The sequence below is a fragment of the Miniopterus natalensis genome, chromosome 10 (genome assembly GCF_054644295.1).
Source record: "Miniopterus natalensis isolate mMinNat1 chromosome 10, mMinNat1.hap1, whole genome shotgun sequence".
Classification (NCBI taxonomy): Eukaryota; Metazoa; Chordata; class Mammalia; order Chiroptera; family Miniopteridae; genus Miniopterus; species Miniopterus natalensis.
In genome coordinates this window covers 83,092,975-83,163,093 of record NC_142090.1, presented here as the reverse complement: position 1 = coordinate 83,163,093, position 70,119 = coordinate 83,092,975, and the positions used below count along the sequence as shown (strand labels likewise).

At 57.7% G+C, this 70,119-nt stretch overlaps 1 protein-coding gene across 1 annotated transcript; it reads right to left on the bottom strand.

The window, feature by feature from the left end:
* Positions 1 to 14,514: 14,514 nt before the first annotated feature.
* COBL (cordon-bleu WH2 repeat protein) lies at positions 14,515 to 68,322 on the bottom strand. The gene is made up of 15 exons (XM_087820879.1): positions 68,300 to 68,322; positions 61,818 to 62,021; positions 61,095 to 61,305; positions 60,161 to 60,386; positions 56,882 to 56,979; positions 54,695 to 54,769; positions 50,790 to 50,972; positions 44,271 to 44,394; positions 40,816 to 40,986; positions 25,273 to 25,582; positions 21,688 to 21,782; positions 18,592 to 20,468; positions 17,482 to 17,598; positions 16,621 to 16,884; positions 14,515 to 15,725 (listed from the first exon to the last, which is right to left on the bottom strand). Exons 1-15 carry the CDS (start codon positions 68,320 to 68,322, stop codon positions 15,708 to 15,710), a joined length of 3,996 nt encoding a protein of 1,331 aa, XP_087677005.1. The 3' UTR covers positions 14,515 to 15,707.
* Positions 68,323 to 70,119: the final 1,797 nt, after the last annotated feature.

Here is a 70,119-nt window from a genome sequence, read left to right as displayed (position 1 = left end):
GTGAGGGCGGGGCGCCCAGAGCAGGCCCAGGCTCTGCCACGGGCATCGCCGCCCGCCCGCCCAGAGGCCCGGAGGCTGGCTTCACACTGGCCGCCTCGAGCGGGCCGCGTCCCCTCTTGCTGACAGCAGAGCTAGCGTTTGTGGTCAGCGAACAATTGCTGTTACCCTCAGGTTTCTCCATCGCCGACGTGGCTGAACATTTATCCAGGCCACCTGCATTTCCTCTGTCATTTTGTCCTTTACGATAGAGGCGATTTATGTAACAAAATACGATTTCGTTTTTTATACTTGTTTGAGCTCCAGATCCGACCAGGTTCAGAAAATAAGAATGTGGCGCTGGGAAGCCGAAGATTGAATTCATATTTCGTTGTTGAATTAATGCTGATACGAGCCGACCTGTCAGGCTCTAGGTGCCTTTCCCATCTCTTTACATTTTTTATTCTGATGTGTAGAAAACGTATCGGGAAGTTACGTATCGGACACCCGCTAGTGTCCTTATATACTCTCCTACTTTAGGCAATTTTATCGTATCATTTAGCTGGTGTCAAAATTGCATATATTACAGAGAGGGTGAAAAATGAGAGACAGAGACAGAGACAGAGACAGAGACAGAGACAGAGAAGGTCAGGCGGGCGTGCGGGGCCCGGTGGCCGGCGGGCGAGCAGAAGCGTCTCCCTGTAGCCGGGCTCCTGGTTCGTTTTGCCAGATGAATCCTCATCACCCCGTGAATTCCATCCCTCGGCTCCGGCTTTTAATGTGCGTCGAATGGGACTGTAATGGCCCAGACGTGAGAGCTAAGTACAAGACAGATAATTGAGCACAATTTACTCAAAGTGATTTCCCCCCCCCTCGGGATTTGGTTCTGCGAGTTCTGACTCTCAGAAAGAATGTTCTATCTGTTGATCCAAAGTTAGGGAGCTGAATATTGGCCCTGCTAACTGCAGCAAGGACAGGTTTGTAGGGATCTGGGTGAACCGTTTGCCAAATTATCAAAATATTTGCATAAAATCATCCAATTTCAGTGCTTTTCTCTGAAGGAATAATGGAGTTATTCTGCAATGTTAGGCAAAAATAAACTGTAAAAAACCTAACTGGAGGAATTAGTAAGACCTCGTGACATATATTATTTATCATATCCATCTGTATCATGTCAATCTCTGTCTGTGTATTATCTATCCACCTATCATCCATCTATTGATCGATCATCTATCTATCTATAGATAGATCTGTCATCTCTCACCTTTATTTTTTCTACCTCTGTCCACGAAGGGCCAAAGGCAATGACCCTCAGCAGCGATGAGCACGCCTCGTGCCAGGATCTCGATTTCTAAATATATTTTCTACTAAAAAGAAAGAAGCCCCCTTGATACATACGCTCTTTCCAGAACTAGGACTTGGAAATGCCAGGCGGCGGGCGCAGGGCGTCTACCGTTCGGGACAGTGAGGAATTGCTCCAGGGAAGGGCACAGAGCCGGCTCTGCGGGACCCGCTGGCAAGGCCTGAACAGCTGGGGACTCAAGGTCGACGTTGGCGAAGGACATGACCTGCCGAGGAGGGCGAGCGCCCATGCGTCCACCCCCACGCAGGTGAATCAGTGAGCGGAAGGACAGAAGAACATTTCTTACCAAAGAAGAGTAATCGAGGAACGTGGGAGGAGTCAAACCACCCTGAAGGAATAATTCTGCTCCTTTAAAGCCACCAATGGGCAACGACTGTAGTAGCAACTGATTTAGGCAACACTCACCGGCGGCCGAAACGAGTGGGTAAAATATTTTTGAGAAACAAAATAGTTACGGCCTCTCAGTGCATCCCCCAGAGCGGGTGTGAATCACAATGGGGAGAACAGGGGCGGAAATGCCGGGGGCTCCTTAGTCCTGGGCCCAGGTCAGCATCGCCTCGGGGACAACCCGTCCGCGGGCGCCCCTGAAACGGCGCAACGAGAACACGCCTCCGCGCCCGTGGACTGCCCGCGGCAGGCGGTTTGCAACGAGCGATGAAGAAACACCCGGTAAATTCAGTGGGTAGCTTCCATCAGACGCGTCTTCATTTCTCTAAAAACGTTACTGTCCTGAAATATAAAGCACGAGGAATGAAGGTTACGGGAAACCCAACACCGTGGAAACGAAATACGAGATGACCGTGGGCCGGAACCTGGCCCAGAGATGGTTCTTCTCGCACCGAAAAGGACCCCGCTTGTCACAGACGCGTTGATTTGAAAGCGCAGGCCGCTCGCTCACAGTCGGGGCCGGTGAAGCTGAACGGCCGTGTCTGCGCTCTGTCGGTCCCAGAGTCGCCTTGTCCTGGGCAAGAGAACACTGACTGGTTCCCACAGCGGCCTGGGGTTGGGGCTCTCTCGGCCCCTGAAAATCGGGAGATGTCTTCGTTGCGCACTCGGGAGAAGAGCCATCCTGTTCGCAGTTCGCCGCCGAGACTGTCTCCCCAGCACGCTTATCTCCCGTCACAGGTGTGCCAGCAGCGTCTGGGAATCTACCTGTCCTTCGTTTTAAATAGTTTTTCCTTTTTTTAAAAAAATCTGTTTTTATTAATCTTAGTGAGAGAGGAGGGGGGAGGGAGAGAGAAACGTCCATGATGAGAGTCACTGATCCGCTGCCTCCTGCGAGCCCCCGACTGCGGGTCGAGCGGGCAACCCGGGCCTGTGCCCCGACCGGGAATCGAACCGGGGCCTCTCGGATCCCGGGGTGACTGTCAACCCCTGAGCCACGCCGGCCTGGCGGGGACCCACCTGTTCTAGGTGTGAGCCTGAGTCAGGCTGCGGACACGGATGGTGGGGATGAGTACACAGCAGTGTGAACGTTTCAGTGCAGCTGACCCGTCACGGAGAAGTGGTTAAAACGGTAAATAACAGGTCAGGTATATTTTACTGCAACAAAAATATTTGTTTAAAGTGTTGAATTTAATCACGGCACGATCCTAAAACGGCCGCCGGTGCTATGCGGGGAAGGGTTACGGAGTGTCGTTAGGCAAGGCGGCCCAGTCCCGTCAGAACGCTAGGGAGCCCGAGAGCCCCCCCATCGCCGACCTGGGGCGGACGTCCCTGCGGTAAATGTTCGCATCAGCGTAAAGGGTGGACGGCGGAAAACACCGGAGCTGAGCACAGACCTGGGGCCTCACCTTGTGTTTACCTTCATCGGTGTTCACCCTCCCGGTGCACCGGTGAGCAGGCCCCTGCCCGGCCGTGTCCATGGAGACGTGAGGGCCCCTCCCGGGGTCTCGGTGGAATCCAGGTGCACACACCTGTCCCCCAGCCTAGGGACTGTATCAGCAGGTCAGGCGCTTCTCTCGCGGGGACCCTCCCGGGGCTGCTAATGGCTACCGCTTCATTAGCTCCATCCAGCTGCGGTCAGCAAACATTTACCCAGCGCCCCTGATGCGCACGTAGAGGCCGGAAGACAACCCCAGGCCCAGGAGTTACTAGGGCATGGGGTGGGTGAGCGATCCTCACTCATTAACTTTGTCATCCCGGCAGGATGCTCTTTAGAGTCACCCACCCCTGTTTGGGACTCACTTCGACTTTCCTTGTGCGTGTGTGTGTGTGTCTGTGTGTGTGTGTGTGTCTGTGTGTCTGTGTGTGTCTGTGTGTCTGTGTGTGTCTGTGTGTGTCTGTGTGTCTGTGTGTCTGTGTGTGTGTGTGTGTCTGTGTGTGTCTGTGTGTCTGTGTGTCTGTGTGTGTGTGTGTGTCTGTGTGTGTGTGTGTCTGTGTGTCTGTGTGTGTCTGTGTGTCTGTGTGTGTGTGTGTGTCTGTGTGTGTCTGTGTGTCTGTGTGTGTGTGTGTCTGTGTGTCTGTGTGTGTCTGTGTGTCTGTGTGTGTCTGTGTGTGTCTGTGTGTCTGTGTGTGTAAGTGTGTCTGTGTGTGTCTGTGTGTCTGTGTGTCTGTGTGTCTGTGTGTGTCTGTGCGCTTGAAAATCTCTCTTCCCAAACCCCCCACATGCAGTGAGCGCCCTACGGCCCCGGCTCCTGGACAGGACCCACGGCTCAAGGCCCTTCTGTTCCTGCCCCGTCTCTGGGGCCCGGGGCCGGAGGACGTGCCCACTTTTCTTTTGCTACCTGCTGATTTCATCTAGATTTTCTCTCACCTGTTTTGTTTCTACCCACTTTCAAGATCCAAGTCCTTGACTAAGAAGTTGGATGCAGAAGGGGCAGAACCATTTTTTTCTAGCTTTTAAAATATATATATTAAAAAAAAAATATATATATATATATATTAAATTGACTTTTAGAGAGAGGAAGGGAGAGGGAGAGATAGAAACATCAATGATGAGAGTCACTGATCGGCTGCCCCCCATGTGCCCCCACTGGGGATCGAGCCCGCAGCCCGGGCATGTGCCCTGACCGGGAATGGAGCTGGTGACCTCCAGGTTCACAGGTCGACGCTCAGCCGCTGGGCCACGCGGCCGGGCTTGCCTTGATTTTTTATCGCTCTCTTCCAAGCAGCCCTCTGGGCCTCCTGCCCAGGGCGCCGGCCTTTCTCTAACTCCGGGTGGGAGTGGGTCCGTCTCCCACGCTGGTGCCGAAGGTCTGTGCGTGTGAAAAGTTCCGCGGGGATCTCCTTTCTCGCCAACGGCAAGCGCTTCTCTGTTTTCTGCAGCAACCTCCTTGCTCCTCCTGCTTTTACTGAAATCGTGGGTCCGGCTGTCCCCATCCTCTCGGCAGGTCACCGTCCCTGCTACCCCTGGGTCCGTCCCCTGGGGACTGGCCTCGCTGTTCCACAAAACGAAGCACCGACGGCTCCGCACGTGTCAGCGTCAGCACAGCGGAGCCCGACCAGAGGGTTCACAGCCTCCTCGCCTCGGTCGTGGAGCGCACGTGGGGCCCCTGCGACGTCGCTGATATCAGCCAGAGAAGGCACATTGCTGGGCGTCACCATCACAAGAAAGTGACGTCCGGCCACGAGGTCCTTTCACGGTTCCCCACTTTGCCCACGTCACCCATAAATAGATCCGACTGCAGAGCTTCAGAGAAAGGGCTATTTTTCGAATGTGTGCAAATCCATGTTGCAGCCTGTAGCTGGTCACAAAACAGAAGGCGTGAGCTGGACACCGGTGACCACCTGGGTCTGTCCCGCCAGGAAACTTTCCCTCAGAGGACGGAGGAGCTGAGAGGTCCCAGGACCTTCCCGGGAGAGAGCGCGTGATGGAAGCGCGGGGAGAAGGGGGCGGAAACCGTGTTGCGAGTGGGGAGGACGCGCGAGGGGCCTGCGGGGTCTCCGGGGAGCCCTGCCGCCCGGCCGGGGGAAGCCTGTCTGGGGATTCCGACAGTAACGGCGAAGTCCGCTCATTCTCGGACGTGGGGTTCCCCTCACCCGCCAGGACGCCGCCCGGTTATAGAAAGAAGTCTGAGTTTTCTAAACGGAAGGCCCGGATTGTTCCGGAAAGCACGCCGACAGCGAGGGGGCCGTCTTCCTAACAAGCGGCACCAGACGCCCACTGAGCCAGCAAGCGGCAGCCTGTGTGTGCCCGACGGTGCCAGCGCCACGGCGGGAGGGCCGGGGGGTGACCCGCGGTGGGGCCCGGGTCCTGCCTCCTCTCGCAAACACCGTAACTTGCGAGACGCAAGGGACGGCCCTTCTAGCTGCGTCCAGATCTTTTCTCTGGAAAATACAAGGCTTCGAGCTCCTCCAAAACCAGGCTGCACCTCTGGGGGTTAACACCGGGGGGGGGGGAAGGCCAGGGGGCAGCTGAGGGACAGTCAACGCCCGACTCAGCCCGAAACAGGTCACCTGTCGCAGGGCAACGCGCGGGAACAGAAAATCGAGAGAAGACGCTTTTAAAGATAAATCTGCATGGATTCACCTTGGAAAAATGTCAGCCTAACCGCCTTCCGAGGCCTTTTATTCTTTCCCGTGCCACGAAAGTTTGCTTTTAGCCACGTTTCCCCACCAGCTTGGGCTTTACCGTCAGTTACAGAGACAAGGCCAATAGGCCTCCCGGTGACCGCAGGACGTCACTGTTGGTCAAAGGCACACGAGATGACACGAAATACAAGCCAGCACAGCTGTTTATCGTGAGACCTGGTTTATCAAGACCCACTTACCTCCCGGACGTCACCCGGCCGTGAGCGGAGCCGCCCTGGAGTTCGAGGTGCGGCCGAGGCGACGGGCGCGGCTGGAGCTTCGGAAAGGCGCCAGGTGAGAGGGCTGGAGACAGGACGCCGGGGGAGCCAACGCGCCCGCCGCGGTGCATCTGGAAAAACGGAGGTTGTGGCTTTAATGACTCAGATTTGGGAAACGTTTTATTAAAACATTTCTACGCCCCCCCTTCTATGTGGAGACTTAGGTTCCTGTAAATGACGCCGTTCTTGGGGGCGAGGGAGGCAGAGGAGGGGACGGGGCAAGTGGCGATGGAAGGAGACCCGATGGGGCGGCGAACACGCGGCCCAGGGCACAGGGGGTGGGCTGCGGATGTGCGCCTGGAACCTGGATAATTTTGTCAACCAGCCTCACCCAATAAGTTCAGTAAAAAGGAAAAGAGCAGATGCCAGCGTCCTCACAGACAGCTGGTGTGCTCGCAGCTCTCTTGTCTGTCTGTCTGTCTGTCTGCTCTCAGGCCAAGGGCTGGGCTGGACAGGAGCCGGCTGCCTGGAGGCAGGAGCCGTGCGGCGCCGCGGGCTGGCCAGGGCCGCAGGGCCCCGTCCCGAGCCGGACTTGCCCGGTGTCCCCCACGTGGCTCTTCGGATCTGGCCGGACTCCACGGCACAGCGGTGCCTGGCGATCCCCAGTGGCGGCTGGTGAGCCGGCCCTCGCCGCGTGGCCGGAGGCCAGCAGCCTGGCGCGGTGCCTCCCTGGTCAGGGACGCTGGCTTGAGTCGGCCTGTCGTTGCCCCTGGCCTTCAGCAAGTCTCCCTCAGAGCCCAGCTTCGTCCGGGCCAGGCCGCGCCCACACCGGTGCGTGAGATGCGCAGGTCCCTCAGCGCGGCCGAGGTCTGGGCGGGTGCAGCCCTCCGGCCTCTGACTTCTGTCTGACGCCCGAGCTTAACCTTTCACCGGCCATGGGTCTGAGGCTGGGCGGGGGCCCTGGCCCTGGAGTGGACGGGCTCTGCCTTCAGGCTGAGATGAGGGTGAGCGGGTAGGTCCGGCCCTGCCCTCTCGTCCACTCTTGGGCCTGGGCTGAGCCAGGGACCCTTGTGTCCTCAGGGCTGCCTGGGCCAGCCCGGCACCTACCTCACTTGAGCTTGGACAAAAAGCCCTCTCAGCCATTTTTTAAGGTGTATTTTTACTGATTTCAGAGAGAGGAAGGGAGTGGGAGAGACTGAAACTTCGGTGAGACATCACCGCTGGGCCGCCTCTCGCACGCCGCCCACTGGGCATCGAGCCCTCACGTGCCCGGGCCAGGAACTGAACCAGCGGTCTCCTGGTTCGTGGGTCGCCGCTCAACCGCTGAGCAACACTGGCCAGGCTCTCAACCGTTTTTAAAAGATTAAAACTATTTGAGTTGATAGCCCTTCCCAAGGTGCTAGAGAGCAGGGGCGTAACTGGGCATCTCCAGCAGCAGGTGGCCTCCCGGTGTTGACGGCACACGTGCCCCTTCGCACTCACTCGACACCCTGGAAAGCTCCGGCTTCCTCCCCTCCCCTGCTGGTCACGAGGGGGGATTATCACGGCCTGACAGGAGGGTCTGATTTCATGCATCTTGTCTCCAGCAGCGGCCCAGAGTTTCTAGCTCACATTGGATGGCGCGCAAAGAAGGCGGGTTTTCCTGAGACGGAGACTTGATGACGTTCACCCTGAGACTCACGAGGTGGCACGGGCACAGTCCCAGGTGGCGTGGGCATGGTTCGAGGTGGCACGGGCACAGTCCCAGGTGGCGTGGGCATGGTTTGAGGTGGCACGGGCACAGTCCCAGGTGGCATGGGCATGGTTCAAGGTGGTGTGGGCATGGTCCCAGGTGGCGTGGCATGTTCCGAGGTGGCGCGGGCACAGTCCCAGGTGGCGCAGGCAGGATCCCAGGTGGTGTGGGCATGGTCCCAGGTGGCGCGGGCACATTCCAGCAGCGGCTGCTGACACACGTCCTCGCCGGAGGCAGGTGTGAGGGCCAATTACAGAATGTCAGGGTGCACTTTGATTCTGCAGGGTTTTCACCGTTATAAATAATGAAGGAAGCTGATGATGGCTCCACATACTCCATTGGATATCGTGAAATCCCCAAGGCTGTGGTTTTTAAAAGCTGCATCTGTCTCTGGTCCGCGGGGACTCCGAGGGGACTGGAACACTTACCGGGTGCGCTTTGTTCCGCTCCCTCCTCTCCTCCTGCCCTCTTCCCCACCCTCCTTCGGGCCGCCTTGCAGCCCACACCTCGGTCCCTAAACTCTGATGCCAGACCGAGTGTGGCACTGGGTGGCTCCGGCTCTGAAGCAGCTCAGTCAGGAGGAAAGGACGAGGAGCGAACGGACAGAATGGGAGGCGGTTAATGCAGAATCCAGGTCAGGGAGCCACAGCCCAGGGGTAGCTACCCTGTGGGAGGGTCAGGAAGGCGTCCTGGGGGCCCCTTGAGCCCTGGGAGGGGCGAGTGGCCCTCACGGTCTGCGTGTTCCGATGGGAGGCACTTCTCCCCCGCTTCCTACACCATCTTTCCAGGACCTCAAACTACTCGCAGATCAGCAACAGTGACCCCGGGGCTCCTGCGGTTTAAGTCAAAGCAGTAAAGGGAACGGAGCACGGCTCAGTCTCCCCACCCCTGTCTGTCTCCAGGTCCGTTCCTGGAGGGAAATGGGCTCGTCTGCCCGTGGGTGCGCCTGTCCTTGGTACCTGGCGGAGCCGACTTACCGTGGAGTTTGCGTCATGTACATGGTGGGGCAAAGGCGTTTACAGTTGTGAGTATGCAAAACGCAGAGTTTATCCTTGTATTAATATTTATTAATTATTGTATTGTTTTCCATACAAACAACTGTAACCCGACTTTCGTCCCACCCTGTATTTTAGAATGAAGCTTAAAAGAGTTGTCTTAGTGGGTAAGGCTTTGGGTTAAACACGCTCCTTAGAGCGTCACCGTTTATGAAAACGAGCCCTCGGGCCCGTGCGCGGGCCCCTCCGCCTCACCGGCCCCTCCCTCCTCTTGCACCGAGGCCCGATCTGCTTCTGTGTCACGGGGGAGAGATAAATGGTAAAACCTCTGCTCCGCTGCGCAGAGCTCAGGGCACAGGTGCGCAGGGAGCGGCCTCTCCTTCGGTTGCCGGGCAAGACGACGGGCCGGTGAAGTGAGATGATGCCTGTTTGCGGGCTCCTGGCGAGCACCTGGCCGGCGAAGGGGCTGAGGTGCTGGCTGTTGGCTCGTATACATCTGTTTATCCAGCAAATATTGAGGCTCCTTCTGTGTCAGGCACAGGGAGCCTGGCGGCAAACAAGACAGATTGCCGGCTCTCACGGAGGAGCAGACAGCAAACAAACAGGCCAGGGGGACACTCAGGTAGTGAGTCCAACCGTGGAGAAGGCAGGGCAGGTGGCAGGAGAGGGCGGGCTGGGTGTGCGGCCAGCGGGGGGGAGAGGGCCCCTCTGCCCAGCATCTGACTCCCAGGGGGAGGTGGCTGAGCAGAGCTGAGCTCCTGCCAGTCCAGGGGACATCACACCCCTTCCCAGGGCCCGGGGACCTGCTCACTCCCCACCTGGCCCCCTCCTGGCGGCCCCCGCGGATTCTGCTACATTTACGCCCCTTCACCTGACCGTCCCCTTTGGGAATTCTGCACACAGCGACGTGTAATTAAACAATGAGGACAGCTTAAGAAGAATTTCAGACAGCCAGGATTCAGAATAATTTGTGAAAGAAATTATCGAGGAATTATCATCTGGGGGGAAATGCTGGCTTCGTAGACTTTGAGCTGGAGTGTGGTTATGTGACCAGGGGTCAGCTATTCAGGGACTCCTGACGGGGGACCGATGGTGGAGGGAGGGACCAAAGACCCAGAAGCAGGTAGGAAGCTGCGTTTGGAAGACTCGGGAACCCAGCCTTGTTCCACATCCTTCCAAACACCACGGGACCTACCTGGTGGTTTCGGCTCAGACTAGCCAGAGCTGTGCTGTTTTAAAAATGTTGAGCACACACATCATTGATTGGTAAAATATGATCAAAACGTATTCATAAGAAAAATAAGATATAATATAGAAAAACTCTGGTCACTAAAATCTTAGGCAATTTCAACAAGACACTGGGCCCCTGGGTGGGGGAAGGAAAAGTGTGCTAAGCTTCATAGTTTGCTAGAAGAGAGGAGGAAACAAGTATCATTCGTTCTGGAGGAAACAAGTATCATTCATTCTGGAGGAAACAAGTATCATTCGTTCTGGAGGAAACAAGTATCATTCGTTCTGGAGGAAACAAGTATCATTCGTTCTGGAGGTTGACCACAAAGTATCGATTTTAAACAATGTTACTAGTGGGCACACAGACTGGCTGAGATGGGGATGAGCAGAGATGAAGAGGCTGCCACAGGAACACGGTGCTGGCGTTTGTCTCTGTTGCTCACGCCTCACCCTGTCCTGCCAAGGACTCCAAATGCAGGCAGCCCAGCCCCCTGGGAAGGTGCCAGCTGAACAAAGCCCCTCCCCTCCCCTGCTTCCCACTGTTTGTACTGTGATAATCCCAGAAGCCCGTGCAGACTTCCGCTATTTAAAAAGTGCCCTGTTAAGCAATAAGAAGTCACGTGCATGCAGAGAAGGCTGGCTGCTGCGGGTGTTGGCATGGACAGGGCTGGTGTGGACAGTGCTGGGCCAGGTGAGCCCAGATCCAGCCACTTTGACCTGTGGCCTTTGCTGAAAGGAGGAGGGCGGGAGGCTGACCCTACTGCTGTAAGGCACCCTTCTTTCAGAGCTTGGGTGGGTAGGTGGGGGTCAGGGTGGAATGTGGCCATTGGGCTGAGCCTGGTAGGTGTCCTACCTGGTAGAGGAGGTGGAGCAGGAGGGCGGATCGCTCTGCCTTGGTTTTCAAAGCACAAGCGTGCAGCATGCCACTTCCACAGGAAACGGACTTCCTGGAGGAGGAAGACCACAGGGGCTCAGAGGCTAGAGAGAGAGAAAAATCAGCAGTCACTATGCCCAGTTAATCAAGGACACACAGAACAATATAAGCCACAAGTGATCTGGCTGCCCCACCAGGGCATGGGGACTGGCGGGTGGGTCTTTTTAAACCTGACTGTGTCACTTTGAGTCTCACTTATGAAGAGAGAGCGGGAACAGGAAGACCACGAGGCTGGGGCATTTCACACCCTGTTATCACCACAGCTGGCACGGGCCTCAGAGCTGTGGGGTGTTGGCTCTAGAAGTGATGTTAGACTCTTTTGCTAGAAGTGATGTTCTAATGAGTTTTTCCAGCCCTGTGTGCTACAAATAAGGAGATGGGGGACTCCAAATTCGTCCTGGATTGCAGGGTAAGGAACACTGTCTCCCTGTTCCCCAGATTTCAAGGAGTTTCTTCATCTCAAAGCAGCGAAAAACTGGGCACACTGTATAATCGCATATTTCCAGTAATGTTGAACACACCCACAAACACCTTACAGGTGACGGATAGCATCTGACATCTCTCTCCCAGCCTCTGAGATACTTTACCTTTGGCTCTCCTCAGCATCACTGTGACTCGTCTACATGTGAACCTCACTAATTTTCCTGCTGGGGACCCACTGCCCCTGGAGTGGATGGATTAATGTCTACACTGAGTACAATAGTGTCCCCCCAAGTTCACATCCACCTGGAACTTCAGTCTGTGGCCTTATTTGAAAATAGGGTCTTACAGATTTGTAACCAGTTGAGTCACCTTATGCTGACCCGCATCTTTGCAGGAGGAACTTGTTGGCCATGAACTTGGGAACTTAGCCGAGATTTCCAAGCGAAGTGTTGGAGGCCTGGTCTGGTTTCTCCTGAAATAAATTGTGAGAGAAAAGCGATAACTGAGAAAGCAGCTAATAAGCAAAAAGGAGCATGGCCAGCATGGTTCAGTGGTGGAGGGTAAACCCACAAACCTGGAGATCACGGTTCGATTCCCAGTCAGGGCTCATGCCCAGGTGGAGGGCTTGATCCTCAGTAGGGGGGTGCAGGAGGCAGCCGATCAATGACTCTCTCATCACTGATGTTTCTCTCTCTCTCTCCCTTCCTTTCTCTGAAGTCAATTAAAAAAAAAAATTAAAAAAAAAAAAAGGAATGCCAAGGAACACCAGGGGTCACCAGAAGGTAGAAGGTGGACGAGGCAGGGAGGACCCTCCCCTGGAGCCTCGGAGCCATCGGGCCCTGCTGACTCCAGAACTGTGAGAAGAGACATGTCTGTGTTTGAAGCCACCAAGTTTGCGATGACGCGTAGGGCTGTCCTAGCAAACAATACAATGTCTGTGATTCAGGAAAGAGCCATTATCTCCTTAAATATTAATTCAGCTTCACTGTCTCTCTCCTTTCCTGCTGGCCTCTGATTAAATGTGTGCTGGCTCTTCTCAGTCTGCAGGGTCCCTCACTCCCACCCTGTTCACCTTTGTCTCCTCATTCTGCTATAAGTAATTTCTCTCTCCAGATTGTATATTCTATCTTCAACTGTGTCTAATCTGCTATCAAAGCTATCCACTGAGTTTTTAATTTTGGTTATTGTATTTTTTATTTCTAGGGTTCTGGGTTGTTTTTTCCACATGCCTCCCTGGATCCCCATCTTGTAGCCCAGAGCCCGGCACAGTGGCCTCCAGTGATTGTTGAATTTAAGGGGAAGGATACAGCCCTATGGAGGCCCATTCGTGTCTGATTTTGCTCAAGACCTTTTCTCTCTTCATTCTCAAAATCTATGAGTTCCAAAGCAGATGGATCTATCACATGGACATGTAGTTACTAGCTGGAAGTTGTTGGTGCTAAATCCACACACCTCTGGCAGCTGCCAGCCTGTCCCATCTGGGTCCCTGAAAATTCCACTTTACTGTAGAATCACTGTCATTTGCAGTAAGTCTGTAGTTCATCCATATTGTCCAATTTCTTAAACATGTTTCCCTTGGAGTTGGCTCATCTCAGGCCCTTATGAGACAGGAATAAAGTAGTTTGTTCATCATAATGATTGAAATATGAGACTCTGACTTTTCATCCTCATAGTCACATAAGCATATTAATTGCCAGGCAAACTTGGAGCAGCCCTGAACTTGTTGGCCACATGCATTATTTAGGAAGGGTAATGAGCCAACAATTGCTTTAACTTTGGGTAAATGAGAGAGGTGGAGGCTGATTCCCTGTGTCATAATAATGCAGGTGGAAAAAGGAAACTCAGACTTCCCACTGGTGCAGAGGGGTTATGCCCTGTGTCATTGGAAAAGTCACATGTTGACAGCCAACTCAGACATTCGTTGGTGGTGCTGGTCACTGTCAATGCTTCAGACAGCACCATTGTAAGGATATGTTTTGATGAGCTTTGCTTCCCTTGCCTTTTCCTCATTAGGCATTGGGATGGATGTTCCAGAACTTTCTCTTTTCCACCTTACCTTCTACCCTGGAGGCTGACCACTATGAATTGCATCTAGTTCCCCTTCCGTTTAACACTCACGACCTAACAGTGCCTTTGCTGCACTTTTGCCCAGGCTGTAGATGAGGCAACTCAGAGGGTAGGTCACTGTCCCCATTACATCGCCTGGGGGAATGTGTGACAGGGTCAGGATCCACCTGGTCTCTTTGCCTCAGTCACGTTCACCCTGCCTTACAGGGTGCCCCTCGCTGGTGCTTGTCCTGTGGGCTGAGACCAAAGCCATGTCTGAGAGCAGGTGTGAAAGTCCCACTGTTTACAGTCAGTGGTGCTCAAGGTGAAATAGCCATTCTGATGGGACAGATCATGCCAGAAAGGTCACCCCTCAGGCAGGAGCCATAGGAAACAGGGCTGGGGACTGGCAACAGCCCACTGCTCTGGGGAAATCACTGGAGAGGCCAGGGCATAGGGAGCCCAGCTAGGGTCAAGAGTCAGAACTGGAAACTGTCAGGACTGTGGGAACAGGGACACGGGCGTCAGGAGCACGTGAATACTATTTGATCAAGAGCCGTGTCCCCTCCCAGACAGGCTGGGAATCACACACAGTGACTGTCCATGTTTTAAATGATTAAATTAGCACCTGCTTAATAAAGAAAATCTGGTGAAACTGAGAAAATAGAGAAGAGAAAATAAATCCCCTGGCTCAGGAATGTGACCACATTTGCCCCAAGAGCCTGTGGTCTGGGAAATCTATGTCAGGGGAGATGGTCCAGATGTGGTGTTTGACAGGAAACAAGCCGTGGGCACGTCCTGTGTACAACAGCATCAAAAATGCTTCGTGCCTCAGCCTCCCAAGACAGAACACTTCCTTCCTGGCTGTGCCATCGACTGGGGTGCAAGGAGGCAGAAGCCAGACTTGGGGTTCACCAACGTGAGGGTGCACCCAGCTTTGCCCACATACATATTCATAGACAAATGAATGAATATCTGCTATTCTGGGGACAGGGCATCCAAACAAACAGTGTCTGAAGTCATGAAATTCACACCACGGCTACAATTTCATAGATTTTTATTTGTGGCACCAAAAGACACATTTAGAGACGGTGGTTTAGGGGCGATTGGCTAGATGCTCTCGCTGCCCGGGGAGGGTGAGCGACGGGAGTAGACGACGCAGAGCCGGGTCCCCGTGATTCTAAAACAGTCCCAGGACGTTCAACGCATCTCACGCTACCTGTGGCTTCATTTCGCGAACTCCTCTCCATTTCTAGTCATCTCTTAAAGAGCTTTTTTCAGGATAACAATTAGTTTGCGGGGAGCTGTGAAAAACTCCTGCTGTGGTTACGCTCCATTATAAATACCGGTGACCGAGGCCCGAGCCCTGCGAGAAGACTGCCCACCACGTGGTCCAAGGGAGGCACCGATCTGCTGGGCAAAAGTGTCAAGCCTTTTTTTTCAAATCATGAAACATTAGCCAATTTTGGGCCCATCTTGGCGACACCCAGCATCCCTGCTCCTGGCCCGTGCAGGGTCTCCAAGGCTCCCAGGGGAGTTACCGGGCTCTGTGCTCGGCCCTCCCAGGGGAGGTCCCTGCTACTTCACAGCCCGTGGGGACAGCTGGCAGGTGGGTCCCCGACCGTCCTGGTCTCAGCCCCCTGCCTTTGCAGAACCCAGAACCTCCCGCCTACATATCCCATGTGGGTGTCACCCAGGGGGATCACCGCTGGATTTTAAAACCTCAGCAGGTCAGCCACCCTCCACACGGTTCCACCCAGACGGCGGAGGGATCAGACGCAGTGGCTTCCTCCCTCCGCAGTCGCCTGTGAGACAGCCTTGCGGCTCCTCCTCTCGCCACCCAGACATGGAGCGTCACTCAGCAGGTGACATTCAGAACTCGGCAGGTTTTAAACAGCTGGACAGCCCTAACCATCGCTGGGTGTAAGTCTCAACGGCCCAACACCGGTCTAAGGGTGATTCTTTCCACATTGCCCATCAACATAATTAAGTGTCGTGTCGGGCTCCAGGTTTTATGTTCCCAGCAACCTGCCAACAAGAATCGTTTATTGGCAACTTGAATGCTCAGAGGCAAAATAATACATTTCCTTGGCACACGAGCCACGCGAGCAGCATCCCCTCCCGGTGCCCCACGAGCAGGACGGGAAATCAGCGGAGCGGGTTGGCCTGCAGGCGGGAAGCGCAGCAATCCCAGTGCCCCTCGCCCTGTGGCGTCCTTGTGTGGTGACGCGGGCATCTGGCAGGTGAGCGTCTGCCACGGTCTGGTCTTTCTGATGCTTCACACAAGCAAGGGCACCTGCGGTCAAGAAAGAGCCCTGGTTACTCAGGGTCCGCGGAAGCCAGGTGCCCGCCTTGCAGAGCACACGGCGGAGTGGCTGCCGACAGGTGCCCTCTGGGCCCAGCCTGACCCGGGTCCCGGCGACTCGGGCTGTCTGGGCCTGTTCACTTTTATGGAAAACGAGACCATCCCAGTACCGACCCCTCAGGCGCATGTGCGAACATAAGCTTAGGGTCTGGAAATGACCTCAGGAACCAACATCGATCGGCAGCCACCCTGTTATTAGCATAAGTCCCCAAACCCACTGGGCACGAGTGGGCATGGAGGGCCCACCCAGTCTCAGACTCATCCTGAGCTGAAACAGGTCTCGGCAGCCGCTGGCCCAAGTATCCTTTGGATTTGGGAATCCCGTTGCCGGGGCCACAGATGCTACTGTGCTTTCGGGGACCAGGCGGGCGAGCAGACCAGCACAAGACCACGAAAAGCGCGTGCTCTGTGCCCGAGACTTGAAACCAGTTATTTTCAAACACTGTGCTAAAAAAATAAAAATAGAAGAAACCCCGCCGGCAGCCTCCACCCAGGCTGAGGCCCTCGAGTGTGACCCGGGCTCCACGGGACACATCTTAGGCTCCTGCACAGCCTGTCCCTGGACCCCCAGGGTGGGTGGGGAATGTGCTCAGAGGTTATCAGTGTGATGCGCCCTCCTGTGTCCCCAGGAGCTAGTCCGGCTGACTGTCCCCCCAGGAGGGTGTGCATGGCCCCCGCTGGCTGGAATGGTAAGGACGCTGCATGGCCATCCCTCCTGCCCTCGCCCCACGGCTGTCTCAGGGCCTGTCGCTCCCGCCTGCAGGTGGTGACATCCTTCCATGTTCCTCTTGTCCCTACAGCAAGGCTCACGCGTAGCCCCTCTCACCTTCCTCAGCCTGGCAGCCCCTGTGCCAGAGCGGATGGCGTCCATCAAGGCCTGCCTGGCATCCACCGGGTTGCCCAGGGGGCTGGAGCTGGACCTGGATGTTGTCCTGGAGGTGGACAGAGCTGGGGCAGCTGGAGGGGGCGGGGGCGGCAGGGAGGCCGGGGGCCGGCTGCCGAGGTCTTCCAGCCCCGGGGGCTCCGGCCCATGCTCGGACCTGGCGGCCTCACGGAAGCTCCGGAGCTCCTCAGCAGCACAGGAAGCCACCTGGTGAAGAGATGGTTAAATGACAGTGTCCCAGGGTTCTTTCCAAGGCAGCACATGGCTGGGTGTCTTCCCTGCTCCCGAGTTCCCCCAGTGGCCAGTGACAATGGCAGGGAGCAGGGAGGGTGGTGCTGTCCCTCTGAGGCCTCCTGGTCTCCTGCTTGTCTTGGCAGGCGACAGGCCTGAGGCTGTTCACACCAAGCTGACCGATTGCCGTGGAGGACCCACCCCCATACTCAGAGCCTCGTGTACCCAACTCCCTGCTCCTGGGTGCTGGCTGTGGAAGCTGGAGGCCACCCTCCTGCCCCTAAAGCTCCTGAGGTTGGTCAGACCAACACCAGGGTGCTCCCCTCAGGTGACCTACACCCTGAAGCCATGCTGGGCCCCCTCCAGGAATGTGGAAAATGCCAAGTGCTGGGTGGGCAGGTGGGGAAGGAGGGAGACTTTCTGGGTGCTCTCGGCTCTGCGCAGCGACAGCCCCTCCGCGCCGGTCTGGTGGGTGGTGGCGTGTGGGGAGACACCAGCTGGTGGTGCACCGTGTCGCCCTGAATTTGCAGCCACACCCAGGTGCCCCGCAGCCGGGCTGGCCTCACGCCTCACCTTCCGCAGGCTGCAGGCCCCGCGGTGCCCCCGGATGGCCGCCAGCAGGGCCGAGTGCTCGCTCTCAGACTCCACGTAGGACGGCTTTTTGGGGCCTCTCTCTGGGCTGTGCTCCGTCTAGAACAATAAATACCGACACAGGTCAGCTGGGAGGCCACGGGGTCAATTTCACAGTCCCTGTCTGCTGGACGGCAGGGTTTTTCTCCACGGTACATTCTAACCATGAGGCAGCATCGACCTTGGAATAGGTAATAACCATCAAGTATTTGGGTGACATCAGACAATGGCCTCTCACGTTGGGTCACTCCTGTCACTGGTCCTGGCTTTCCAAGCTGCAGACCTGGGTGGGAGTCCTGGGTCCCCACTAGCTGCGACCTTGGGCCAGGTCACGGGGCCTCACCTGCCTGTTTCCTCATTTAAACACGGCAGGAGGTGGCTCAGCAGCTCCCCTAGCTCGTTAGTCTCAATGGCACCCGCTGAGAGCGACACCCCGTCACCCTCCTCACCTGATCCAGGAGGGACCCTTCTATACGGTGCAGCAGTGAGAGATAATGTCCGTAAGGTAAATGCCTGACAAGGGGGAGGCGCGTCGTAAAGATGCTCCGTTACGGCCCGGCCGGCGTGGCTCAGTGGCTGAGCACCGACCTCTGAACCAGGAGGTCGCCGGTTCAATACCTGGTCAGGGCACATGTCCGGGTTGTGGGCTCGATCCCCAGTAAGGGCCTGCGGGAGGCAGCCGATCAACGACTCTCTCTCATCATTGATGTGTCTCTCTCCCTTCCTCTCTCTGAAATCAATAAAAACACATTTAAAAAAAAAATGTTCCTGTTGAAGGGTGTGAGGCAGGAGCGGCCCGGGCCTGGCTGCCCACTAACTCGCTCCGGTGCTCCTGGAGCAGCCGCGATGACAGCCCTGCCTCCCGCTCCCTGGGCTATACGCCCGAACCACCCCCTTTCTGCCGTTAGCGGTTCTGTTCAGATGCCGTGCGAGGGGGACAGAAACCTGGCTCAAGTGAACCCGTGTGTCCCCTGGTCCGTGTCCCCCCCGCACCCCTGGGCTGGCAGGTGTGGGAGGAGGGCCTGCGCCCCAGGGCAGGGGCCCGCCGTTCACCTTCCGCAGCCAGTCCTTGCCGCCCGCCGAGTGGATGGCCTCCATCAGGGCGCTGTGCAGGGAGGTGTCTTTGGGTGCCGGCCTCTGGACGACAGGCCTGAACTTTTTCTTTGGCCCGAAGATGCTGGGTGGCGGGGTGCCGTCGACGTCTTGTATGTCTGTGCACAACACCCTGGCCGTCTCCTCCTGCTCGAGGACCGCATGGCTGTCCGCGCCCGAGGCCCGCGGAGAGGGCGGCGGCTGGCTGTGGTTGGGGGCCCACCTGGAGCCATTCACCAGGGACCTGCCGGGCGCCTGAGTGTCCCCGGACCGAGGAGGCGGGCTCCTGGTGCCCTCCGGTGTGCGTCTGGGGTCCGACGCCGAGCTGGCCCTGTGGTTACTTGCACTTTGCTTTCCACCCCAACCACAGCTCGGTCCCACGGAATCATGGTCCCTCCGGGCAGCTGTGATAAGCGGGACGTAGGCCCCTCCGTGGGGGCCAGCAGGACAGTCGTGGGGAGACGGCTTCCCATGAGGGCTGCTGACCTGCCCTCCGGGCTGGGCTCCTCCTGCTGATTCCTCCCTGGGGGTGTTGGGAAGGTGACGGCAGGGTGACGTCTCCTCTTCATGTCCCTGTGTCTCCAGGCAGGGGTGGCGGGTGGTGTCCCTCGTGGCACGAGGCCGCCCCCTGAGCTCTGGCGCCCTGCCCTCCCAGGTCTGCCTGGCCTCCTGCTTCCTCGCCACGTCCTGGGCTTGCGGGGGCCCTATCCGCCTGGCGATGGCAGAGGCCACGTACTGGCTAGATGTTCTCCTCTGAGGCTTGAGAAATGGGACTTGGGTGGTGTGAGCTGCTGGCACTTTCATGTGACAAGTGGCTGTTGAAGGCGGCCGGCTGTCCCCCTGCTCCAGCCGTCTCCCGTCTCCCTGGTGGGCAAGTAGCTGCTGGGGCGACGTCACCACGGGGCCGGGGGAGCTGGGCTCTGCTCCGAATCTGCTTCCTTGAGGCTGGGACTTGGCTGGTGCGGTGGGGATGGGCGTGTGGGGGCCCCAGTTCGAGCCCTCCGTGGGCCTGCCTGCGGGTCTCTCCGTGGAGTCAGACCCCCGGGACCCTCTGGCTTTTCCAACGGGCTGGGTTTCTTTTTCAAGAGCAAAGGACGACAGCACCATGGTCCTGCCCCCGTTTGCGCGGGGACTCACGAGGTTCCCGAGCTCGTCGATCTTGATCGCGCCCGTCGAGAGCGACACCCCTCGGTCGTAACACCGCATCTCTGACTTCGGGGGGACAATTTTATACGTGGTGAGGCCGTATTTAAGTCCGAAGCTCCCGCCTGGGTTCTGGCCTCGTTGATACCACGACAGAGGTGCCGAGGCATCCTTCCTATCGTCACCCTCCTGCTCCTTCCCGGGCCGGGAGTCCGCGGGCGCGGGGGTCTGAGTCTTCCCGCTGGGACCAGAGCCGCACTCCCTCCCTCTCTCCTTTGCGTGTTGGTCACGTCGGTGGAGCTCCGAGGCCCCCTTGGCCTCCACTTGAACAGGGTTCCCATCTTTACAGGTGCTGGACAAGGCCGATCGGGTTTCCTTCCCAGCGGCCTGGGGAGGCTCAGGTGCACGGGGCCCCTCTGCTCTCTTCTTTCCCTGTGGCGGCGGCTCCACCTGGGCCGGTGGCAGGTGCACCCACCTGCCAGCTGAACTCCCCCGGTCAAAAGACCCGGCGTTGTTGTTTCTGTTGGAAAACAGCCCCGGCTCCACGGGATCATCTAAAACTTCCCCTATGAAGGTCACAGGGATGGTGTCGGCGTCGCTGTCGGGGACCACGGCACCCTGCGCACTGCGGCCCGACACGCCGCTGATGGAGCCGGTGAGAGAGCTGGTGTCGGTCTCGTAACTGTCTTCCATTTCTGCAAAGAGGCACAGACACCGGTCACAGGCTGCCCCGCGCCTACGAGCCCTGTGCCCCTCGCCTATGCCACACGCCAGGATCTGGGGTCCCCGAGGCTCCTCTTGTCTAAGTTATTTGTGTCATTTCAGTTTGGCATCCACACTTGCCTGGGGCCAGACTCACAGCTTTTCTTTTATTCCTAGGCAGAGGCCCCACCGTGTCTCCAGGTGAGGCGTTTAGATACAACAGCTTGCTGACATCCTTCACTTAAGAATAGCTCCCTAGCCCTGGCCGGTTTGCTCAGTGGTTAGAGCGTCGGCCCTCGGACGGAAGCGTCCTGGGTTTGAGTCCCGGTTGAGGGCATGCACCTCGGCTCCAGGCTCGCTCCCCGGCCCTGGTCAGGGCGCGTGTGGAGGCAGCCGGTCGATGTCTCTCTCTCTCTCTCCCCCCTCCACTCTCTCTGGAAAGCAATGGAAAGAATACCCTCGTGTGAGGGTTAAGAAAACAAACCAAGATCCCTAAACCCCAGGCTCTGGAATCACCGTCTCGGCAGCGAGCGTGGAGGCAGATCCTGAGAGTGACAGTCATTCTGCTCTTTTCACCAGGAGCACACAGGACTCGCGGGCACTGAGCCTCGCACCCTGGAACCCGCGCTAACGGTGCCCGGGGCGGGCACAGGAGCAGGGCTCAGACACGAGCGGCTGGCTCGGGGCATCGACTCTGCCAGCTCGCCTCCCGGGGACAGGACCTGGCCAGCGAGTTGGACAAAACTGATCTGTTTCCCCTGGTTTTGTTCTAAGGTATGGCCACCATCAGCTCTGGTCTGACGACAGCGTTGTCCCCCTGACACCTCCACAGGGCGGCAGGGACGTGAGACTCTGCGTTTTCAGAGATTAAAGGGGTGCAGGTCTTAACCAAGCCACCAGTACACAGGGGCCACCATTGCCTCCCTCACTCGCTAGGGGCCCGGAGAACTTTTTTAAATATGTGTGGAATACTTTCCAATGTGAAAACTTGGTATCACTCAGAGCAGGGCGCAGGCGCTGCTCGGCCGCCCCGGAGAGGCCGGCCTCGGAGCCGTGCGGCAGGGAGCTCGGCCCTCACGCCCCGCTGTCCCCACGCTGGGCCCTCTTCCTGCGGCAGGCGCCTGCCTGGGGAGTTACTACAGAGTGTGCTCAGAAAAACAGCCTCAGAGCCACCGCCGCAGAACGGGGTCCGAGAGCAGGGGTGGCCCTCACCTTCCAGGTCCTCATCCAGGTCGGCCAGCGTCCGCTCGAACTGCCCTGCGATGGGGTCCTGGTCGTCACCGGGGGCTGTGGCATCCTTCTCAGTTCTGGAGCAGAGAGAAAGGAGAACATTCATTTCCCTCAGCTTGGCTTCCCCAGTATAAAATCTCAGGAGGGAGAGGTTCAGCAAGGTTCGCCTGCCCCTCCTTACCCACCACTAGCCACTCTCTGAAGGTTGCTCATGGCCTATAACTCTCCCCTCTCTCCCTGTAAAGCCCAGAGTGAAGCACTTTGTCCCTGGGCCGGGCGGGCAGCTGCTCTGGACAAGCAGCGGGGCCTGAGTTCGAGTTCCCGAAGACTTAAGAGCTGGCAAGAAGCGCCCGCCTCCTCTCGGCTGGAAGTAATGCCCGCTTGCTCCTGGGCATCGCTCCGCAGCCCAGCGAACCCCAGTCCTCAGATACAGTTCTTATTGACGGTTTGTTTTGGCCTAAGACCAAGAAAACAAAGAACAAACACAGCCCAGACGTCTTGATTCCGGGCTACACATGTTGAACAAACATTACCAGTGGCATTTTCTCACACGGGTGTGACTGCAGAGAGCACAGTGACGGTTAGGGTCCTGCTACATCAAATACGAGGGACAAAGGGCAACGCCGGTGAGTTTCAGACGAGAGTCTGCCCAGAAGGCGGAGCTGCCTGGTGGGCCCGTTCCTCATGGGACAGGGGGCACAGGGTGGGTGTCCCAGGGGGTGTGGCCCAGTGGCCTCCCCACTCCCTTGCAAATGAGAACTAGGGGCAGTCAGGTCTGATCAGTGCCAGGAAAAATGGGTGTTTTTTGGTTTTATTTTGTGTTCATTTTATATGAGAAAGAAAAAAACAGCCTGGGCTAATGATGACCCCTTCCAGCATATTTGGCTATTTTTCTATTGGATGTGGCTAAAAAAGTGTCTTTAGGTAATTTATCCAATGGCAAAATAATAAAAAAAGAAGCGTTGGAGAGAAAAAAGAAGTCCCTTTCATGTGGCAACACAATTTGCAAATGACAACCAGACCAACCCATGTGATTTCACAACAATTACCTGATAAACTAAAGGCAAGGAGCCTGGGAAAACGCACAGGCGATAACAGTCATACACTCTTAACCTCCCGTCCCATTAACAAACCTTCCTGTGTTTGCAAAGCCTCAGAGATCTAGAACCACGTGCCCAGCAGGGATGGAATGTGAGCCACCAGCGTAATCTTAGATCTCCTTGTAGTCGCATTAAAAAAGGTAAAAGAAGTAGGTGAGGGGATTTTAACTAAATACCTTATTTAACTTCAATTAGTATACTTTACTTAACCCAATCTTAACCCAAATTATTTTAATCATTTCTCCACGTAATTACTCTAAAATCACTTTTTTTTTAGGCCACACTGGGAGCACGGTTCACACATACAGCTCCTCTCTCTGCGGACCGTCCACTTGGCAAGTGTGTGTGGCCAGATGTGGCTAGTGGCTACTGTCCTGAACAGCTCAGCTCTCCCAGGTCTTAAATGTTTTTTGAATGTTTCTCTGTAAATGCAATTACAAAGTTTCCGGGTCTTAGAAGGTGTTAAGATGTTCCTGAATGTCCCCATGGGTCCAAAGTTCCTATAGTTACAAAGTTTCGGGGCTCTGGAGGGTATAAAATGTTTCTAGAGTAACAACTTCCTAACAGTTACAAAGTTTCAGGGCTCTGGAGGGTATAAAATGTTTCTAGAGTAACAAGTTCCTAATAGTTACAAAGTTTCAGGGCTCTGGAAGGTGTAAAATGTTTCTAGCAGGGAGAGCAGTGGGCAATTCAGGGAGGCGCCCGTCACCCAGAGAAGCTCCACCTTCTGTCTTCCGAAATATGAATTTGTCTTTGGATTTATCCTTAAGACTGAAGAACTAGACATTAAATTTACCAGAGTGTGCTTAACAAATGGATGCTATGATTACACTAACCAGATGAACATTTATGTTCATGTGGACAAAGTTGTAGCAAAACATGAAAAAATACAAAGAGTATATTTATTCATTTTGGTGAGTGATTTATGAATATTTTTTTATTATTTTACTTTATTTCCACTAATGCTTTTATGACATTGTGTGATTGGTTCTTAAAATTATCTAAAAGGTAAAATAACTTGATGGGCTACAAAGAATTAACCTGCTTTCCCTGTAAGAATAAAAAAAGGAATTAAGACAGTGTGGTTCTGGGACTGTGATGGACAGAAAAGCCAGAGCTATGGAAAAGAGAGACAGACAGATGTGCCTCCAGAAACCTGGTACATGACAAAGTGTATCCAGTAGTTGGTGGGAGAAAGCAGATTTCTTCTTCACATCACACCCCAAAATAAACCACAGGTAGACCAGGAGGCCAACACCCAACTTTTATAAGAAATTCAGACCATCTCTAGTCTTTAAGCGTATGGAAGGGTCTCTTGAATATACAAAGATCATATATATTCAGTAGAAAACGGATGAATTCAACAGCACTAAGATTAAACAGCAATTTTTATACAACAACAACAAAGTTAAATTCAAGCTACAGTCTTAAAGACTCTGTATAAGTAATGGACAAAGAAGAAATTAATGATTGTTTTTAAAGGAACATCACGATTTTAAAAGAAGGTGAAAGTCAATGAAAAGGCAACTCCTAGAAGAGGAAAACCCAACAGCTACCACACAGGTGACAAGCTGCTCATTCTGCGAACCGGAGATTAGAAGGTAAAGCCACGTGCGACGCCATCTGACCGCCACGTGACTGGCAGACTCACACTGTCCGCCGCCCCGCACGCTGCGTGGACGCGGAGGGACCCCCGCAGGGCGTGCAAATCAGACACCATTTGGGAGAACAATCTGTCAATCATCCCTCAAGTTAAAAGCGAGTCTTTCTGAGAGTCTGATAGTTTCTCTTCTAGAAAACTCACTATGTGTAAAACAGACACATACGTACAACTTGTTCGCTGCGTCCAGTGGTGGAAACCCCAACAACCCACGTGTCCATTCTTTAAAAAATGAAAAATAAATGCACAGAGGACCCGTGTGTCATCATGGGTCAATCTCGAGAACAGGATGCCGAGTGAGAGAGCACACTGAGAGAACGGAGCATCTGTAAAGGGGAGAGACAGCCCTGGCCGGTGTGGCTCAGTGGTTAGAGAGACGGCCCACAGACTGAAGGGTCTCGGGTTTGATTCCCAGTCAAGGGCACGTAGCTGGGTTGCAGGTTCAACGTCCAGCCCAATGGTGGCAAATGCGGGAGGCAACCAATCGATGTGTCTCCCTCACATCGGCGTTTCTCCCTCTCTCTCCCTCCCACTTTCTCTGAAAAACCAACGGAAAAAATATCGTCCTGTGAGGATTAACCACCACCAAAAAAAGAGTTTATAAACAAACAAGACGTTACTCTGTGATTTATCAACGCTGGCACACCTAGAAAGAGTATGCAGGGTGATTGCGGATAACAAGCCCCGAGATCAGGGAAGGGGCCCTGGGGAGGCACCGCTCAGGGCATCTGTCGGACGGACGGCTGTGAGGAAGGCGTCAACCCTGGCGACCAGGACGGCCCCCCTTCCCCACTGTCCCTGACTCACCTGGAGTGCCAGTGCCCGGGGCCGTTCCTCTCCCACGCGGGGCTCTTTGGGGGCCCCAGCTCTGGGGTTCCGACCAGGTCCTGGTCACTGCCGTCCTCCTGGTCGGTGGCCCACTTGTCTCTGGACTTGGTGCTGTCGTGTTGGGAGTCCAGGGAGACGATGTCCGAGGGGGAGCTCATCACCCCCGAGTCTTCCGTGGTGTCCTCGGATGCGAAGCAGCTGCCCACAGACACGGTCTCCTCGGCCTCAGGGGGCACCATCGGGGCGCCGTCTGCGCCACAGGGACTGCCGGGTGCCAGGGGCAGGCTCACTGTGCGAGACACGCAAGGACACGTGAGCCGGCAGCCGTCCAGCTCTGCCCACCAACCTGCCCAGCTCGTCGGAACCTCAGAGGCTGGGGTGCTAGGAATCAAGGGTTCAAACGCACAGCTTCCTCCAGGAACAGCCCGGCCTGGGGAGCCGCAGGCCTAGGCGTGGCTGAGAGCAGAAGGTTCCCTCAAAAGTCAGCGTATTCTGAATCTGCCTTTTGAACTCTGGGCACAGGTTTAAAAGCTCAGCCCAACAACACGGTGGAGGCATCGGTCTCCAGCCCGACCCTGGGCTTAATTGAATTTTTTTTGTTTTTTTTGTTTCTTTGCTTTTTTTTTACTGTAGGGTTTGTAAAAATCTTAACAAATTTGGACATAATACTATTTGAAAACTTTCGACAAATACTCCACAGGTACGTCTCAAATTTGGCCTAAGACAGTAACGACAGTGTCTCCGTCAGCCTCTGGCTGTCCCTTCACTTCTGCCCGTGAGACAGCAAGTTCTGGTCTGAATCAGAGCTGATCTTGGGAGAGAACCTTCAAGTCGAATTAAAAGGACTCAGGACAGCAGGGTCCCCGGCTGAGGGTCTGTGGCCCCTGAGCTCGGGGTGACTTGCTGCAGGGGAAGGGGGGACACTCATCATCAGAGTCCCCGTTCCTCCCCAGGTGACTAACGCTGGGGACGCTGTGGCCACTGGCGCGGCCCCCAGGGATTTGGAGACACGTTGACAGAGTGAGGGTGTTTCTCCTGGGTCTGTACGACCCCCGCAGGGAGAGGAAACCCCTCGCTAAGGCCGAAGTCAGGACAGGCGTGCGCAGCTCTGAACCGGCCCGACGCCCGAGCTGTTTCTTTAAATTTAATGTAGAAACGGATTTTAAACTGGGACACCGCAGGACCTACGGCCTGAGCCAGCACTGTGCATGGTGGGCGGGGAAGGACGGTCTGGGTCCTGCTGCGGAGTCCGTGTGTTCTGTTGAAAAATCGTTCCCCCAATAAGGGAACAGATAGATGCCCAGGATGAATTAACAGCCACGGCGGGCCACGTGCACGCAGCACGCAGTCAGTGACGCTGGTCGAGTGACGTAACCGCACTCAACATCGCCACCGTTTCGCAAGGACAGCAGACGAGCAACAGGGAATTAACAGGAAAGAGCACCGGGGAGAAGGTGCCTGCGGTGCTGGGGGGTTTGAGACCCCAAACAGTCAGAGAGGGGACAGAACAGAAATTTCAGAGAGAGACAAGTCACAGAAGCCCCAAGGAGAGAGGGGACACAAAGGAGGGCTGTTCCCAGAGGCCGAATGCACAAGGCCATGCGTCCCAGCCCAGCGGCTGCCGCCCAACAACGGCCTCTTTCTAGGGCTTCCTTCCTGGCTTTTGTTGCGAGACTCTCAGAGGGCCGATGGGGAGGAGAGACACTGCCCGCGAATTAACGTCCCCAAACCTTTTCTGACACGGGTGTGGGGATCAGCTGTCACCCCTCGGATGGTGGCTGCAGCTCAGACAGGACAGGGGCCCTGGCGGCATCCATGGCTGGGTGGGTGCCAGCGGGGAAGGGCCCCATGACCGACTGGGCACACAGACCTCCAATCCTAGAGTCTCGGCTCTCTGGGGACTCACAGCTCACGAGGGGCAGACACGTGCGCAGAGAGGGACACTCCATGGCAGACGGCAGTGCCACCTCTGGGTGTGCGTGCACAGGAGAGTGGGTGGCTGGTCAGAGGGAGGCTTCGCACACAGTAGGCACAGCGCTGCTCTGATCCTGCTCCTGCTTTGCCCCCCCCCCCCCGGCAGCTGTCACTCAGGCGTGAAGCAGGACCCTCAGCTGGCTCCTCCTGGACATCAGAGCCCCTGCAGCCTGGGTTTCTGGTGCCCCCAGCCCCCCGAAACTCAAACTGCATCCATGGGGGGGGGTTCCGAGCCCACCCCACCCTCTTTCAGTCCAGTTTTAACATCAGGATGCTTGCTGCACTCGCTTCACGTCCCTCGGAAGTTTTGAGGCAAAAAATAAAAATAAAAGCTGAGAGTCACCGCTCTAAATCAGGCCGCAGCCAGGGAGGTGTGGGGAGCCTACATTCAGTGCACACGGGTTGAACCGCTTTAACGCACAATGAACGGAGTGGTGACCAGAGCCCCCTCTCGCCAGGCAAGTCCTCCGTTTCTCACGGGGAACCTTCCCCAGGGCCGGGGGGCGCCAACCTTGAGCCCACTGGGCGGCTGTGCCGTGCGGGCCTCGCCTGGGTGCCCGGGGCTGGGAGCGGCTGCTGGGGGGGCAGGTGCGGGAGTGGCCTGAGGGGAGTGAGGTGGTCACACGGGAATCGAAAGGACACCTGCAGAAATGCTCCAGGGAGCGGGACACGGGCGCAGTGACCTCTGCCATGGGCGGTGGGGACACAAGGGGAGGCCGGGGGGAAGGGGCCGGGAAGCCAGTCTGGGCAGCACACGTCCGAGGCTCAGGACCTGGGCCAGGATCTGGACACACTGCAGGGCAGCCGGCAGGGACAGCAGGGCCAGAGGCGGGAGCCATCTCCCGTGAGGGCCCAGCGGGGCCGAGAGCCAGTGCTTCCTTCCACCCCGAGCTCCTCCAGCCCAGCCTCCTCCGCCCCGAGCTCCTCCAGCCCAGCCTCCTCTGCCCCGAGCTCCGCCAGCCCAGCCTCCTCTGCCCCGCGCTCCTCCAGCCCAGCCTCCTCTGCCCCGCGCTCCTCCAGCCCAGCCTCCCCTGCCCCGAGCTCCGCCAGCCCAGCCTCCCCTGCCCCGAGCTCCTCCAGCCCAGCCTCCTCTGCCCCGCGCTCCTCCAGCCCGGCCTCCTCTGCCCCGAGCTCCTCCAGCCCAGCCTCCTCCGCCCCGAGCTCCTCCAGCCCAGCCTCCCTCCGCCCCAAGCTCCGCCAGCCCAGCCTCCTCTGCCCCGAGCTCCTCCAGCCCAGCCTCCTCTGCCCCGCGCTCCGCCAGCCCAGCCTCCTCTGCCCCGAGCTCCCCCAGCCCAGCCTCCCTCCGCCCCGAGCTCCGCCAGCCCAGCCTCCTCTGCCCCGAGCTCCCCCAGCCCAGCCTCCTCTGCCCCGAGCTCCGCCAGCCCAGCCTCCTCTGCCCCGAGCTCCTCCAGCCCAGCCTCCTCTGCCCCGAGCTCCTCCAGCCCAGCCTCCTCTGCCCCGCGCTCCGCCAGCCCAGCCTCCTCTGCCCCGAGCTCCTCCAGCCCAGCCTCCTCTGCCCCGAGCTCCTCCAGCCCAGCCTCCTCTGCCCCGCGCTCCGCCAGCCCAGCCTCCTCTGCCCCGAGCTCCCCCAGCCCAGCCTCCCTCCGCCCCGAGCTCCGCCAGCCCAGCCTCCTCTGCCCCGAGCTCCCCCAGCCCGGCCTCCTCTGCCCCGAGCTCCTCCAGCCCGGCCTCCTCTGCCCCGAGCTCCGCCAGCCCAGCCTCCTCTGCCCCGAGCTCCCCCAGCCCAGCCTCCCTCCGCCCCGAGCTCCGCCAGCCCAGCCTCCTCTGCCCCGCGCTCCGCCAGCCCAGCCTCCTCTGCCCCGCGCTCCCCCAGCCCAGCCTCCCTCCGCCCCGAGCTCCGCCAGCCCAGCCTCCTCTGCCCCGAGCTCCCCCAGCCCAGCCTCCTCTGCCCCGAGCTCCTCCAGCCCAGCCTCCTCTGCCCCGAGCTCCTCCAGCCCAGCCTCCCTCCGCCCCGAGCTCCGCCAGCCCAGCCTCCCTCCGCCCCGAGCTCCGCCAGCACGGCCTCCTCTGCCCCGAGCTCCGCCAGCCCAGCCTCCTCTGCCCCGAGCTCCTCCAGCCCGGCCTCCTCTGCCCCGAGCTCCGCCAGCCCGGCCTCCTCTGCCCCGAGCTCCTCCAGCCCAGCCTCCTCCGCCCCGAGCTCCTCCAGCCCAGCCTCCTCTGCCCCGCGCTCCTCCAGCCCAGCCTCCTCTGCCCCGAGCTCCTCCAGCCCAGCCTCCTCTGCCCCGCGCTCCATCAGGCTGAGGGGACCCCGTCCCACCCGCCCTGCCCCTCACTGTGGGTTCTCCTCTGGGCCGGTTCCTATCACTCCCCCCGTGAGCTGTGACGTGTTTGGACAATTTCCGAGTGAGCTAACGATGGGGCCCGGGCCGGTCGCTAGGTCCTCCTGGGTGCCCCAGTTCCCAGCCTCCGCCCCGAGGGTTCCCACGAAGCCCGTGGCTTGGGGACCCCACATCCAGGGGCCGGCAGGGGACAGGAGAGCGAGCAGACCCCCCATCCCAGTCCCGTCCTACTCTGAGAACGGTCTTTCCTTCTCAGGGAAACGAGGTTGGTTCTGAGAAGCCCTAAACCCCTGCCGGAGCTAGCACTCCGCCCTTTGAAATTCCCCATCTGCGTACAGGGCGAAGCCGCCTGGACAAGGGACAGGGGCCCCTGGGCTCCGAGATGGAGCCCAGCCCCGCCCGCGCCCCTCCTGCCACTGCCGGGCGCCCCGGGGGTCTCTGCCTCGCAGCTAATTGACGCCCGCCTCCCGGCGGCCTGGGCGGGGACGCCGCCCCCCGTGGTCCTGCCCGAGTTTCCCCACCCCAGGGCTCAGGGGAACCCGGAGAACGCCCTGGTCAGCTGCGAGGAAGGGAGCGGGACGCGAGGCTTCTAAGGACTCAGGTGCCGCTCATCCTCAGCTGTTTCCACTGAGCTGTCTTCTGTTTGTCTTTTTCCAGCGTCCCCAGAGCCCACCTCCAGCTCGGCAGGTACGTGTCTTCCGGGCTCATGCACCGGATTCCTTACGTCAGCGAAGGCGGCGGGAATGCCCGAGAGCCGGCGATGCCGCTTATTTTCATCACGAGACGATTTCCCAGTCCGTCTCGCCACGTTCATACAGCCCACGGAAAACGTGTAAAAGACAAAATTTTCCCCTCCCCACAGCGACGCCCACGGTTTCCACCCGCCCCTCACGGCCAACAGGAGGTGCTCGCCGGTCACTCCACCCGCCTGGTTTAGCTCCCTCTGTTCCGGGCCCTGGGAATGGGGGCTCAGCGAGGCCGCGACAGGGACAGGGCCCTGAGCCGGTGACGCAAGCGGGCGCGGCGATGCCAACGGTGTTTCATCTACACCCCAGGTCCCCTGGAGCAAACGTATCCCCAGTGCATTCTTAAGTGACGCCTGAGAAGTCCCAGCAGGAGTTCCTTTGGTGGCAATAGGTGCAATTTCTATCGCTTCGTAAATATTAATTTTTAAAAATGTTTCACTGTTGTTAAAAAAATGCCATACAAGGAATCTGGGTATGATAGGACTTTGATGCCCAGAATCCTCCATGTAAAACAGAGTGAGCGAGCCCCGGGCAGGTGGCTCAGCTGATTGGAGCGTCGCCTGTGCACCAAAGGCTGCGGGTTCGATTCCAGGTCGGGGCACATACCCAGGTTGCGGGCTCAATCCCCAGTGCAGGGCATGCAGGAGGCAGCCAGCGGATGCTTCTCTCTCCCCCCCCTTCCTCCGTCTCTAAAACCCATAAAAACATACCCTCGGGTGTGAATTAAAAAAAAAAATAGTGAGTGAGCTCCTTGAACAGGCAGAGTTTGCAGGTACCGGGGTGCTGCCCCCCGGTCTGCGCAAGCTCCGGAGGCAGGTCGGGGTCAGCTCAGGGCTGGCCTTCGGGAGCCCCTGTTGCCAGCGTCGGGGCGATTCTGCCCCGACCGGGGCCCCCGTCCTGGCTCCCTCCTTCCCCGCTTCCCCAGGCAGCTTCCTCACAGCGGCCTTCACGCAGTCCCCCCCCGGGCCCGAGGCCTCCTTGGTGGACGGCGGCTGGGGGGTGGCCGAGTCCCCGCAGCAGCGCGATGCCGACGCTGGGCGGGGGCCCTTCGGCTCGGCCGAGCTGTCCTGGATTGAAGCTTCATTGCGCTTTCCTGCGTCTGGTCAGCAAATCCCTCTGCTGGTCCCTCCGTGCTGACCTCGGCGCTTGGAGAGCAGCCGGACGTACCAGACTCCGGGCTAATCTCCGTCAAACAGCCCAATTCAACCCCGAGGTCTGAAAACCACACAACGGAAGCTGGGTTTTCACACTTTGCAGCGTTCACATCGATCCTGTTCGCCTACCTCCATGCGTAATCCAGCGCCCCCTGCAGGGTGGGTATCAATATTCGTCTTGCGCAAATTATAGAAGCAGCCCCGGCCAACAAATCGCGCCCGAGGTTACGCGTTGTAGAAACACACTCGGCCAGGCTCATAAACCGGCCCGTCCGCTCACAGTCACACAAAACCGCGTCGCCCACGAGTCGAGCCAAGGCTCTTTCCCTGAGAAACGCTCAAAGAATCTCACTGAGGGTGTAGCTACCTTGAAACTGTTCTAAACCCAAATACTTTTCTGCCTTGTTCTGTGGAACAAATCTTGGTTCCACTTGTCCAGGGATTTCAATATATTATAAACTAGTTTTGAGAAAGAAAAAAATTCAGTCCTTTCTGACATATATGTTTCTGGGGCCTCAGCTCTGAAGGGACCGGGAAATATGGGGAGCAGGGGAGCCGATGGGGTTCACGTCAAAAGAGAAACACTGTCTCCAGGTTGTCTGCATATTAAAGAGCGTGACTTGTATTTTATCAACGCCTCCAAAAACTTGGGTGTCCGGCCTTGCCACGTCGCCTGGGGACTCAGTCTCCAACGGCTGGGATTCAGCTCTGGCGTGAAGGGGGGTGACCCGTCTGCCGTGGGAGGGGAGCAACCTGAGAAAAGACCGTCCGTGTCTTCCGAGTCACAGCCGCTGCTACAGGGCCTCGAGAAAGAGACGCGTGGCTCGGCCGCGGCCCCCGGTCAAAGGTGACATGGAGGGACCCCGTGAAGACCGTCCTGGCATCTGACGTAGGACGGAGCTGGAGAGACGGTCTGTCCTAGTCGGCCAGGCCTTCTATAGAGGTCCCATTTTAATTTGTCCTAAAATTAATGTCTTTTTCTCTCTTTCGATTGAACAAATGAGTGCTATTTTCCCAAGTGTCCTCCCCACCTTCCCGTCCCCTGGCACCCCCATCCTCCTGCCCCCCCCCCCCTTTGCTCGCTCCAGAAAACGGAGGTCAGTGGGTACAAACAAAATCCTCACTGACCTGCAACAGAACGTTTTAGGTGGTGTTTTTATGAAAAGGTAAAAAGAAAGTAAACTTTTTCTTTCTTTTCTCTCTGTAACCTGTGTTAGATTACAGAGTTCCTTCCCGGTCAGTCTGTCCCTTCACGCCCTTGTCGGTGGTTTGTGAAGCTTGACCATCTATAAAACCTATGAAACACCAACATTTCCAGCTGGTTTTTGTAAAAGTATCTTTCTGCCCAGGCGTCTGAGACGGACTGACTGGCACAGGCAGTGAAGATGGCGTATTCCAGCTGTTTCCTGTGCCGGGCTGAGCATCGATCTGTGACCTCAGGAGGTTCGATTCCCGGTCGGGGCACATGCCGGGGCTGTGGGCTCCACCCCCATCTGGGGCCGAGCAGGAGGCAGCCGATCAGTGATTCTCATCACTGATGTTTCTCTCTCTCTCCCTCTCCCTTCCTCTCTCTGAAACCAATAAAAAGATATTTAAAAATAAATAAATAACATTGAATAAACCAACTATTACCTGGGTCTAGACTAATGCATAAAACACATCTGCAATATTTTTGAGAAGCTACTATAACAGATCTTTGTTCCAAACAATTTTAGAAGTCACAGAACGTTGACACAGCATTACCAGTGAATAGAAAAGCTAAGGGACTTACAACTGTGCTCTCCTGAGACACACACACAGTGAGACCACCCTCAGGCCACCAAACACAGGACAGAATGGTCAGCACAGACATGAGGACACGTGCCGCCCGGAGCCCTCCTCGCCGCGTCCAGCCTGCCGGGGAAACGGACGTCTGCCAACTGCCAGGCCGGCCTCGGGCCCTCATCTCGGGAAACGTGTACAGAATCATTTCCAGCCCGGTCCCGAGTCCACAGGCGACACGGCCAGTAAATTCAGTTTCACAACAAACCACCTGTCTATCTAACTCACAATTACGGGGCCCAAAATAGTCCGGCTCTCCTGGGCAGGAAGAACTCACCTCAGCAAAGCCCGCCGGGACCCAAAATAGCCTGGCAGGCGACGCCCGGGCTCTGGCCTCAGTTTCCAGCATCTGCTCAGGGACTCGGTGGCATCCGCAGTCCCTCGGTGACTCCCGTGGGAGCCAGCACCCACCCTGTCCTCCATCCCTAAAGGATGCCCCCCTGAACACGCCTGGGCTTAGAGATGCCCCCCTACAAGGGCACCGTTCTGAGACTTTCTATGGGGATTGTTTTTTGAAAAATTTTTTAAAAAAATGTTTTCATTCATTTCACAGAGAGGAAGGGGGAGGGATAGAGAGAAACATCAATGATGAGAGTCATTGATCAGCTGCCTCCTGCATGCCCCCGACTGGGGATCGAGCCCACAAGCAACCCGGGCCTGTGCCCTGACGGGATTCGAACCACAATCTCTGGGTTCCTGGATTGATGCTCAACCGCTGAGCCACGCCAGCCGGGCTGTGGGGATTCTATTGAGTTTTAAAAGAAAGAGTTTTGTTTTTTCTTTTCTGTCTCTAGTATAAAAACTCAGGAAAACACAACTGGGAAGAGACTCGCTCATCCCCGTTACGAGTTTACGTTCGGTTGCTTTTCCTTCTAGTCTTTATTTATTTGGAAGCTTTTAGGACAGATGTGAAACTTCTTCAATACGTAAGAAGCCCGGTGCTCGGCCCTGCGGTGTGTGGACTTCCTCCGCCCTCAGCTGGCCGGACACTGCTTTCCTCCTGTGCCGTCTGTGTCCCTGTCAGCCACCACGGTGCCTCTTCCCGGGGGCCTCGGGCAAATCCGTCCCTACAGCCCGACTTTCTCCCGCGTGAGATGGAAGAACTGAGGAGCTGGGGGGGCCTGAGGACGGAGCCACCCTCCCAGTGGCTCTGAGGAGGCTGCTGCTGTTCTGACCTGCTGTCAGCCTGCGGGCAGGCGCCACGGGCACCGAGCTGGGTATCTCCCCAAACTAGGAAACCTCAGGGCAAGTGTGATGGCCTGGGGTTTGGGGGTCTGCAGCCTGAGCTCTGAAGCAGGAATTTTTGTATTTTGTTTTCCTGCTCCCTCCCTCCCTCCCTTGCTCCCCCTCTCCCTCGTTCCCTCCCTCCCTCCCTCCTTCCCTCTCCTGCAGTCAATTCTGGGTTCTGAGCCCCAAGTGCAGCTCAAAGACCACAGATCTGCCCTGAAGAGCAGCCACACCAACGTCAGGCCAAGCGTGTGGCCCTTTTCTTGGCCCTGGGGTTGGAAACCGAGACATGAGATCGTGACCGGCGATCAGCATGTCCCCATCTTATCTGCGTCTGGTGCCCAGGAGATAAGGCGGCTGGAGGAAGGGCACCTGCTCCGTGGGCCCCTCTGCGCAGGGCCGCCCGGTCCTGCCTGGCCTGGCTGTCCCTCTGTGCAGGGAGGTTCAGGAGAGGGGCTGGCCCTCTGACCGCGGCACCCAGCCTGCCCTGCCCTCAGCAGCTGCGCACCTTCGGGTCTCGGACGGGCAGCCCCGGGATGGGATGGTCGGGGCGCCCCCTGGTGGGCGAGCTGAGCAGGAAACGCCACCGGGACCCGCGAAGCTCCATCCCCTGGCCCTTCAGCTGCTGTTACCCAGGCCGAGGGGGAGGCTCGAGGGGGGCAGGCGGGGCTGCCCTGGGGTCTGGCCGTGTCCCTCACATGGGGGGGGGAGTTTCAAGGAAAATCTTTCTTACCACTGGCAGCTCGACGGGTCAAAGGGGACACGTCTGCAGGACAGATGCACACCTGCCGTCCATTTTCACCTCCCTGCTTAGGGTTTGGGCTGCTTCGGGGAGTCCTTACCTTCCTCACTCACGCAAAACAGACCAGGCCGTTTCCTCTATGGCCCGAGTGCCTTCCAAGCCTGAGATCTACTCTGGCTACGGCGGTCCCCTCACTCTCCCCCCAGCCAGCCCGCAGGTCCGTCACCGTGGAAGCAACGTACCCAGTCTCAGGGGTCCCCCGAGCCCTCCTCGCTCGCCGGGTTTCTCTCTCTCTTTCCTTTGTTTCTTGGCTGAAGGATATGGGTGGATATGACCTCTGACTTCACACAGCGTCACCCGAGCTACAGGAATTTATCATTTTCTTAGGAAGAAGAAAACGGAGGGTGACACAGAGCACGTAAAGGCGGAGCAAACGGCGGGACGAGACCACGAGCTTAACCTCGCAGCACCCGGGGAAGACAGTGCTGCCACCGGATCGAGCCCGGGAACTGGGACCCGGAGCTGCTGAGCCTCCTCAGTGAGGGCTGGGACCACGTCCTCAGACTTGGAAATGCGCTCGTGATGTCACCACGGCGGCTAATCGGGAGCACACGCGTCTGAGTTGTCCTTCTGCCCCACGTGTTTGGTGGGTACGAGTGATGAAGTAGTTACACACACGCTCATACACACGTGTGCACACACAGGCTCATACACCTGTGAGCACACACAGGAACACACATGCACACAGACCTGCACACATAGGAGCACACACATGGGAACACACATTTACACATACCGCACACATGCACATGGGTGCACACATGTGAACACATGGGAACTCACTCAGACTGCACACGTGCATGTGGGTGCACATGTGTGAACACACAGACTGCACACACGCACATGGGTGCACATGGGTGGACACACAGAAACTCCTGCAGACTACACACGTGCACATGGGTGCACACATGTGAACACAGGGGGATTCACACAGACTGCACACGTGCACATGGGTGCACACGTGTGAACACACAGGAACACACAGACTGCACACGGGTGCATACATATGCACACACAATTGTGAGCGGAGAGGAGGAGAAAGGTCCTGTCCCAAATCCACGTTGTTGGCTGATTCCACGCCCCAGAAGGTGTGGCTGCCGTGGCCCAGCCCCCCTCCTGTGAGCTGCTTCGGCTCCGCTGAGCTGGCTCCCACCCTTCACGTGCCTCGGGACGGCTGAGGTGACGTGTTCTGGGTAAGTGGATGGGTTTTCGAAGGATGGGAGAGGGATCTAGGAAGAGCAGGATACACCCCTGGGGACGTGGCTGCCCCACCCTGGGACCGCATTACCCTGTACAACCTCCAGACTAGCATTTGTCAAACGGAGCCGGCGCTTCTTCCCTTCCCACGGGGAGCCCAGGTGAGTAAAATCCAGGTGAGGCCAGTGCTGTTCGCTCTAACAGCCCGACGCTGGCGCAAGGCCCGGCCTCAAGCTGGTCCTCAGTGTTAGGTGGATAAACGGGTGACGGACCGAGTCCCTTTGTGAACGGAGGGCGGGAGACTCCCCTCCTCCCCCCTCTCTTTTTGTAAACTATGTAAATGGTGGAGAGCACAGGAAAACCCAAAGCACGCTCACAACACGCTGGGCCCTGCGTGTCCCCGAACGCAGATACGAATCAGGAGCTGTGAGTCCCTACAGATCCTTATAGTTCCCGGGTGGAGGCGCGTAGCTCTACCAGGCAGACAGAGTGGTTCATCCAAATGGACTACACTGGCCAACTTACGGGCACGATCCAGGGTAAAGGAAAGAGGGGAGAAATTCTGCAACCGAACATCGAATAAGAAATAGATGAGTGAACAGTGAATTATTAAATAATGCAAGGTTCCTAGAGAAACATGTCCGTGTGTCAACGAGAGGGAAACTTCAGACAGGGCGATATGATCAGCCTGGAGTTTGCATATGAAAGTCTTTGCCGCCTGCAAGGAAATGGGAACCCTGGTCAAACAGATCTCGGTTGCTGATGATTTATATGTAAATTGTAAAGAGAATGAACTTGGTGTACAGGTACAGATACAGGCACAGGCACAGGTGAGCCCTGTTCCAGGAGGGACAGGAGAGTCGGGGGCGGGACCGCGGAGGACAGCAGGTCAGAGGCGTGGAGCTCCCCGAGGGCCATCGTCAGAAGCGCTTGGTGTGACTAGGGAATGATGCACAGCAGTAAACTGTGGGGAATAAATGGCAAAGTGTGAACACAGACCAGCAACATCACCGCCGCCCTCCTCATGCAGCTTCCAGGCAGGCCCTGGGGATTTCACAGCACACAGAGTTCCAGCCAGATCCTATCCCTACGGTCCCTCGCATCACCTCATGGTTAAAGGGCCCAGCGATCCAGCAGACACGAGTCTGTCCCCTGGGAGAACTGCCACGAGCCTCGCCACACTCACTGTCGCTTTTGGGCTGCCAGACAAAATTATTTGGAGTGGAGACGAAACCTTAACATCCCGCTGGCAGAGACAGTGGCCAGCTGATTGTAACCTTTGCCAATTTCCATGGTGTAAATACGCCCATCGATTTCCAGCTACCAAGGTCAGTCGCTGGATGCGGGGTTAGGCACAGGTGCGCACAGCAGACTGCTGTGTGGGATTGTCACTGTCTACACTGTCAAACTGTATTGATCCAATACCCGTAAAAAACCCTCAAGAACTCAGAACTAGTAAGAGGTGGTAAAGTAATTAGGACATGATGAGTTTCCAATGCTTGTCACCTTCGTTTTAAATATTACTTATTTCATTGTAAGCTCACATAATTTACTTTTTAATAATGGTTGTGTTTTTGCTAAATATGATAGGCTGGTAAAATTCTCAAAATTTCAACTCTCTCTCCTGGTCCCATGGACCCTGGCTCCACTGATTGTCACTTAAGTCCTTCACTCTCTCAAGTCAAGGACACGGTAAGTGTAAATAAAGGGCTAGAAACTAATGAACAGAAGGGAATGAGCCCATCGGCCTCTGTTTCTAAAGCTACAGCATAGCCCCGTCACGGTTCTCGCTGCTTTGCATCTAAGCAGCACTCAATCTTCAGTTCACACGGGGTGAATTTAAAAGCTTAGTTCCATTTTCTCGAATCTCCTTCTGAGCAGGGCAGCCTCTGCTCCCACAGTCGCCGGTTTCCTTCCATTTTATCCATTTTATGAGCAGGGCCGGCTGGTCCCCACCCCCTTCCTGTTCCCCAGGGCAGCCGGGCAGCTGTGTCACTGGCTCTCTCGCAGGGAGCAGGGGGCGGAAAGCGGCAAATAAACACAAGACCGGGGGCCAGGGCGCTTTCCTGGGCTCGCACTGATGGCCACACGCCAGCAGGGTTTCAGGGGGGCTCGACTCCCAGAATTACACTGTGCGCAGCTTCAGGCTCGGCTCCTCCGCTTTGCAACAGGGACGGTGTTTGATTTTGGTTCAGATCCTAGAGTAAGACGTTAGGTGACCTTGAAGCCGACTGGTCCCACTTTAAGGGGCATCAGCACGTCCCTGTGTTACCTTCTCCGCCCCCTGCTCTCAGCACAGGCGAGCTCACGGCTGCTCGCCCAGCAGAACCTTCAGGGCGCACCTGGCCCGCGGGCCGGGAAACCCCGGGCTCTGCCGGGTCACGCTGCCTACTGTGTGAATTATTGTTATTATTATAATTTGACGTTGAGCCAACTCAAATTACCACCTTCTGATTGAAAATGGGTAGTTCAATCCACTCCTTTTGTTCCCTTATTTTAGAATTTCTTTAATGTTCTTTCCGATGAGATACCTGCTCACACACTGAAAACCAATCGGCTAGGAAGCTCACGGTGGCTGCCTCCGAGGCTGCCTAACTCGACGTGTCATTCGGGACAGGGGACAATGACCATGTTCCCTTTAAAATCATCTGTCGATTACCCTAGAAACGCATATCCAAGGGACACTCATTTGCTCGAGGCTGGCGAAGGAAAACGCGTAAGACTTAAAATGACAGTCGTGGGACAGTTTGATTTAAAAACATAAAACAAATGAGCGTCTGGAATTTGAGCTCTGTGTGCTTTGGTTTCAAATCCCCGGGGTCTTCTCGGAATAAGTAATCGATGACTGGTTAGTAGCCTAACATGACGGTGCTACAAATCCTGAAAACAATTCAATGCACTTAGTGGGACAGGCCCCATCATTGTGATCTCACAGCAAAGGTCCAAGCGGAATCCAAGCCCAGCAGGAAGCAAGCTGGTTAGAAAGTTGTGAGAGAGAGAAAATCCGTGTGCAATTACATCGGTTTAGACATGCACACACCTGAGGTTAATGTGAAAGCTTATTAATAAGAAACAAAACGACTACAGAACACGGAGCAGGGAGCCACCATTCCACCGATACTGTAATTACGCTCGAACCCGTCGCCAAAGGCCACTCATGATGACCATTCATGGTGACCGCTGAGCCACGGCTCGGAGAGGCTCCGCAGCCGATCATTCTTCCCCCACACATGCAGGGTGCATTCACCAACTCACACCCGCCCGCAGGCCTGGCCTCGGCTCCCAGGGGGAGGGTGACATCACCCATCGGCACCGAGAGTCTCACTCTGCACCAGGTGACAGCGGACAGCGGGTCCCCGACCTTCGGCGCACACACCTTGCCACCCTGCCCAGCCGGCTCTGCATTCTGTCCACTGCATGCCCCCCTGGCAAGAGAGTTACGCTTCCGACAATGGGAAGGATGTCTACATGAGACACGGGTTTGAAAGGCTCGTAGGTCAGACACAGAGCAGTGCCAACCCTACTGGGTCATCCTGAGGTACCAGGTGATCAAGCAGCCAGACCCTGTAGCCCCTGGGCGCTGAGTGGGCGTCAGGAGCGTTTCTTCAGCTCGTCTGGTCTGCAGAGCAGGGAGTGATAAATGCAGGCGGAGGCCGGGCCTGCAGTAAAACTGTCCAGGCGGGGATGCTACACGCAGGGCGTATCGTTGTCCAAAAGAAACGACAGGAACAAGGAGCGCCTGACCTCACACAGGCTGGGACAGGACAGACACAAAGCGAGCCTTTTGCTCTGCTGCGGCTGGACTCAACTCCAGCGAGACTCAAATTCTGGTGCCTCAGTCGCCTCCCCTTTCGGCAGAGTGACGGGACGGATGCTGGCTCACTGGCCACGTGGCCCAGGTTCTGACTCGCTGCTGTCCGGGCACCGCTCGCAGCCCCCAGCACCCACCATTGCCTGGGTGAGCTCACCAGCTGGGCTGTGCTGGCCGCTATCTGCAGACATTGTGAGGTCAGTTCTAATGCGAGGAGCATTAGCTTCTAGCCGACTTCTCCACCCACTCGGTACCATTTGGGCTGGAGTCTAACCACAATCTGAATGATTAACGGGTTAAATCATTTTTCCTGGCACCTGCCTGGCACTCGCTGGTACACGGACGCATTGCTTTGAGCATTCGGAAGGAGAGCTGGAGAGGAGAGGCCCGAACACCCCAAGGCAAGAGTGGAAAGTCTGGAAACAGTCCGACACCAGGGACCAGAGAACGAGCGGTCAACACATATGGTCAAGAAAACAAGGGCACATACGTGTGGGTCTCAAGTCGCAGGCCTCGGAAGCAGCACCTTCCCCGGGAAAGCCGAGAGGCTCGGCCGAGTCTGCGTCGGGAGGAGGGTAGGGCGGGGGCGGGGGCAGCACTAACTGGGGAGGCCCCCGAGCGGTGCCTCTGGGAGGCTTTTGTGGCACCTGCCGTCCAACACCTACGTGGAATCAACAAGGGTTATTCAGAAGTGAAGGCCAGAGGCCCCCTGCCCTCCCACAGTGGGCACAGTGCTGTCATCCCCTCGCCAAAGGCAACCATACCAGCACCAAATGCAACCACACCAGCACCAAATGCAACCACACCAGCACCAAATCCAACCACACTCAGCACCAAATCCAGCCACACTCAGCACCAAATCCAACCACACCAGCAGCAAATCCAACCACACCAGCACCAAATCCAACCACACCAGCACCAAATCCAACCACACCCAGCACCAAATCCAACCACACCCAGCACCAAATCCAACCACACCCAGCACCAAATCCAACCACACCCAGCACCAAATCCAACCACACCAGCACCAAATCCAACCACACCAGCACCAAATCCAACCACACCCAGCACCAAAGGCAACCACACCAGCACCAAATCCAACCACAGCCAGCACCAAATCCAACCACAGCCAGCACCAAATCCAACCACAGCCAGCACCAAATCCACCACACCCAGCACCAAATCAACCACACCCAGCACCAAATCCAACCACACCAGCACCAAATCCAACCACACCAGCACCAAAGGCAACCACACCAGCACCAAAGGCAACCACACCAGCACCAAAGGCAACCACACCAGCACCAAATCCAACCACACCCAGCACCAAATCCAACCACACCCAGCACCAAATCCAACCACACCCAGCACCAAATCCAACCACACCCAGCACCAAATCCAACCACACCCAGAACCAAATCCAAACACACTCAGCACCAAATCCAACCACACCCAGCACCAAATCCAACCACACCCAGCACCAAATCCAACCACACCCAGCACCAAATCCAACCACACCAGCACCAAATCCAACCACACCCAGCACCAAATCCAACCACACCCAGCACCAAATCCAACCACACCAGCACCAAAGGCAACCACACCAGCACCAAATCCAACCACACCAGCACCAAATCCAACCACACCAGCACCAAATCCAACCACACCCAGCACCAAATCCAACCACAGCCAGCACCAAATCCAACCACAGCCAGCACCAAATCCAACCACACCAGCACCAAATCAACCACACCCAGCACCAAATCCAACCACACCCAGCACCAAATCCAACCACACCAGCACCAAATCCAACCACACCAGCACCAAAGGCAACCACACCAGCACCAAAGGCAACCACACCCAGCACCAAATCCAACCACACCCAGCACCAAATCCAACCACACCCAGCACCAAATCCAACCACACCAAGCACCAAATCCAATCACACCCAGCACCAAATCCAACCACACCCAGAACCAAATCCAACCACACCCAGAACCAAATCCAAACACACTCAGCACCAAATCCAACCACACCAGCACCAAAGGCAACCACACCAGCACCAAATCCAACCACACCCAGCACCAAATCCAACCACACCCAGCACCAAATCCAACCACACCCAGAACCAAATCCAAACACACCCAGCACCAAATCCAACCACACCCAGAACCAAATCCAAACACACCCAGAACCAAATCCAAACACACCCAGAACCAAATCCAAACACACTCAGCACCAAATCCAACCACACCAGCACCAAATCCAACCACACCCAGAACCAAATCCAACCACACCCAGAACCAAATCCAACCACACCCTGCCCACCATGACCCTAACCTAGCCAGCTAGTATATATATATTTGTGTGTGTGGACAGAGGCTACTTTTATTACATTTATCTTTTAGCCTAAAGTCTCTGGACTTTGGTTATAAGTTCGTTTCGTGGTGTTATTAGTGTACTTGTAATTCATGGGGACCTGGGATGAAGTCTGCCTCGAAATGTCTACCGAGACCTTCTCTTCCATCCCCTGACCTCCAAAATATTCAAAGTGATTTTCAATAGGAAGCAGCTTCTGGCCTCTTCGGTCCTCACAAGGAAAAGTGCATGGACCAGAGAGAGGTCTGTAGGGAATTAGCACCCTCCACGCGTCCTCTCTGGAACGTGCTCCTTAGCGAGGGAACTTCCCTACAATTTTCCATTTTGAAATGGGCCCGCCCCTTCGTGTCCCACGCCCAGGCCTGGCTCTCTGAGCCCGTCGGACACGAGGCCTCGGCCCTCCAAGTTGGAATTGGGGGGGGTCCTCCTGCCTTGTGCTGACGTGGGCTGTGTGGCCTGGGGACTGGCGTGAGTCAGCCACATCCACGCTGCCGCTTAAAGCGGACGCTTCTTAGAATGTCTGCAGGGAGCTCTACATCTGAGGGTGTTGTCCCTTCGCGAAAAGGCAGCGGGTGGGGGGGCAGCCTGGGGGGAAGGGTGGGTTTACTTTAACGAGCCACTGAGCATGTTTTTCTCTGACTCTGACAGTGGTTCCCTTTGGGAAAGCGGATGAGCGGACATGAGATACAGGCTACCGCTCCTCAGGGGAATCGGTTCCCAGGCGTGAGATGCTCGGACGCTAACAGTGGGATATTCACTCGGGGGAGAAACGCTGACAAGCGGCCAAGGGTCTCTTACTACCGCTTCTCACACGGACAATGGCCACTTGTCCTGGGAGCCCGGTCCCTGTGCTCAAAGGCAAATTGTGAGGGTGAAAAGTGGACGAAACGGCTTCGAGCGGCCACCTGACAGCTTCCGTAACGGGCTCCGATGCACCTGCAGTCCCGGGGGGTCGTCCCAGGCACCCCTCCTCTCCAAGACCCACTTCTGTTCTGCAGCAGCGAACTCACAGCCGCTGAACGGCTTTAGAATAAAATTAACCGCCCGGCTGGTGGATCTGGAGACTCTGTCCCTTCTCTCCTGTCCCTGTCACATGAGGGCAGGACGAATGACCTCACAGGTCTCCACTCACAGATGCTCGGACTCTACCGCTTCCCTCCGGACTCTCCTTTCCCTCAAGTAGCAGGGTCTTTGCTTCATTATGGAAAAGGTGAGTAAGTGGAGAGGCTTCGAGCGAGGCGGTAAAAAAAGGCCCGAATTCGTCAACCGAAATCTGATTTCTAAGCACCACACACGCACATCCCCGAGGACACACCCTCCTTCGTCGGAGACAAGGTCACACACCCAGCGTCCCCGCTGTCCGCGGTCAGCCTGCCAGCGCCCTCCGCGGCCCGCGCCTCCCCGACGACCCGCCTTCTCCACGCCCGCATGGTGCCGCAGACGCCCGGCCAGGTCCTTTATTGCAGACTTGCTCTCGTCAGCATCCGTGCCCCGTGTTAGTGGCGCGGGTTAGCGGGGCTCGGAGGCGGGCGCGGGGCGTGCACGGCGCACGGGGCGCCCACTCACCCATCGTGCTCTTCCGGTTCTCCTCGCGGTCCTCGGTGCGTGGGGGCACCAGCGGGCTGGGCGGTGGGGGCGCCGGCGCCCGTCTCTTCTTCTTCTGCAAGTCCATCTGTGACCCCAGAGACAGCTGTGGAGCACAAAGGACAGTCACTGTGAGGGGGACTGTCCGGGGAGGGTGCCCGGGGCCCCCGCGCGGGGCAGCCAGCCTGCGGGACACGGTGCTCTGAGGGGCCGTCGGGGCCGTGTCTGGGCCCCTGGGTGGGCAGCACGGGGCTGCTGTGTCTCCCACGGGTGGCCCCGAGGTGACCAGGGAGCTCACAGACACCCCAAGGCCCCTCTGAGCTCGGGGCCGGAGCTGGGCCCCGTGTTTTACAGGGACCCCAGACGGAGCGGGAAATGTGGTAACTTCAGCAGGAAGATGCGCGAGGGGCTCCTCGGCCCTGGGTCAAGTGCAAAGGGAAACGGACGATTCCTCCTGGAAGCCGCGCCGGGAGCGGCCACGGTCGGGCCCACGCCACACGGACGGAGAGCGAAGTAACACACACCCATTCCCAAAATTTTAAAAATTAAAAGGGAGAAAACAATCCCTTTATTAACACCCAGTTCACCGACTAATAGCTGGCTAAGACTTTCCTGTCTCAGGTTTCCTTTTTAAAATCATATGTTTTCTTCGTTCTATAACAAGATACAGCCACCTCTTGCAGCTTTAAAACCCTAGAATATATTTTTATAATAAACACGGACACAAGAAAAAGCCAAACAGTCCACTAAGCTTGGAGTCTACCCAAGCGGCAGGCTCGTGTCCACCGCCCCCACCCAGCCCCAACCACTTCAAACTTTCTGCTTTTAAAATTTACTCTAGCCCGGCCGGGCGTGGCTCAGCGGTTGAGCATCGACCTAGGATCCAGGCGATCGGGGTTCGATTCCCGGTCAGGGCACATGCCCGGGTTGTGGGCTCGATCAATGACTTTCTCATCATTGATGTTTCTAGCTCTCCCTCTCCTTTCCTCTCTCTGAAATCAATAAAGATATATTTAAAAAGATTAAAAAATAATAAAAAAATAAAATTTACTCTATTTTCATAAATAACAAGCTTATTTTCTGATTTTTCCATGTGAGACGTCGGCTTCCACTGCAGACGAGGGTTTAGCTCTTCGAGACACCGACGCTTTGCTAGGGATTTGGCACAAACACAGCCTATTCCGAGTGTCTGCTGGTGCCCGCTGGGACGCCCCCCTCTTCTCTGTGACCCAGTCGGCCAACACTTTTACTCACTTCAGTGGGGTTTCCAAGGAGAAAGACAGACTAGCCCATTTGATCCAACATATTTTCTTCTTAAATATGTTTTTATAGATTTTTTGGGGGGGAGAGGGAGCAAGAGAGAGAAACATCAGTGATGAGAGTCATTGATCGGCTGCCTTCTGCACGCCCCCTGCTGGGGATCCAGCCCTCAAACGGGCGTCTGTCCCAACCGGGAATCAAACCGTCACCTCCTGGTTCACGGGGCGACACTCAACCACTGAGCCACACCAGCCGGGCAGGACTCTTTCTTACAGGAAGACTTTGGGGACACTCTGTACCTTTCGGGGCTCCCTAATCCCACCATGAAGAACGCACCACCCACCCCGGCACCGGGGAAATATACAGCTCAGGGGTCTGAAGCTTAGGGTTCCCTCCGTGGTCTTGGTCTCGCAAGCCGACCGTGGTCTCAGAGGGTTTGCAGCCACTTTTCTGGTGACTACAGGTGACTACAGTCCATCCTCTGAAGGAAAGCTCCTGGCGGGTGGGGCGGGCGAGCCGCAGGGAAAACCGTCCCCGTCACCACCATCCGTGGTCTTTCCAGAAAGAAAGACAAGCCCGCTGCACAGAAAGTGATGGGAAAAGACAAGACTCGCTGCTCAAGCACCGTCCGGGCCTCGCTTAGCACGCGTGCCCTAAACCAGAGCCGAGCCACGTGCCTGGGGTTTCTAACAGAGACCTGAGCTCGGGGTCCTCAAGCCCGATTTCCCCTCGGTCCCCAGTGCGCGCCCACGGGTCTCGTGCCCTTTCCGCAAACATTTATGAAGGGCTGTTCTTTTCCCACCGTCAAGAGCAAACCAATACGGCAGGTCCTCGCATGACACTCCGTTCAACATCTTTTCATGGTGACGCTGACGAGAGGCCGGAGGAACTCAGCTCTTGTTTGCACCCCTTGGCCTCTGGCGAAACTGCGTTCGTTACATCTTGTTCCCCCCCCCCCCCGACGTCGCAGAGCCTGCGGGGGCGCCAGGCGGGCACCTCCCGTACTGGGCACGTCTGAAGGCGATGAAATGTGAGCCCCACAGGCACTGACGACTTCCCTGGGCTTTATTACTCTCCAGCGTCAGAGCCACCTAATGGAAAGCAAGCACGTCGATGAACCACCGTCGCGATCGTCTATAAAGCTGCATTAAAAAATCATATTTGGCCCGGCCGGGCGTGGCTCAGCGGTTGAACATGGACCTGGGATCCAGGTGATCGGGGTTCGATTCCCGGTCAGGGCACATGCCCGGGTTGTGGGCTCGATCAATGACTCTCCCATCAGTGATGTTTCTCTCTCCCTCTCCCTTCCTCTCTGACATCAATAATAACAAATTTTAAAAAGACAATAAATATTTAAAAAAAATAAAGCACTGACTGCCGTTCTTAAACTCACTTTTCCGAGTGCTGATAGTCACAGTGATTGGAAAGAATCATGAAAATCCCTGGATGCAAAGAAGCAAAGCGAAAGGGAAAAACGGAACCGCGCGTCCGTCAGGTCCCCTGACAAGGAGCAGCTCGCGGCTGACGCGACTGACAGGCAGAGCCGAAGCGACAAACCTGACGGCAGCCGGGGCCGGGCCGTGAGCCCCGAATTCAAACAGTGTCCTTTAAACAGCCTGACTGTGACCCGCAGCCCCGCGTTTCCTGTCCGAGTGGCTGAGGCCCCAGCGCGCAGGACCGGGCGGGACTGCCCTGCCTCTCGCTGTTATCAGACGGCCCCACGAAATGCCAGAGGCCCGGCGGACGGCTAAAAATACACCGGAGGCTGATCCTCCACCAGCGCGGCCGCTCTGGCTGGAAGGGCTGGGGGGACGGCTCCCAACAAAGGGTGGACGGGAAACACGGGAAATGCTCGCATTTCCTTCCCCGCACGCTCAGCCCGGGACCGCCGGTCATCCGAGGCTCCCACAGGCTCCGCGTGGGCCCCGCGGTTCCCACGGCCGCACGGAAGTCCACTTCCCAGCGCACAATGCCGTCCTCCTGGTCCCCGGGCGGGGAGCGAGGGGCGGTCCCCAGTCCCAGGGCCGAGCCCCTCCGCGCCTGCACTGCCTCCGGCCTTTGTGCTGCACGGCAGTGACTTTCGTATTTGCTTTTCCGAGGGACACGAAACCTATTCCTGGCTGCTGATCGCACAAGGAATCTGTGCCAGTCCGTGCTTTTGCTCTGCCTTCGTTGCATTGACGGCCGGCAGAGCCCCCTCGAGGGGCAGGGAGGGAGCGGGCGGGGGGGGGTCCACGGCCGGCTGCACCCGCCTGACCCGGGAAGGGAGTGACCCCGCAGCCCAGGTACGTACCCTGGACCGGGAATCGGCCCCTCGGTGCGGGGCTGACGCTCCCACCACTGGGCCGCACCGGCCAGGGCCGCACCGGTAGTTTTTTAAAAATGCAGCCTCCCAGGCGGGTCCGGCTTGGACCAAACGAGCGCACAGGGCTCGCCGCCTGATTCACCCTTTGCTTCTGTGAGGGCTTCGGACGTCCTGAGCACACACGGTTGGGCCGACAAGCAGATTTTCGGAAACCAGAGCCGGAAAGTGCAGGAGGCGTCTCAAAAACGAGCAGGTGCCACATCTGAGCGGCCCTGGAAGGTGCGGCCGCAGGAAGGGCCGGGCCCGCGTTTCCTCAGAGCGGCCGCTGGGCCGGGCTTCGGACTCGCCGAGTCTCCGTGCCTTCGGCACCGGCCGGCGGGACGGCCGGGCGGCCCGTGGAGTAGCTGCCCCGCAGAGCCGCTCCTCTCACCGGCCCCCGTTGGCTTCCCTGCTTTGGCTAAGGTGAGGTGCGGGGGGCCTGGTGGACCCGACTCCGCCCGGTGCCTCGGCCGCAGCTACCTGCGGGCCGCTCTTCCTCCGAGATGTTTAGAGTTTTCTCTCATCGATGTTTCTCTCTCTCCCCCTCTCCCTTCCTCTCTCTAAGATCAATAAAAACCTAGTTAAAAAGTTATAGAACCCCAAAAATTTGGGGGGGAAAACGCGAAAACCCGAGCATCCTCGCTTTCTTACAAACCAGTCCCGCCCCGGGAACCACCTTCCCGCCTCGCCCGGGACGCTGGCGCTGGAGACGGCACAGAAGCGAGGCTTTGCGAACCCACGTCTCAGCTTCACGGGAAGGAAGTCCCCCAACGGGGCTGACGTGCTCCCCGACAGTCACAGCGGCACGTTTCGGGCTCCTTTCCCAGAAATTAGTAAATAACAAAATAGCTTTCATTTAAGAAGAAAACAAACAAAACAGACACGATCCTAGCAAACGCTCGCATCGAATCCGGATGCCGCTCATATGCTCACAACGGGAGACGGTCTCCGTGAGCCAATTTCTCTGCTCGTTCGGTGCCACATAAGACAGATTTCAGCAAAAAGCTTCTGGTGCCCGGGAGGGAGCCCTGTTCCTGCTGCGGGCGGAGGGTCCTATTTACTTTTCATTCAGAATCCGGGGCCTCGGCTCACGGTCCCTTCCCCGCTGAGCCGGCCGGGCCTGCTCTGGGTGGGCATCTGGGTCGGCATCTGGGCCGGCAGCTGGGTGGGCATCTGGGTCGGCATCTGGGTTGGCAGCTGGGTGGGCATCTGGGTCGGCATCTGGGTTGGCAGTTGGGTGGGCATCTGGGTCGGCATCTGGGTTGGCAGTTGGGTGGGCATCTGGGTGGGCATCTGGGTTGGCAGCTGAGTGGGCATCTGGGTTGGCAGCTGGGTGGGCATCTGGGTCGGCATCTGGGTTGGCAGTTGGGTGGGCATCTGGGTGGGCATCTGGGTTGGCAGCTGGGTGGGCATCTGGGTTGGCATCTGGGTTGGCAGCTGGGTGGGCATCTGGGTTGGCATCTGGGTGGGCATCTGGGTCGGCGGAGGCCGCAAGCCGGCTCTGGGTGGAGGTGCGTTTCCGTGCTGATGAGGGCCCGCGTCCTGTGGTTCGCACATGAACGTGGTTCGCGCACCTGTTTTGCCCGCCGCGAGCATCTCGCCCTGGCCGCCAGGCGAAGCTTAAACATTCACCCTGAACACTCCCGTTGCTGAGAGCACAGGCCTGCGGGATGAGCACCCACGGGGACCATCCAGGGAACTCACTGGTTCACTTAAGGAGAAATGTTTTCTCCTGACACGTCTCCTCGGGAAGGGAAAGAAAACACGCAAGTGGGCCACGTCCCACGACAAGGCGTTTGCCCAGCAAAGGGAACATCACAAAAGGAGGAGACACCCCAGCGAGTGGGAGACACTTTTACCAGCGACACACCTGCGGGGGTGGATACCCAACACGCACGAGGAGCTCACACAGCTCGACACCAGGGAGACAGGCGCCCCGATTAAGACGCGGGCAGAGGGCCTGGAGGGACGCTTCTCCAAAGAGGAGACACAGATGCCGGGAGACTTGAGAAAATGCTCAGCGTCGCTAATCATCAGAGACGCAGATTAAACCCACACCGAGGTGTCACCTCACACCCGTCAGAGTGGCTCCATCAACAAATCAACAAACGTGCTGGCGAGGGTGCGGGGAGAGGGGACCCTGGTCCCTGCTGGTGGGATGCAGACGGGGGCGGCCACTGTGGAAAACAGGGGAGGGTCCTCAGAAAATTAAAAATGGAGCTGCCATCTGACTCAGTGATCCCACTCCTAGGAGGAATATGTCCTAAGGAACCCCAAACGCTAATCAGAAAGAACATATGCACCCCGATGTTCATAGCAGCGCAGTTTACAACAGCTAAGACCTGGAAACAGCCCAGGTGCCCATCGGTAGGTGATGGATGAAAAGCTGTGGGACAGTCACACCGGGGAATACTACACAGCCCTGAAGAAGGAAAGCTTACCCTTTGGGACGGCAGGATGGACCCAGAGGGTATTAAGCTCAATGAAATAAGTCAGAGAAAGACAAATATCCTATGGGTTCACTTACCTGTGGAATCTGAAAAAACAATATAAGTGAACAAACAAAATGGAAAGACTGCTAGACACAGAGACAGGCTGACGGCTGCCAGCGGGGAGCAGGCGGGGGGCCGGGTGAAAGGGGTGAGGGGACTGAGACGCAGAAGGCGCCAGTTACGCAGGAGTCTCGGGAAGTAAGGGCCGGTGGGAACTGGAAATACGGAGGGGACACCATGTAAAGCACCGGACTGTCCGACCACTGAGCTGTGCGCCCCAAACCAACACATCATGTAGAAAATGCACAACAACAAAGTCAGATGCCCCTTGAAGTTACAGGACAGTGTAAGAAGCCTTGATGTACTCGTCAAAGGGAAGAGCAGGGGCCCAGGGCGCCCCCTTACCTTCTCCGCCGCCCTGTCCTGCGCCGGCGGCCCCGCCCCGGGCAGGGATGGGGGGGGAGGGGCTCGGCGCTTCTTCAGGTCCGACTTCACTGACACCCCGGAGATGTTGCTCAGCGAGAGGGATGCGCCCAAGGCGAGGGACCGGGAATTCACCGACGGGGAGTTCGGCGTGGTCAGGGAGCCCTGCGGGGAGACACGCGGACAATCTCGTGAGCGTGACGCGCCCGCCTTCTCTGCACCAGGGCTCGGCCCGGGAGCCGGGGCCTCGCTCTCATCTGCGGTCACGGGCTGCTCGCGTTTTTCCCTCTAAACCTAGAAAATCCTGCAGGCGACGCAGGACAGAAAAACACGATGCGGAAAGAAAAACATCCAGACGCCCACTACGCACCTTCTCTCCTAGTTCGACCAAAATGCTGACATCGGCGTTTATTATGCAAATACGATTGTTAAGCCAAGAGGCAAAACGGCTCCTTCACCTTCCTGCTGCTCCTGGTTTCCGTCCCGTTTCATCCCCTGGGCTGTCCTCGCAGCGGTTACTGTCCCAACCTCCCAGCTCCCTCCGGCGTCGGCACCCACGGCCTGTGTCCCTCCTGAAAGCGGACCTGCTCCGGCCCCAGAGGGACACCCCGGCTCCCAGGGGCCACGGGCAGGAAGCGTCGCCCGCTGAGCTCTTATCAAAGGCCATCCTCTGAGAGAGCGACTCGAGGTGTAATGACAGACCCACGGCCTGTCGTCAGGGGCGGCGAACGCCCCCAGCCACGCGCAGGTGGCATCGTTGTGACCACGAGACGGAAAGGGAGCTCTGGTCCTTGTCACCCCAGGTGGAGGGTCACCCACTAGAAACTCTAAGTAATTTGTGGTCTGCTTCTAGATACACACGTCTCCAGTCTCGAGACGTTAAAAACGGCTCTTGACACCCGTGCACATGCATCCACACGCACACGCGCACGCGCACCACGGGCAATGATCACGGGCACCCCGTGTGGCGGGGCGTCCCTCGGCGGGTGGCCCCCGTGCCAGGCCTGCCTCTCCCCGCGCCCTGCCACCCCGAGGACAGCTCCCGGCCTGGGTCCCGCGGAACCGGCCCCGCCCGGAGCCCCCGCCCTCAGGCGCAGGCACTGCCCTCAGCTCCCAGTGCACCCGAGTCTGTCTCCAGGCGTCACCCGCGAGTCCTCCTTGGTCCCTACAGCGCCAGCTGCACCCGGGCTCCTTGGGAGCCTCTGTGGACAAGCCGGGAAAGGTCCCGAAAGACGCTTGTGCTCTAAGGGAACGTAAGGAGACTCGGCATTTTGAAGGGGACGCCGTCTCCCTTCCACCCCCCGTCACCAAGCGCTCGGCCGCAGGGATGAAGCTGAGCCTTTCCTCTCTCAGAGCTGAACACGGGCACTAGGCCCCGTCAGCCAGCTTCCGAGTGACGGGCTCATCCTAGGAACCAAGTGCTTCGGGAAAAACCCAAAACCTCTCTGGAGCTTTAAAGGCAAAACCTCCCCAGCAGCCCGGCCGGCGTGGCTCAGCGGTTGAGCGTCAACCTAGGATCCAGGCGATCGGGGTTCGATTCCCGGTCGGGGCACAGGCCCGGGTTTCGGGCTCCATCCCCAGTCGGGGGCCTGCAGGAGGCAGCCGATCCATGACTCTCATCATTGATGTTTCTCTCTCTCTCTCCCTCTCCCTTCCTCTCTCTGAAATCAATAAAAATATAACCAAACAAAACACACCCCTCCCCACCACCTCCCGGGATCAAACTCCAGAGCCTGTGGCACAAAAACTTTGATCAGAGAAAGACCAGAACCACCTGATCTCACTCACACGTGGAATCTAACGAACAGAAGAAACTCATGTCCAGAGACACGGGAGCACGGAGCAGACGGAGGGTCCCCGAGGAAGGGGGCGGGGAGAGGTCAGCCTGAGCTTAGCCACACCCCGGCGGAACCCGCGGGCGCAGACAGCCGTGTGGAGGCCTGCGGGCAGGTGGGGGGGCCAATGTGGGGGGACGGGGGCACTGTAATACTTTCAACAATAAAGATAAATTAAAAAAAAACACACACCCTGAGCAGGCAGACAGGTAGGCGAAAGGCCTCGGGGGCTTTCTCCAGATCACATGTGAGGCTTGGCTTCCTGTCCACGGTTGGGTTTTGATTCCCTAAAACCTCTGAGGTGTCTTTCCCGGGAGCCCCCCCACCCCGAACGACGAAGGGCTCTGGGGACAAGGGGCCTCGCAGGGTCCAGGACACGGGAGAAAGCAGCGCCCAGGAACGGGCGGAGGGGCGCACCCCCCAAGGTGCTGGCGCCAGCCGGTCCCCTGCAGACAGAGCCGACCCCTGCTCTCCCGGCCCCGGCAGAGGCACGGCCCTCACAGAAGTGAAGCGGCCACCGCGCCGGAGCCAACTGCACGTGGCCGGGTGGTAACGGGAAGACGCCCGGCCGTGCCAGCCGGAGCCGCCGGGAGCCACGCGCCCACGGGCACCTCCTTCCAGAACTTCCGGCTGCTATCGGTCTTAGAAACTTGAATGTAAGACACTTTCAAAGGTTGAAAAGCCTCTCGTCAACACGGGTTCCTGATAAAAACTAGTTCTGCGTCGCACCCATTGGCTTGGCCCTCGGGACGTATTTCTCTGTTCTTCATCTGTGGACAATCTAAAAAACCCGTGAGGTCGGGGTTCCCAGGCCAGGAAGGTGGGTTTCGGCCGCGGGAGGCGCTGCGCCTGGGGGGTGCTGCCACCTTGTGGCAGAGCTGGCTCCGCACACTGTCTGGTTCTTTAGAGTCCACTTGGGGCAGGGTTGTTTTTTTTAATTTTCTTGCTGCTGACAGCATTACGAACGTCTCCCATTCTCTCCCTTTTTCTTCCCTCCACCCAACGCCCGCCCCACCCAGGCCTCCCCACGCTGCTGTGTCCACGGGCTCTGCGTATGCGCAGTAAGTTCTTTGGTTAATCTCTTCCTGGGGCAGATTCTTAACCCGCAAGCTGGACAGAAACACGGCACCTCTGACAAGCATGGGGCTTAGTTTTCCCCCAAAGTGTCCCTTTACTGGCGGACGTCCCCATACAGGTCAGGACGCGTGAGGGCAGGACCCCAGTTCTCTGGCAGCCTCCCTCGGGCCAGGCCAGGGGTGGGCAGGGTCGGCCTGGACGGGACCTGCACAGTGATCTGAACATGGAAACCCGGTCAGGGCGGTGAGTGCCTGCTCTCTCCAGGACACCCAAAGCCTGTGATAACAGGATTTCTGTGACGGTCTTCACAGGGCAGGTGGAAAAATGTTCCCAGGTGAATTTTAATTTTTTAAAAAATTGAGGCAGTTGCCCAGCCGGGCGTGGCTCAGCGGTTGAGCGTCGACCTGGGATCCAGGCGACCGGGGTTCGATTCCTGGTCAGGGCACATGCCCGGGTTGCGGGCTCGATCAATGACTCTCTCATCATTGATATTTCTATCTCTCTCCCCCTCTCCCTTCCTCTCTCTGAAATCAATAAAGATATATGTAAAAAAATAAAATAAAATAAAAAATTGAAGCAGTTGCCCAGCCGGCGTGGCTCAGTGGTTGAGCGTCAACCTAGGATCCAGGAGATCACAGTTCAATTCCAGGTCAGGGCACAGGCCCCGGTTGTGGGCTCCATCCCTAGTAGGGGGCGCGCAGGAGGCGGCCGATCAATGGCTCTCATCATTGATGATTCTATTTCTCTCTCCCTCTCCCTTAAATCAATAAAAGCATATTAAAAAAATAAAATAAAAATAAAAATAAACAAGCCGAATGCAGCTTTGTGCTTCTACCTAGACTCAGAAAACAACAAACAAAACCCCCCAAGCCCCCAACACAATTGAAGTATCTATCATTTCAGTGTCTGGAAAGTTGTGCAGACACCCCACAGCTCTGCCTAGTGCATGAGCAGCGCCCCCGGTGCCAGACTCACGTTCGAGCTCCTGCCCCGCGCAGACTTGGAGGCGTCTTCGTCGCTGTCGGCCCCCGACAGCCTGCGCTGCTCCACCTGCAACAGAAGCACAGCCCAGGTCACCTCGGGGTGCCAGTGGGTACAAACAACATCATCATCCTCGGCAAACACTCGGGCTCAACGTCCGCGTGGCCACACGTCCAGGCACAGCACCTGCGCTGAGCAGTGTGACCCCAGCCACGGCTCCCGGCTTCTGGCCCGAGCGCTGGCCTCGCCGGCTGGTCTGGAAGCCACCGCGTTGAAACCCACGCTCAGGGGGGTGACTGCCGCTCTTTCCCAGCAGCACCCCTTTAGCTTAGAAAGCGGGTAACGTGAGGGCGGGCATGTGCCCGGGCTGATGGCGTTCACCCAGAGACCCCACCAGCTAGCTGGGCTTGCGGGGTTTCTAAGTTGTAACCTGAGTTTAGCGCCACACCGAGCGCGGCTGGGTGAGCGCCGGCAGAGCCGACCGGGGGTCTCACTTCCTCACTGATCAGAGGGAAACGATGACGTCACACGTCACCGTCTGAGAGAAGGCTCCTCAGGGTGGCGTGTTGGCCACGAGCCACGGAACCGCCCGGTTTAACGGGAAGAAGCAGCTCTGCGCCCACCTCGCCTCCCAGGTGAGCATCTCTGGGCCGTGACCCAAGAATCCAAAGGTCTTACAGTGCCTCGTAAGTACTTTTGAGAACTGTTGGGTCAGGAGAATAAATAATGTCAAAAAGACACAAAATCGTCATGGTTTAAAAACATTAAAACGCCGAAGTTTTAAAAGAAGGGATTTTTGCTCCCATCTACTTCGGCCAGAACAGTGTCCCTTTAGGCATATTCTGGACTGAGATCCTCACACACACACGTGTATTTGTGGGTTTTTTTTAAGGAGATTAACACTAAAGTCTCGCTTTAGCTTAAACTGCCTGACGTGCTCTGTGCTCTGTTCTCTGAGACATCTGCAGGCTATCGGGCATCGCAGGATCTTAGAAATCATTTCCTAAGTTGTTTACTGTAAACCCTCGTATTACAGATAAAGAAGATCTGAGCCCCGGCCCGTCCGGGAACGTGCACTGTGGGGGGGGCTCTGGACGGACAGGCGGGGGCTCCGGGCTCACTCGCACCACGGTTCGCTCAGGGCTCAGCAGCCTGGTCCCGTCACCCGTCAGGTGGGGTGACCAGCCTCTCTCCCAGCTTTCCATACGGGTTAAACGGGACTGCATCGGGCGCAGCATCTCAAACAATGAAACTGCAGGGGAGGGCCCGGCGACGTGGCTCAGGGGTTGAGCATCGGCCTGGGATCCAGGAGATCGAGGTTCGATTCCCGGTCGGGGCACAGGCCCGGGGTGCAGGCTCCTGATCCCCAGCAGGGGGCGTGCAGGAGGCGGCCGATCAACAACTCCCACCATTGATGTTTCTCTCTCTCTCCCTCTCTCTGAAATCAATAAAAACTTTTTTTTTTAAATAAAAAAGTGGAGAGAAGCGAGGAATGAAGGAGCGAATCCCCACAGCGGCGATAATCTAATAAGGAAACGACTGAAGAAAGGGTGTTGAGAGAGAAAATACAAGCGAAGGAGGCAGAGATCCAAGGGGAAGGGGCGTGAGGGAGGGAAGCCGCTTCCAGCTGGCCCGAGAGAGGAGGAGAGGAGGCCACAGGAAAGCAGCCCCGTGGCCACAGGCTGTCGTCCGTGGCATTCGCCCAGTGGGTCACCCTTTGCTGCTGGGGGTCAGAGCCGAGTCCGACTCTCGGGCCCCCCGCGCCTTAGGCTCTTATGCTACTTAAACAGAAGCGTTTCCAGGGTTTCCTGTGGCTTTGGGGGCAGCTCCTGACGCTCTGGGTCATCCGCGGGGACCCAGGCTGTTCCGTCTCAGCTCAGCTGTGAGGGGCCCCCCGCACTCCCCCGTCCCAGCAGCCCTCCTGCGCCCCGGCCCGGGCACCGTGCATGCGGCAGTGGGCACGGGCTCAGGGCTACGGTCTGCTGTGAACCCCGAGAACAATGCTTCGGGGTTCGCTGCGGATGAGGGAGTCAGTCATCGCAGGCCAGGTGGATAAGCCCCTTTCTTTGACCCAAAGGGATCCGGCTCCTCAATATGCTGAAACCTCCCAGGAGAGCCCGGGCACAGACCCTGGGGAAGCCGGCTCCGCACGGGGGACCCCGCGTGCATTTAACCCGTTACCTTGCTGTCGCTCCTTTTATGCACTTTGAAAAACCCGAGGAATTTCTTCCTTTCTTTATCTGTCTCGTCGCTGCCAAGCGAGGACTTTCTGAAGGTTTCTGGGGGGGAAAGAACAGAGTTTTCAGCGTGAGAGATCAACGCTTTGCGGTAAAAATCTCAACCAAGGAATCCTCTGCTCCTAAGCTTTTAGTTTTTGTATGAGAGTCAGACCATCAGCTGTTCCCCTCCAGGCCCCCAGCCGGGCCCTGAAATCCCAGCAGGGCCCCCTCTCCCGACGCTCCTCCCCCTGCCTCAGCCGGATGCTTCCCTACTAGTGACATTCTCCAGGGGCCTATTTTATCCTCCGCTTTTAAAATATATAAATATATTTATTCTTGAGCTCTAAGTCCTTCAATAGCTTCCTTTCTTCGTCAGGATTTTATTTTTCTAATCACTATTTTATTACTTGGGGGGGTTGTTCCTGATTATTTTATTTTCCAACTGCAGCTGACACTGACTATGACTGTACTAGTTTCGGGTGTACAGCACAGAGGTTAGATAGCCGCGTACTTTACAGAGTGGTCCCCCCGATATTTCCAGCACCCAGCTGGCCGCATACACAGTTATCACAGTATCACTGACTGTGCCCCTGGGCTGGAAGTCACCGGGATCGTAGGACAGGCTGGAAGGGGTCTTGCGCTCAGACGGGGACACCGCGGCCCTGACCTGTCCGGCAGGTGAGAGCCTAGCCGAGGGCTGAGCAGTGACCGGCAGTGTCAGCATCACTGGGACTTGGCCCGGGCCTGACCCCGGATTGGAAACTGTGGGGTGGGCCCAGCACCCTGCAGTCAACCAGCACCCCCTGGGAGCTGCTCACGGTGCGGGGAACATCCGGGACCCAGCGGAGCAGGGGTTGGGGCCCGAGGGCGGGCCGTCCAGGCGATCGGCCGCAGCACTCTGAACCTCAGTCCCCCCCCTGCAGCCGGGTGAATGGCTGCCGTCTGCCCCCCGGGCTGCGGAGCACCATCGCCCCCGGTTTCCTGACCCTCCGGCGGCCACTCCGGGCCTCCGTCATCACTCAGCGAGGCTCCCCGCCGAGGCTCACGGGCACGGCTCGGAGAGGAGAATGTGGGTGTCCCTGAAGGACAGACAGTGGCCTCCCTCCCCTCCCCACAGCGCTGCCACCGGCTGGGACCCGGCGCCGGGCAGCGTGGGAACACTGGGCTGTGGTTCAGAGTCTGCCATCCGAACATCCGTCAGCTCTGTGTGCCGAGGGGACAGCGACCTTCCAGCCAGGGAGCCGACACGAGGTCAGCGTGTTAGTAACACAGGCGTCGTCCACCCAGCAACACAAACCCGGGCCGGCCGGCAGCCCAGCTGGTTAGAGCTTTGTCCCCATACGCCAAGGTCATGGGTTCGATCCCCGGTCAGGGCGCATACAAGATTCAACCAACGATGCATAATAAGTGGAGCAATAAATGGATGTTTCTCTTTCTCTCTAATTAAAAAAACGCCCCAAAACCCAAGCACGCACATTCGTGTCTCTGACAGCAAAGGTTAAATGTCACAACCCACACTGCCCTAAATTCTGCAGCGGGCAGGGTGGATCTCAAGAACAGGTAAGCACGGCAAGCACAGGTGGGCACAGGTGGGCACAGGTGGGCACAGGTGGGAAGGAAACGGCGCCTCCCCCACATGGACGGCTTCTGCTCTGCCCTGGAATCCTTCATAAAGGTCCATGGGTGGGTTTTTTTTGTGCGTTTTTTACAGCAGCTTCCTTTGTTTCTTACCAATTAAAACCACACAGCAAACCCTCCCACAAGGGACATTCCTTTCTTAGCCGATCACGGGGGCGCGAAACCAAGCCACGGCCTCAGTTCACCGCAAGCCGTCCCCAGGGGGCCCCAGCCACTCCGTGCCCCGACTGGCCGAGCCATGCAGGGTGCAGCCTGGCAGCCCCGGCCCCGGTACCTCGGCAGCTCAGGGAGGGCTCCGACTGGGTTTTGGTCAGAAGAACTGGAAAAGGCAGGGGAGGAGAGAGTGACCAGCGAGACCAGCCGCAGCGCCGGCCACGGCCCCGGCCGCCCCGGCGGCCTCGGTGGGGCCGTCTGTCCCGGGCAGGAGGCCAGGGGCAAGGCGGGCCGAGTCCTGGCCCCCAGCTCCCAGAGCCCGCAGCTGCCGGCCGCTGGGCATCGCTGCAGAAGCAGGTGGCAGCCTGTGCGAGGGGCCGGGGCCGGGGCTCCCTGGGAGGGGGCCTCCGCCTGGCCGCCGGCTCCATCTCCTGCGTGGCCCCCACCAGCTCAGCAGCTGCCGGCTGGGGAGCGGAGGGAACCGGAGAGGGGCAGGGAGAGGGAGCCTCAGGGGGGCCTCCAGAATGTTCTCTTTCCTCCTTGAATACTTGGCTGTCAGCAGGGTGGGGTGGAGGCTTTTGGCAGGGATGGCGAGTCTCTCACCGCCTGCCCGGCCGGCGTGGCTCAGCGGTTGAGCATCGACCTAGGATCCAGGCGATCGGGGTTCGATTCCCGGTCGGGGCACAGGCCTGGGTTGTGGGCTCGATCCCCAGCAGGGGGCGCGCAGGAGGCAGCCGGTCAGTGACTCTCATCATTGATGTTTCTCTCTCTCTCTCTCCCTCCCTCTCTCTGAAATCAATAAAGACATATTTTTAAAAAATATATCTCACAGCTGCAGGGCACATGGGACAGTCTGGTCCAGGCGAGAGGGACGTCGGCCCCTGGGCGGAGCAGCAGTGCCCCCCATGCCGGGAGTTGCTCCCCTGTCTGGGGAGGCTGCTAGGACCCCAGGAGGGGGGTCCCTCAGAGGGGCCTGGGCAGCAGCGAGGGGGACGCCGGGCGTGGGCACCGCCATCTCCCCGACTTCGACTACAGGAGTGGCTGCAAACCCGAGGAGAAGAGGTGGCTGCCCCAGCGCATCCTCCCGCGTGGGGGGCAGAGCGCAGGCGCCAGGTTTGGGGCGTCTCCCTGACCAACAGGACTCGAGTTGCCTGAAGTCCACATACCCGTCTGTCTGGCTGGTGCTACGGGCCCGCGCTGCGCCTCGCTGGGGCTCGGGGAGGCGGCCCTGTGTCCCCGGGGTTCGGGGAGGCGGCCCTGTGTCCCCGGGGCTTGGGGGGGCGGGCCGTGTCCCTGGGGCTCGGGGGGGCGGCCCTGTGTCCCCGGGGCTTGGGGGGGCGGGCCGTGTCCCTGGGGCTCGGGGAGGCGGGCCCTGTGTCCCCGGGGCTCGGGGGGGCGGCCCTGTGTCCCTGGGGCTCGGGGGGGCGGGCCGTGTCCCCGGGGGCCTCACCTCTCTTATTGTCCCAGGCGTACAGCTCCTTGACTCCCAGCTCGCTCAGGGACTTGGACAGCTCCAGCTCCTCCCCCGCGATGTCCCTGAGCAGGACCACGTGCTCGGGGCTCACGTCGCACTTGGCGCAGATGACAGGGAGGAGGCTCTGCAGGGGGACCTCGGGGCTCACTCGCACCACGGCCTTCTGTGTCCGCAGGTAGTTCACCACCAGGCGCACGGACTTCTGGAGGGACCGACCGGACAGAGCCGTGAGCACATCTCCCACGACGCTTCCGCCTCTGCTCTCAGGCTAGACCTGACGTGGTGAGATTCTGGGCGGACGGGGTTTTCCTTCCACAAATTTGGGGGGTCGTGCGGAAAATGGCAAACAGGACAGTGGACAATAAATATGCCTGGAGTGAAAAGCTTGCCTTAGACTCTCTCCTACTAACGAACACACTGCTAACAACACAGGGAAACGGACACCGGGGGGGCTCTCCGTGTAAAACCCCACACAGATGGGTCTTTCAGGGATTCAGCCCTGGCCAGAGAGCCTCAGGTGGCTGGAGCATCGTCCTGTGCACAGAAAGGTCTCGGGTTCGATTCCTGGTCAAGGCACATGCCCAGGTTGCAGGTTCCATCCTTGGCTGGGGTGCATGTGGGAGGGAACCGATCCATGTTTCTGTCTCACATCAATGTTTCTCTCTCTTTCTCTCTCCCTCTCCCTTCCTCTTTCTATAAAAATCAATAAAAATATTTTTTAAAAATTCTGGAAACTTCCATCTTCTAAAATAAACTCAGTCTAGTACCTGGCTTTGCCTAGCATGGGAGTAGACCCTCAACCACGGCCGTCCGCGTGTGTTACTAAGGTCTCAGGGGCTCCCTCCTCAGCCCCTCGCACCCAGGCGTCTGCCTGTGTCCTCGAGTGACAGAGGGTCCCCGTCCCACTGACCTCGGGCATCTTAGGTGGGCCGGGCCTCGCCTTCTCTTCAGGGACCTTTTCTTTCAGGAACACCGTGTGCACGTTCAGCGTCCCCACTAACGTGTTTGGCTTAAAACTCAGAGGCTGCTGGGTTTCCGCCGACCAGATCTCGAGGGCGTGGTGGGACGGGTTCAGGTGATTCTGAAGGCAGAGCTCAACCAGCAGGTCCATCATCGCGTGGCTGGGACAGGGACACAGGGCGGGGTTACTGGGGCCTGCGCTCCCCCTTCAGTCCGGGACGAACAAACCGACCCGTGGGCGAGGAAGGCAGGGCAGGTCGCTCATTCCCCAGGGGGGATCGCACATCAGCACCCTAACATTCCCAATACCGATCAATGCCGGGGCCAAGAGAGCAGCCAGCAGGTCAAACCGTGTCACCGCGAAAATCGTCACCCTCCCCAGTTAACTCCGCGGGGGCCGCCTTGAATCTTGCGGGGTCAGGGAACACAGTGATATTAATTCGGGAGGCTGCCCCTGGCCGTGTGGCTTCATCGCCAAGGACGTGGACACGGACTGGTGGCTGGTCACCTGCTTGGAGAGGGACACGGGCCTGCACCCCCCGCCTGGGCCCGCCTCCTGCAGAAGTTCGCTGTGCTGGCCCTCCCTGCTCGGGACTGAGGTGAGCGGGGGGCCCGTCACCACGGGTGAGGCATTTCAGGCGTCAGCAGGTTTGTGCCCCGACCCGGCCCTTACCTCCCGCTGACCACGCTCCTTGTCTCCAGCCCGCTGGGCAGCACCACGGTGAGGTCCACCGCCCGGTCCCGCAGGTTCTCCGTCGGGGGCAGCAGGGTCTGCTGGCGGTCGGGGGACGTGCCTCGGTGGGGGCTCTGTCCCCTCTGCAGGGCCGGGGTGGCTGCCTTCCCGGGGGGGGGCGGAGCGCGAGACTTCATCTTCCTCCTGAAGGTCAAGAGGGGACAGGATGAGGCAACGTCTCCCTCTTCAGAAGTGATGACACCACCAGTGTGCACACAAGGGGCACTGAGGGGTGTCCTACTAATTCTCTCTCAGGAGCCGTCACCTCTCCTTGGAAATGCCTTCCCAGCTGTGCAGCCTTTTTTTAAAAAAACCAAAAAACCCACATATATATATGTGTGTGTGTGTGTATATATATATATATATATATATATATATGTGTGTGTATATATATGTTTTTATTGATTTTAGAGAGAGAGGAAGGGAGAGGGAGAGAGAGAAACATTGATGAGTGAGAACCATCAAGGGGCTGCCTCTTGTACGCTCCCTACTGGGGGTCGAGCCCCAAACCCAGGCATGTGCCCTGACGGGGAATCAATCGGCGACCTCTCGGTGCACAGGACGCCACCCAACCAACCGAGCCACAGCAGCCAGGGTGTGCACGACCTCCTAAAGTCAGCCTACAAGCACTTTTTAAATTATAAAGTTCTCAGTAACAGCAGCAGCAGGGGTACAAAACCGAGCAAACAGCATAATTACGATCTAGGCTGATACATATCAAACATAAAATGGGAAATTCTATTGGTAACGCAGCTCTGCGTGTTACGACTGAAGGCAGCTTGGCCGCCGATGCTCCACCGGTGCCCTTTGTGGGGAAAGAAGCGGCATCCGACCTTGACCTGAAAACGCTCCCAGAAAATGGACAGTGAGAATAACAGAGGAAGGAGGCATTTCTGAAAGGAAATGTTCCGGGAAAGAAAGAGCCCGGATGTGTTCACACAGGGCCCCCGTTTTCTCAGGTCAAGGTGTGGGCGTGTGCAGCAGTCTGGGTGCCCACCCTCCCACCTCTGCCCGCATCTGCTTCCCCCGGAGCAAACCTTCCTGGGGGCTCTCATGCCTCAGTATCAGACACAGGTTTTCCATTTCCAGAAATCTGTCCAAAAGACAACCTCACAGCGTGCACTGTGCGAGGCTCAGAGATGCCCGGTAATAGCAAACGGACACAAAATAACCCAACCACAGGTCAGTAAGAAACAATTCCAATAAGTTATGGTCCCTGGAAACAGTGTTACACGGGTACTGGTTAAATGTACTTTAAAAGGATACAATGTGATGCGCCCAAATGCTCCACACAGCTGTTAGAAAACAAGCTTCAAATTATCTGTTCAGAAAAATCCTGTTTTTAAGAGGAATGTATACGCTATAGCAACAGACCATCAAACAGTCTAGAAAGATACGGCAAAGAATTGGCAACAGTGACCTCTGGGTGGTGGACAGTGTGACGTGTGTTTACTATTTTCACTTCTATGCATTTCCCAATCTTTCTATAACAGCACTTCCATATGTATTACCTGCAAAGTGAAAGAGATCATTTAAAAATGGGGAAAGAACAGCAAATGGGATTCAGATGAGGCCAAAAGCTACCGTGGTTCATGACCCTTGGCGACCACAACACTGAGGTGTGACTTTCGGGACACAGCTGCTGCTCTGACAAACAGACTGACATTAAGTCTCTTTTTCCTTGTTAAAAGCCTGACGCCTTTATCATCATTTGTATAATTTTAATGCTTTATTCTGATCCATTATATACTTTTCCCGTTCAATTTGCAGAACCGATGATGAGGCAGTTGGCGCAGGTGGCACTAGCTGAGGGCTGGGCATCAATAATGCATGTGGCCCTCCCAGCAGCGCCGAGCAGGTGCGGCCTCGGTCCCGGGCTGCAGATAAGGCGTCTGGGCAGCTCCACAAGGCTGCCGAGCGCCAGGGCCAGCGTCCGGCCCAGCAGATTTGGTTCCAGAGCCTGAGCTTTCGGCCGCTGTGTTACTCAGCCTGCGAGAGGAGGAAGGGTTGTCCCCACATTCTGCACACGGAGAGGTCAAGGCAGGGAGAGAGGTCCTGGGTCCCTCGTGAACCTGCCGCACGTCTCGGGGAGAGGACAGTCCCGAGCCCGCTGCCCTCGCGTGACATCCCTGATGTGCTTCAGAAGGATGTGCTGACTTGAGAATTTCTAGGAACCGAGCATCTCCCCAGCGAGGACCATGCTCGTTCCTGGGAGCACCGCTGGCTCGAAGGCCCTGGGAACACGGGTCTGCAGGGCGCCTTCCCTCCCTCAGCCAGCGCAGGGCGGTGACAGGTTTCCCTGCCCCGGCTTTCCCCACATAAACCATGTCCCCAGCCACGAAAGCCCACCTGGGGGATGTCCCCAACCCCCCCCCCAAGTCCACTGTCAGCACTGGGGAGCCCTCAGCGCCAACCTCTACTCAAATGCGGCCCCTCCTACAGCTCAGCCCTGTCTGCCAGTCCCGTGCCTCAGTGATCCCTCCGCTCCTCGAATACCCACTGGTGCCCACGAGGCCTGTCCATCTTCTCACCAGGCCCTGCACCCAGCCTCCGCCCCCCACTGGCACCCTGTGGAGCTTCCTATGGGCTGTGCAACCCCACCCAGGAGGGTCCCTGGGTCCAGCACAGGGGGGTGTGTGTGTGTGTGTGTGACATGCCAAAAACACTGGAACAACTCACACTAAAAAAATGAGTTTCTGGCTCTTTTTGAAAAAAAATAAAAATAAAATAAAAATAATAACATTAAAAGGCCCTGAACACCTTCCCAGCATCGCCAAGCACGTGGGGCCTGCTGGCACGTGTGTACAGGTGCTGTGCCCTTGGGTGCACCTGAGACAGGAGCGTGGGGGCAGGTGCCCAGCGGGAAGCAGAGGTGGTGAAGGGTCTGGAGGGAACCTCGCAGCCCAGCAGGGGGCGGGACAGGCCCTGGGCTCTAAGGGCCTGAGTCACCACCCATACAGCTCACCCTCCCTGGGCTTCCTCCAGGTCAAAAAGTTGGGTGTGCCCTGTGAAGGCGACTTATAAAACAAAAAATATCTATAAAAGCATTCCTGGCATTTCAAAGGTCACCCTTAGGGCTCCGGGTGGTCTGAGCCTAAAGCATCACATGCCGACTGTCTGATCTTCAGAACCACAGGCCCTCCCCCGGTGTGACTCTCCATCGGCCCTGGCCACGCAGACACCTCTCCGTGAGACGGGGACCCAGAGCCGCCTGCTGCCCCCCCCCCGAGGTCGCGCCCAGCAGAGCCTTCCCCAGGGTCTGCAGGACCAGAAATCACCCCGTTTCCTTCTGTAAGTGTAGACTCTCCGGTGGGTGGAGTTTCGCTTTTGCAAGACACACCCACCCAAGAAAGTCCGACGGAAGTGTAAACCTACTAAGTGCCTGGGGATGTGGAGTCCCGGAGAACTCCGGGTGCCTGTGAGCATCGAGGTGACAGTGGCCTTTGTGGATCCTTCCAGGGGCAGTGAAGTTCCAGGAGAAAGAGGAACTGAGACATCGGGCCCCAGACGCCGACGCGAGGGTTGACGGGTTGGTTGGCAGAGACAGAGATGGGAGAAAGGAACACACTGTGGGGACAGCCAGGGCGGAGGGCGGCCTGGACAACCGTCCCGAACACGTGAGGCCACAGTCACAGTCAGGGTGTGTGCCCTTCCCTTCCGCCCCACCAGGGACGGGGACGGGGACAGGGACACAGAGAGACATTCTGGAAAGCTCCGGACTGGTTCAGACGGAACCGGATTAGAAGGAAGATGAAGGAGTTGAACTCATCAGCCAAGACGCCTGGCAACCCCGTGATTTCCACAAGCTGCTCCCCGCCCCTCACCCCGCTTCCCTCCGACAGGTTCTGCGCTCGGGCTGACATTCTCAGCGTGAATCAGGTCCCTGCCTTGGACGCCCAGCACCTCGCCCTGTAATAAACACAGAACCCGGCACGGGGTCCCGGCCCTGAGCCTTCCCGCCTCGATGACCTGCCTGCCCTTTGCTCCCTGATTAGCAAGCTCTCCCGGTGCAGGCCTCGCCCATGCTGTTCCCTGCTGGAAATGCCCTTCCCTCCCCGCTCGCCTCCTTCCTGCCCTCCCATGGCCCTGGGCAAGGCTCCCCCAGAACGAGGGCTCCACCCGGCTCAGCGTCCTGCTGGCTCCCTTCCCGGGGCATCTCCTCGTTAAAAACTAAAAATATAAATTTTTATTGATTTCAGAGAGAGGAAGGGAGAGGGGGAGAGAGAAACATCAATGATGAGAGAGCCATGGATCGGCTGCCTCCTGCACGCCCCCGCCTGGGGATCGAGCCGGCAACCCGGGCCTGTGCCCCAACCGGGAATCAAACCAGTGACCTCCAGGTTCTCAGGACCACACTCAGCCACTGAGCCACACCAGCCGGCGCATCTCCCATGCTGCATTCACAGATTCCGAACCATACGCTCATGACCAGCCGTGACGCTTCCCTCCGGCCCCGAGCGCAGGGCCTGGGGCGTCCCTGTCCGTCGCCGGGGAGCTCACCGTGGCAGCTGCCTGCTGGGGAGCCAGCGAGCGGGGCGTCTCTGCTGGGACTCAGATGCCACGTCGCTGCCCACTTTTGTGAGCAACTGAGAGACGAGAAATATGGGGATACCCAGGCCAACCCCAGAGGAGCCCTGCTGAGGGAGATGGGACCGACTCCAGAGAGGCTCACAGGCCCCCGCCCCCAGTCACTGGCCCCCCAGCTCTGAGTTGAACTGGGTTTTTAGCTCTGGGTTCCTGAGCACCTATGAGCCACGTGCCAGGCACTTCCTACGTGTTCAGTGCCCACAACGTCATGAGACAGGTTTGCCTCCCCATTTCGCAGGTGGGGTGACTGAGGATCAAGGAGGACCAGAGGAGCAGCCAGGGTCTGTCTGTGCCGCTCCCCCAGGACGGTGCACCTGCCCCTCTCCTCCTTAACTATTTCCTGAAAACAAGGGCCTTTGGGTGGATGCTGTGGTGACAGGGGTAGGTCAGTAGCACCCTCGGTGAAACTGCTGGCACCTGGTCACAGACACGAGCCCTCTGCTTGACCTGGGTCCGAGCAGGCCGTGTCTCTAAGTACAGTCGGAGCCCTGGGGACTCACACGAGTCACAGAACAGAGAAGGTGGAGCCATGGGGACTCTGGGGGACGTGCCCAGGGCTGGCGTCAGGGAGCTGGCTGAGCTGGGGCAGCCCTTGGGGTCCTCAATGCCTTAGGGTCAGGGACTCCCCTGAGATCTGGTGAGGCTGCAGACAATCCCTCCAGGCACGCAATTTCTGCAAACCACTGGGAGAGATGGGGACCCCAGGAGAGCCCCTGTAGCATCTCCCCTCGGAGCTCAGCACCTCCCAACAGGAGGCTCCTTCTGAGACGTGAATTCCTTCCGATAAATGAGACATAAGCCAAGCTCCCCGATGCTTTCCGACCATCTGCGCCTTGGAAAACTTAAACCAAGGGAAGCATTCAGCACGAGATCCAGATACACAGGGTGAAAACGAGACCTGTGAAACTCACGAGAAGAGGCCCCATTCAGGCTCGCGGGAGAACCCTAAAGACAGCCCACGGGTTCCCGCAAACCGGGGACGTGCCCTCCCCCTAAAAACGCCACGTTCAAGGGCAACACGGGGAGGCCGCCTCAGACCGCAGGCTCACGGCCGCAGCGCATCCACCGGTCCCGGATACACGCTCGGTCGGAAAGGCGCGGCTCAAATCCGGCGAGATAGCGCCCAGGGGAGCGTCCCCAGGCGGCTTGGGAGCCTCAGTTTCCTCAAGAGCGAACAGGCCGGACGTCAGGCTGTCCTGGCGGGTGGAGAAGAGCGAGAGACGGCTCGGGTGCAGCTCCGGCTCCCAGGCCGCGCTGGGCGGCGGGTGGCCGCCGGGACCCTCCCACTGTAAGGAGCGGGCTCCCCCTCGGGGCGAGAAAGACAAGCCCCACCCGGCCTCCTGTCTCCGCGAGGGGGGGGCAGCGGCCGGCGCACCCAGGCGCCCAACGGAAGCTCGGTCCTGCGGCGGACGCCCTCAGAACCGACCACGGGATCACACTCGACGGAATCTCACAGGTTTGACCTGGGGTCGGGGATGCTTTTAGCAATTCGGCATAAAAAGATTCGCGCTCCCGATAGGATTCTCAAAGACATAGTAACAGAAGCTATCCGTAACACCGGCCAACCCCAGGCTGGCGGGGCATGGGAACGCGCTATCGCGGCTCACATCTGGCTCCGAGGAGCACTGGTGGGGGCTCTCAGCCGTCACCCCGCCCGGGACGTTAACATCAGCAGGGCGATCGCCTCCCTCCCGCCGCCCAGTCGTCGGCCATGGGGCCTGGGGCCGAGCGGGGCCCCTGCAGCCTGCAGAAAAGGCCCCTCCTTCCGCACAGGGGTGCCGCCCTGAGGCTGGACCATCCGCATCGCCTGAAACCACGCAGCCCAGAGGACTTACTGATTCCCGAACCACCGGGCCATGTCCGCGCACATCCCACGCCGGCCCGCCCGGCCCGCGGCGGCTCCCTCGGCCCCTCTCCGCCCGCAGCGGGGGGCTCGCCAGGCTGGGCCCCTGCAGTCCCCGGAGGAAAGACAAGACGCGGTTCCCACAGGCTCCCGGGCCAGGCGCGGGGAGGCCAGGCTGCGCCGTGAGAAGACGCAGAGGCCTGGGCCCCGGCCAGCCTGGTGACTTATTAATGAAGGTGCCACCCGATGCAGGGCTGTGCGCGCTGAGATGTCCGCCGCCGTCTGCGTGTCCAGCAAATGGAATCACACGTCACCCTGGTTCACCTGCTCAACGTCACAAACCTTCTAAGGCAGGAAAGTGAGCGTGGGAAAGGAGGGGTGACTGGGGGGGAAGGCAGGGCGTCCCCGGGATGCTGGGCCACCTCTTCCTACAGGGGCGTCCGCAGGCTCCGGGTGGGCGCCGTGGGGACAGAGCCGCGGGTTCCTGGGGGGCGGGCCCAGCCTTCACTGCAGCCAATCAGCCGGTGCAGCCAGGCACCTGCGACCCTGCCCAGAGCGCCTGGCCGGCTCCCAGGCCTGAGGTAACACCTCCTTTTGTCCGAAGGATTTTACTTTTCTTTCTGCCTCCCAGCCCGTGTGGGCAGCTCCTTGTTTTCCTGGCCCAGCCTCCCTGCAGCAGGGCGGCTTTCCCGGCTGAGGGGCATATTCAGTTTCCACCAGAAGTCCACAAACATTCATGAAAACAAAGTTCTTTACGGTTTACGCGCATCTGGGGGGAGTGACAGGCATCTCATTATTTGGACCCGCAGAGAACCTCTGGGTTCCGAGGTCATACGAAGAAGACGTGTGGCTAATTCCCACTGAGTTTAGCTCAAAAGGCCCACGGGAGGGGGAGCCTCTAGCTTTCCTCCTGTCTCACGAAGGGCCTGGCAGGGAGCAAGAAATATCAATCAGGCCCTGGCCAGTCTGGCTCAGTGGTTAGAGCATCAGCCCTTGTACCGAAGGGTCGCGGGTTCAATTCCCGTCAAGGACATGTACCCGGTTGCAGGTCTGGTCCCTGGCCCCGGCTGGGGCATGTGCAGAGGCAACCGATTGCTGTGTCTCCCTCACATCGATGTTTCTCTCTCTGCCCCCTTCCCCCCTTCCACTCTCTAAAAATCAATGGAAAAAATAGCCTCAGCTGACGATTAATAAAACAACAGACAAAAAAGAAATATCAATAGACCTCCTGTCCCAGGCAGACAGGGCGCCGAACCCAGGAGGACAAGGCGATCTCGGGGGCAGCGAATCGCTTTCAAGGAGCCGCGCAGCGTTTCTCTCCTTAGGTGGGAAAACGGAGCCCGGCTGGATCAAGTTCCTTCTAGCAATGTGTGAAAAACAATGAAACCGGGCGGGAATCCTGGATCCAGACCGCAGAGCGAGGCGTCGGATGGGAGGCCGCCCGCGGCCGCCGATAAGCAGGCTCCCGTTCCGCTCCTTTTGTAAGCGACTGAAAGGCAGGGAAACCCGACCAGCGGCCCTGGGCGCGGCCAGCAGCGGGACAGAACAGCCCCGAGACTTTCCCAGGAAAGCGAACCTGCCGCTTTCACCGGAGGCCACAGTGTCACAGCCACGGCTCCGAGGAAGGACCGTCACCTGATGCCCTGAGCCCGGGGTTTTCACAACTTCACTGCGATCGGGGAAGTTGCTGTGAAAAAACTCGTGCATATTTGCTACAGAAACAGCCAAATGTTGTATTTACTGCCTCTGCTAATAAAGTTCATGTTCACCACCTAAAATACAAGGAAGTGGCACTATATTTAGGATGACATT

Coding starts and splice junctions, on each gene's coding strand:
- COBL (XM_087820879.1), bottom strand. CDS start 68,322: ATGGCCCGGTGGTTCGGGAATCA. Junction 62,022..68,299: donor GCCCGGTGGTTCGGGAATCA/GTAAGTCCTCTG, acceptor CTTGACCTTCAG/GAGGAAGATGAAGTCTCGCG. Junction 17,599..18,591: donor GCAAGGACTGGCTGCGGAAG/GTGAACGGCGGG, acceptor TTATTGTTCTAG/ACGGAGCACAGCCCAGAGAG.